Raw genomic sequence first — 63,516 nt, forward strand, 5'->3', positions numbered from 1 at the left:
CTTGCCTCGAATAGTTTCCAAGACGTACTAAACAAGATCTAGACCTATTTAGGAAGAGAAAAGAGTCCTAACTAAGAAGAATTCGAAGGCCTAAACAGTCATGATCTCCTAAAGAAGATTTTGTACTTAATAAGGATTCTATTTCCTAAACGGATTCAGATTTTCCTCCAGGAGGTCTATATAAAGAGGGGAGCTTTTCATTATTGGGATATCTCGAAATTGAGTAGTTTTCTATATAGTTCTCTCTCTCTCAAAGGTCTCAAGCATCCAAGATTTGTGCCAAGATTCAAGGAAGCCATCCACATAGCTGTTACCTAGTTTTTATCTCTAAACTCTTAATCTTGTTCTTCTTTTCATTGTTCATCACTGATTATGAAGAATTATTCAAGTATTATTGAGTTTTATTTACTTACTATGTCTAGCTAAATTCTTATACTAGGGATTTGATGTAACTTAATTCGATTCCAATTTATAATATTAGATTTGCTTTTCATTATTCTTGTTATAATTTATTATTGAGCTTAAAGCTTCCAGGCAGAGTTTCTCCCCTGGATTGAATTATTTCATTAATCACTATCGGGAGAAGGGTTTTTGATATGAAAAAGGTAATAAATCACTTGAGAATAATAACTTGATGCGGAAGCTATATGGTTTGACTCAAGGGGGGTTTTCATAAGTTAATGATTTTAGGTTATGAATTCACAAAACAACCATAAGACTTAATGATTTAATTTATGTTTGATTGCGCTATTGGAAGATAGGTAATTAGATTAGATTAGAATAGCTAACAATACATCGGGAGAGCTTGTTAGTGATTTTAGGGTTGTTTCCCCTACTTGAACAATTAAAATTGATTAACAAACTAATAAAATAAATTGGATAGAATTAAGTGAAATCAAATTCCCTAGTAGTTTAAATCCTTGATTTCCTTTCACTTAAATTTTGTTGCTCGATCTCTTTCTGTTTTTATTTTCAAATTTACTTTCCTTATAACAAATCTCTCTTATTGTCGTTTAAATAATAATAGGTTAACATAATTTTGGTACTTGATATACAATCCCTGTGGATACGATACTCTTTCACTCTATATTACTTGTTGCGATTTCGTACACTTGCGAAAATCACTGTCACTCCATGCTTATAGTACATTTCCTACCTTGTCATTTTTTTTAAAAAAAATTCAAGGACGAATTTTTATAAGGGGGGAAGATTGAAATGACCCGAAAATTCAATTTCATAAGATTTTCATTTAAAAAATAAATTTTTATTCCAACCAATGAAATTCAGGATAAAATATTTTATTATTGCTAAACCAAGCCTGTAAACTAGTTTGAATTTTTTAAAAACCAAGTGAAAACCCCGTAAACCAAGCAAAAACCCAGTCAAATCACTGAATTAGACCAAACTGATTCGAATCGAACTGCGATAGTCTAGAAACCAGCTTTTTCTTCTTTTTTTTTTCCTTTCTCTTCTTGTTCTTCCTTCTTCGGCAACACCTCATTCCCCTCCCTCCTCATTTTTCGGCCACCGCTCAACAAGAGCAAGTGCAGTTGGGTTCCTTCATACCGCCGGTCACATTTTCGACCTTCCTTCACGCCGAACGGGCCTGCTAGGGCGCGAAACCAAGCTGCCTCCTTCAACAATTTCTTCTTCTTCAATTTTCGGTGACCCACGCCGTTTCCAGCGGTTCCAGTGGGAGAGACAAGCATTGATCGACTCCCTGTCGCCTCCCAATGCTGAAACCTCTCTCAGTTCTGGCAACGGGTCCTGGATGATGAGAATACCATAGATGGGGGCAGCGTAGCGACTGTCAAGCTTGATTTTGACCAACCGGCTTGCCAAACGCACAAATGGAGCATGGATTTGAACTCCTTGTGAACTTTTGAGTCTGGAAATGTGGAAATTGCTCAAATCCAACGAAGATCGATTTTTCGATGGTCCGGCGAGTCTTCTGCGAGACTCCAAGAGGCAGAATAATTTTCCCTTCACGCGGTTCGTGGAATTGTCGTTCGATTTTCGGTTGGTATGCTTTAAAACTTAGCTCCTAATTTTTTATATAAATTTCAAATTTAGAATTATTAGTTGATTAAGTTGATTTCGAATAAATAGTTAATTGAATACGATTCCTATTAGGAAACCTCGATAGAAACACACTTAATTCTGAAAAATTAAGAATACTAGTCATTTAGAATATTTTAGTATTTATGTTAGATTAGTTGATTATCGAAGTGGATATAACTAAATAACAAGAAATTAGATCATTTAAATAGCTATGTATATAAATAAAATACTTTTAGTCTTTTATAAATAAATTAATTTGGATTAGTTTACGGTAGTTATGGTAGCCGATTGTGATCAGTTAATTGGTTTAGAATTTTTGAATTATTAAGTGCATATATGTGTGTTCTAGATATTTATCCTTCGAATAGGAGTCAAGGATTTAATAGTTATTAATTAATAAGGTAAGTTATTAGCTAGGAAAAACTTAATGATTGACAGAGGAATATGAATTATTTGGCATGCGGAGTATATATGATTATGTGGCTATAATTGTGAGTACGAACTAAAATAGTGCTTCATCCCGATGGAATATGGCTTAAATAGCTTTTTATCTTTGAGTTTGATTTAGAAGATAAATAGTTACATTATTTGTTGGTTCTTAGGAGTTGGTATACTTGATGAGTTTAATAGGTAAACTATTCATTACTTGTTACATATGAAAAGGTAGATAAATTATACCAGTATGCAACATCGTTAATGAAATTTGAATTGGAGTGAAATTTTAGTGAATGAGGAAATGTAAATAGTGGATGTTGAGTTACGAAGATGCCAGATGGGGTATGATTGATGAATAATGGTTATGGCAAATGGGATTAGTTGTTGTGAATTGCCCAATGGATGGGCTTTGGGAATTTATTGTTGAATTGTAGTTTTACGCAGGTGGTTTAATCCAATTTGTAAGGGAGGTTCTGCCAAAATTTTGACAGAATCTAAACTAGCCTTATTTGTAAATAGGTTGTAGGATTTATTTAGGATAATCCTTTATTATTTATTGATTTATTGATTTATTTATATTTATGTATTTATTTATTTTTCGAGCACTAACTATTATATTATATTATTATTTAACACTCTTATATTTATTTGAATTGATATATGAATGTTTATTTGCACTCTTACATGATAGTGTATAATTATTTAATAAGCTTGCATTTAATTGCATTGCTTGATTACTTGCGTTGTGACATTTATTTGCCTTGTTTACGTGGAATTGGGATGAAGTGGGTTATAATTGGATTTGTGAGGGCGGTCTTTGATACCATTGGCCATGTATGGGGAGATCGGCGCCCCCATGTGCATCTGATGATATGGATTATGTGGAAAACCACAAGGTGGCCTCCTGTTGGTATGGAAAGAAAAGAGAGCATAAAAAAAATGAGAGGGCTGGTCAAGTGAGGATTAGACCGGTCGGCTATGTATGGACATCGGCTTCTTGGTGCACATGTCATGAGAGGATGGGCCATGTGTGAGGACGGCTCATCGTGGATTTCGACGACGCCACTTGCCAATTTTCACTTGTTTGACTACCTGAAGGTCTGATTACTTGTGAATGCTGATGTTGTGCCATATGCTTGATCGACTGTATGTTCATTTTAGTACTTTTTTTCAGGAAGTAGGTCCCTGTTAAAGCTCTGTCTCATTCTCCGCAGAGTTAGATAACTTTTAGAGTTAGCTGTTATTTGAATTATATAGCTATATGTACTAAAACTTATTTATATTTATCTGTTAGGAAACTCTGCAGTTGTAGGACCTATATGCCTCTAATCATGTAATAATAAGGATATATATTACCTTATGAATGTTTTAATTATGTATTTTAATGCAAGTATGGACCAGTAGCCCATTTTATAAGTAAGGAGTATTATAAATAGGCCTGAACTATGAAATTTTTAAGTTGTTATATTTGGGCCAAAATATAAAATAATTATAAGATTCATATTGATATGGTTGAATTTTTGTGGTTCAGACTTACTACGGGCCTCGGAGGCCTTAAAGTTACCTTGACCCTAGTGCCGATCTGACTCATGGAAACAGGTCGTGACACCTATTATGATTCCTGTAGTAACATTTTAACTAAAATAAAGGATGTTTTAAAATAAAAACATTACTACATAATTTTGCAGGGAGCATCGCATTCACATTTATCTATATCACTTGCACTATCTTCTGAATAATTGGATTTTATTTGATATAAATCTTCAGGGTTATTATTTATTTTTAAATCTGTGTTTGTATCAGTAAGAAGCAAACTCATCATTTGCTATTGTAACTTATCCTATATATCTAAGTTATATATTTTTTCTTTCATCTTGCATTGCGACTTATAGTATCCTACCTTTCCACAGTTGTAACATACTATTTGCCTTTTATATTTTCTTTTAATTGTGTTTTTCTTAGCATTCCGAGGAGATTTGTTATCCTTAAAAGTTTTATCTCGAAAAGTCTTAGCTCTTTAAGGATTTTTCTTATGTTTCCTTTTATTTCTAATTTCTTCTAGAGGAGGATGAATGGATGTAACAACATCTTAGATGTAGTTATCCATTTTGTAGTTACCTTTTGATTAACTAAAACTTCTTGAAAAGGGTATTCTATATTATTTTCAATATAATAAATAGAAAACCAATGAAAAAAAGGAATATTAACTTTATATTGATTAATATAACTATAATAAAATTCTCTAATTTGATCTATTATTTCTTTCGAATAATTTTCAAAGAACCAATGATACTTGTCTAAATTATAATCACTAGTCATTTTTTTCTTAAGAAATTCTTTATTAATTGAAAATTCATTTTCACTATTAACATTTAACTGAGATGTGTTTCATAGCAGATCTGTGGAAGACAAAGATTTGGGAAGAGAGGAGGGTAAATAGTTAACTGGTTGTTCTACTTCTTGATATATGGGTCTAGGTATAGATCTATTAAAATCTACACTTTATAATTGAATATTTGGCGTTCAGGTGGATGTAGATGACCTAGTGTTCTCAAAACTAAATACTTGTCTAGTGGGATTTTCTAAAGGAAGAAATTGAATATGAATACTTTCATCGGTATCTTCTACAATATTAGAGGAAATAGAAGTATTTTTAACAGATACTGGATGATTAATTTTCTTAGAGATTCCATGAATTTTCTTGGATTAATTCATGTCACTATAGCCTTTTAGGAGTGTGTACTTTTGTATGTTGGTTATTAACTTCAAAAATAATTGTTTCATTTCTAGTCAAAGTGTGTCTAGATCTAGGATCTAGGGTAGTTGTCATAACTTTATAGTAAATTCTATAAATGGTTACTATAGACCTAGTATTGTTTGAAAAATTCATATTTCGATCATAAAGAGACAAAGAAAGTTTGGATAGCAATTAAAATAGATATGATCATTAGCTAAATTAGATTCAATCATAGCTAAAAAAGAATCTGAATAATTCAAATGTCTTGCATCTCGCAAACATATGCAAAAACAGAAATATCTAAACGAACTCGAAATAAAAGTTTAATTGCAACTTGAACCATACCTATATACAAAAATTTATATTTTTCTTTATGCTTCAAAATAGCTTGTGGAGAAAATAATTGAAAATTTTCATACATATGACTTAATGGAATAGATTGTTCGGTTTGTTTAATTGAATAATCATAAAGAAAATCAAAAGAACCAATTTTGTAAATAGTGCTGATATCATGTTTTGGGATAGACAATTATGTAGCTGATTTTCCACATGAGCGATATTCATCTCTTAATTATTCATATCACTAAGACTAGAACTAGGGTCATTAATATCAAATATTTATTATTAGAAAGAGATTTAGTAATCTACTCATTTTCCAAATTAATAATTGTAATTAGAGACTATTGATTACTGGGACCACCTTTGCTGGATCACCAAACACACGGCTGACCAACGTTTATAGTTATTTAGTAATCTAAAAATAATTTACCTTTCCATATGAATTATCTATATGTAAAAATTATAATTATTTAAATATTTAAATAATATTTAATTATAGCTATTTAATATTTAAAAATTCCATAATTATAGTTAGTATTCTAATATTGTTATAACTATAATATTGGTATAACTAGCAATCTAATAACCTTTAAAAACAGAAAAAAATAGCAATCTAATAATATTTATTAACTGTATATAAAACTACAATTATACAAGAATAATTGAAGTAATTATTCAATAATTATAATAACTGATGTTATTATTAAACATAAATGGTACCTACTATTACTATTATATTTAGTATTTTAATGATATATTAGAATAGCTAATGCTAGAATTATAACTAGAATTCTAATAGTGTCTAATATAATTATTATTTTAATAGTATGGTAATTATATTTAATATAGATATTGTTTTTTTATCAAACAAAAATAAAATTCTGGAATTTGTTACTTATTTTGTATTTTCAAAAGAATTATGAATAATATTCTAATATAATTATAATAATAGTTTCATGTATATATATATATATATATATATATATATATGTGTGTGTGTGTGTGTGTGTGTGTGTATATAATCCTGAAACAAAAATTTTTTTGTAAATGTTGACTTGGCATTGGTTTTAGAATTCCTCTTTTTATTTTTTTACAAATTTTTTAGACTTTTAATTCATTTTTAACAAAAAATTATAATTATTGGTCAATTAAAAATAATATAATTTACATTATTATCACTGATAATTTATTTAAAAAAATTAAATTCTAAATCTCTTTAACAATCTCTCTAACTGATCCAATTCATATCTTCTAAAAATCTCATCTAAAAATCTAAAAATATTTTCTATTTTTTTAGAAATTTGTAACATGTAGCTAACTATATATATAATTTTATTGCTCTCTATCTTTTAAACCTCAAACCAATCAGTTTGACTCAACAACTATTTTTTATTTTTTAGTTTCTTTCTATTTTGATATATTTATATTTCTTTATATTGATATTAAATTTTGCTATTTTTGTTTTCCTGATTATGAACTACAGAACAATTTTTTCTTCGTCAAAGGTAACATTAGCTCTTTTATATATTTTTTCTTTTTTTTAAATTTTATTTAGACTATAAAGATTTAATTTTTCTTTTACTATATAATTCTTTTCCTTCTCTTTCATTTCTTTGTTTATAATTCTCTCTTTTTATTTTTATTGGTTCATTTTTATTTGATTTTTCATTAATATCATTGTTAAATGAAGAAGGTTGGAAAAAACACGAAAGCTTAGATCTGATCAGATATTATTTTTGTGTTGCGCTTTTATATATTTTTTCCATTTTTTTATTATTCATTTTTTTAATTTTATTTGGACTACAAAGATATTCATCCTCTTAAATTAATTTTTCATTATTTTTCATTATTTTTTTATTTCTTCTTCTCTTAATCTATCATAATTACTCTAACACTCTCTGTTTATTAATTGGTTTCTACAAGATTTTTATTAGGCTCGAGTTATTGAGATACAAAATGGTAATTACTCTCCATCTGTAGCTTTTACTATGACAACCTCAATAAGAATCTCATATTTTTCTACTATTCCAATTGTAATTTGAGGAAAAATAGAGAAAAAAAAATTAAATTTAAGTTTAGATTTAGTTTAACTAAGTTTTTACCATCCTTGATTTAGTAATAGTTAATTTTGTTTATGTGTTATTTGTATTTGTTAGCAACTTTATATTTGAATTCTATATTCTTTGTTTATGCCTTTAATATTTTTAATTTAACATAGTATTATCCATATTAAATTATTTAATTTTTTTATTTATCTATTATTTTGTTGTATATTATGCACGTTGAATTATTCGAATTCTAGAACTTTATATTTTATATAGAATTATCTAGGATTAAAAAAATAGTGTTTGAATTATAAACTCTAACTAAAACTTTGCTAGACTAATTGAAATTTATAATTATTTTAAATAAATTAATGGCAATATAATTTCTATATAACACGAAAATTTAATAAAGCAACTCACGGGAAAAATGAATCTTATAATATATACTCAATATGATTCATATATTAGAAATACATATTGTTTATAAATTATAAACTGGCAAAGTAACCCACCAAAGCACACGCCTTCATCTAGTATAAATATTTGTAATTTTTTTATTTTATTTATTAAATAGAAAAGAATAAATCAAATTCTAGTCCTAAACCATATCAACCTGTCTTAATCTTCTACCAAACTTAATCGCCACCTTTTCTCTTCCTCTTCATCTGTTTCAATTATTTTCTCCATATCTACACCCTAGACGGGATTTTGACAAAAATAATACTCTTTAAAAAAATATTTCCCAATCTAATGCCAAATTAAAACTATTTACTAATATAATGTTTGTACTTCCATGGAGAGAAAGTGTTGCATTGAATAGAAAAGTAACTTGGTGGTTTCAATGCAATAGAAAAGTAACTTGTACTGACAAGCAGTCAGCAAAAAGTAATTGTATAAATAAACAATAATTTTTATTTTGTTTTGAGACCACCAATTCAACTGGTAGTTTCAATACAAAATGAAAATTTTAATTTTTTAATTTGTCTGTTCACTAAAACACACAATTCGTTTGGTAGTTTTAGTGCAACTATCGAATGTGATCACTAGTCAGCAAAAAATACATATGAGAATATTGTTTTGTTAAGAGTTCACTTAACTAAAGGTTTCGATTAAAAAAATTTATTTTCTTGAAGTATTTTTTTCACCAAAACACATCATTTGGTGATTTTGGTTCATAAATATTTCAAGTTAAATAATAACAACAAAAATTTTTTTACACAGTTATAAATTACCAAGAGTAATAAAGTGCTTCAAGTTGAACTTCTATTATGTTAAAAATGTCTTAATAACTTATAAATAAAAAATTAATCATATTAATGTCTACTCACATGTCCTCATATACCACATCTTGGAGGCCTCATATTATAATATGAGTTTCAGCGTATTGTATCTTCTCTAATACATTGATATTCTTCTCCATATAGTAGAAAGATAAACAAAATATTTATACTACAAATATTCACTGCATCTAAAAAAATACAAAAAATATATACTAGAAATATATTAAAATCATATACTAGAAACTTACATTAAAAATATACTATAAATATTCCCAGCATCTAGAAAATAACATTTAAAATATTATATTAGAAATATTAACAACATCCAGAAATATGTTGTAACTGTGTCAGAAAACTTATGTTGTTATTACTTAACTTGAAATATTTATGAACCAAATCCATCAGATGATATGTGGGTTTTGGTGAAAAAATATTTTGAGTAAACAAATATTTGTTATTGAAACCATTAGTTCACCTAGTACACTCTTAATAAACATTATTCTCATGTATACTTTTTGCTGACTAGTGGTCATATCTTAATAGTTGCACTAAAACCACCAAATGAATTATGTATTTTAGTGAAAATGCAAATTGACAACTTAAAATTTTTCCTTTTGTATCGAAACCACCAGTTGAATTGGTGGTTTCAATCTAAAATGAAAATTATTATTTATTCATATAATTATTTTTTGCTAACTGCTTGTCAAACGAGTTACTTTTTCTATTGCACTGAAACCACCAACCTAATTGGTAGTTTCAATGCAATACTCTCTCTCCATGTCAAGACAAACATTAGATTGATAAATAGTTTTGATTTGGCATTAGATTAGAAAATAGTTTTTTGGAGAGCATTATTAATTGAATCATAGCAACCATCTCACCTCTTTTTCTCTTATTTTTCTTTCTCTTTTCTTTTTCTGTATCACATCTCTTTATTTTTTTTTTTTTTCTTCTTCTATCTCTTCTACCATTTCATCTCCTCTTTCTCTTCTCTTTGTGGCTAGCAAGACATGATTTTTCAGATTGAATCAAATAGTCATTTTGGTTGTATTAGTAAGCTTTATGGTGTATGCGTTGATAATTTTGTCCAATGATCGAAGCTCATTTTTCTTCTTCCTCAATACACTTTTTCTTTCTCTCTCTTTTTTTTTTAATTTAAGTTATTTTTGACATATTTTTAGAAATCTGTTTTATGAATTCTTTCCTAAAATGATAGTTGTTATTCATTTTATTCTGAATATTAACTTTTGTTTGATGAATCTGATTGCTAGAGTATTATTTTTTTGGTGTTTTTATTTTAATTTTTACTCTTATCTATACTCTTAATTTATGTTGATCTGTTAGCAAATTTTTTTATTAATTTCATGTTAAATGGGTTCGAGTATTTCTAGGTATTTAGGATTCGAGTTCAGGACGGGTTCGGGTGATAAATGTAAAATTTTAATCAAGTTTGGATCGAATTCATGTAGTGAATCTATAAATGAATTTGGGTTCGAGTAGCATATTTTGGATGGGTACCTGACCCGTTGCCATCCTTAGTAGGAACAATTGTGCAAGGAGCTCATTGTTCACACCTAATGGGTTGAGTACCTTAACATACATCTTTAAATGGGTCTTAGAGCAAGTGGTCCCATTTAACTTATCCATGTCGGACATTTTGAATTTCGGGAGAAGTCTAGCTTCAGAAAAGAGGATAAGCGAGTCCGCGTCAATCAGTTCATCATGGCACTTAAGCTTCTTGATAATGGATTCATAGTTTCAAACTTATCAAGGAGCTTTTTGTAATCTTCAGAGGTTTCTCCCCTTTTAAGGAAGAAGGCAGACCAGTGGTGTTGGCAGAAAGGGCCTCAATCTAATCGAGCCATTCTTTGGTCAAGTCAATGGGTGGTTCCTTACGAGGCTTAAGTTGGTTAGAGTTTTGGGTGGTGACCAAGGTCCTAACTTCATCTACGATACCGATTCACATTTCTTTGAGGGCTTTTAAGAAATATTTGGGAGAGTTGGAAGCCTCACTAGGAGACTCTTGAGTTTAAAGCCAAGTCTTAACGATGTTCCAAGAATCGACTTTGCGAAACTGGTCGCTTAAGGACTGGTCCCTCATTGCATACAGGAGGCTTTATCCCTCACAAATTACACGCAAAACACTTGGTATATTTATTTATTAATTCACCTCAATTGAGTTCTAAAATCAACAAATTTATTCATTTTGAAATTAAAATATAATGATTATGATACAAATTATAGGCAGCTCAATTACATCAAATACTACTTTCGCATGAGCTTCTAGAGGCAACACACTACTAGAAAGAAGGACCGATAAACCGATAATTTGTTGACCAGAAGTTCAAGAGCACATATGTAAGTTACATAAGTACTATTTGATATTATTCTACTTATAATTTGAGCAGTTAATGTGGATGTACTAATTCTAGGTATATGTTTTTATCTTTAAGAGGCTATTTCATTTAGAGGGTAAGTTGAATCTATTGGCTCAAGCACTTTTGATGATTAACAAAAATAATAAATTGAAGTGATTTATTATATTTTATATTCTAAAGTCTTTTGTAGAAATTTAATCAAGAGATTGTGAATACTCAAATTTTGAGGCTTCTCATGTTGTTGGTGGCATGTGAAACTCTTTAAATGGAGGAAAACACGCTGCTACAGTGCCATGCCAATTAGTTTGACTTTGCTACAGTAAATTTGACTTTTCTACAGTAACTTTGACTTTGCTGCAGCAACTGTGCAAACAGTCCGGCCGGACCGGAGGCCATTTTGGACATTTACTGGAAATATGGTACTTGAAACGTCCAGAATTTCACGAGGATCGCAGAACCGGTCCCGGAATGATTTTTGGAGGTCGGAAACTCCCAAAAAAGCTCCCGGAGCGAGACATGGTGGCCACCACCAGCTACGGCGGCGCCGGCCGCCGGACCCGGCGGCTCCTGCCGCCCAGCCTCTTGGGCAGCAGCTGCCGCCGAGCCAGGCGGCACCTGCCGCCCTGGACCCGAAAATGGCCTATAAATAGGCCATTTTCAGTCCAATTTTGGCACACCTGTCTGTATTGACGAACGAATCCTTCTCCCTCTCACGCTCCTTGCGTTTTCTTTACCGCTTTTTGCATTTAATTTAATTTTTATTGCATTTTTATTGTGATATTTGACCATTAAAATTAAACAAATTAAAATTAATTAATATTTCCTAAGCGAGGAGCTTAATCCGGAGTTAAGAAGCGGTCGTCGATTAAATCAGGTATGTAAACAAAACTCTGCCTATTTAATTTTAGCACTTCATGCACATTTCTCTTCTACTCTTAATAATTCTACAATTGCATAAATGCATCCACGTCATTATTTTTGGTAAATAAACTGCCTTAATTAATTTGATTAAGCTTAAATGCCCGGTTAATCAATAATCGTGGTATTAAAGTTTAAATCCGACAATATTGGCTAAAAGAGCCTAGTTAATCAATAACTACGGTTCAATTGCCTTATTTCGAACAAATCCGGCTTAAGTCCAATTAATCAATAATTGTGGCTAAAAGCCTTAATCAATCACGTTTCGACATTAAATTGTGATTAAGCTCGAACGCCCGATTAATTGATAATCGTGGCATTAGAGCCTAAATCGCACATTTTGGCAAACTAATTGCCTAAAACAACACCTTTTGGCCAAAGGCCTAAAATCAACCATTTTTAGCAACAAATCGCTTAAAATCAATCTTTTGGCAAAATGCCTTAAAATCAACATTTTCGGCTTAAAACCGTAAAATCAACCATTTTGGCGACAATCGCCTAACTCGCACATTTTGGCAACAATTGCCTAAATCAAATCATTTTGGCTAAAAGCCATTAAAATCAACATTTTTGGCAACATGCCTAAAAACCAATCAATCTTTGGCGAAATGCCTAAACAAAATGCACAAAGCATACACACACTCATGCACAAAGCATACACACTCATGCACAAAGCATATAAAAGCATGCACAAAGCATACAAAATCATGCACAAAGCATACACAAAATCATGCACAAAGCATACACACAAAATGCACAAAGCATACACAAAATCATGCACTAAGCATACACACACCCATGCATTAAGCATATCATTCAAAGCCCTCTAAAAGAGGCCTATCGAACTACGTTGACTTTGATCTTCCATTCAAACGGAAGTACGTAGGCACGTTCGGGATTTCACCCCGGGTGGCAAGTCGAAATCATCGAAATCACTCAAACATTTCATTAATCCATCATTCACCTTGCAAAGCATTCATTCATCGGTTAGTTCATCAGCATGACATAGTCTCGGAATCCATCTCGGTTTCGCAGACTGTGCCTTAAACATTGGGATAATTAATCTAGTAACTAGGTTAATTAAAATTGGAGTCACTCAGGGTTTTTTCCTAGTTTACCCTTAAATAATTAAACAAGGTGGCGACTCACACACATTACGTGTATTTCTTCTCATTCATCATATGCATCACATGCCTATGACATTTGGGGAAGGGGTTCACAGTTTGGCGACTCTGCTGGGGATTTATGTACTTAATTTGCATAAAGTGGACTACAATTGTTGTGAAAACTAACCGGCCTTTCTTTAAGGCATCATTTTATTATGCTTTGTTTTGCAGGGTACCCTAATACGAATCAAGTGTTCTTTCCTTAAGAATACTTGATAAATCCGAACTTAATTGAAAAATGTGATTAAGACATTAAAACTTGTTGATTTATTTGCACGATTGGGAATCCTTTTCTCCATTGCATAAAAAATGAATTTCAAATGAATTTCTTCTCCTTCTGTTCAAACTTCTGAGTCTGGACAGCAAGTAGCGCTGATCGACAGGTCTCTTTGATTATGTCGACGGACAGCCAAAGCGTCCTCCCTGTTACCGCAAACCGTCCCTAATCCTTTTGGGGGTGGCACATGGGTATGCGTACCGTTGGACCCACGCGAAACTCCTTGTTTCACATGTGGTTAGGTATATCCATACTCAAGGTTCAAGGGTCCCTTAATAAGCCGATTCTCTATTTGTGTCATAGCCTATAGAACCTATCCTTTAGGACTATATGCACCCAATGGTACGAATCATCTCATTAAAATAAATTATGACGTGTTGTTGTGCGCATTCATGACATACCATAAGCATTAAAAAAAAAAAAAGAGAAGAGAGTGGAGGGACACAAAAATATCCTTTTGTTTGTCAGTCATGCACAGTTGGACAAAGAGTCATTCTCCCTAATATCAGCTACCCTGATACTACTATACCCTTAATCCAGTTACTCTCATACTTACAGGTACCCCCTGTTCAAGTGCCAACATTAGTGCCAACCACACCTACTGTGCTATCACCGACCTCACCAATCTCAACTGCACCAATGGCATCACTTTCTGACATCAAAAACCTTATAGAACAACTCGAGGCCAGAATGGAGGCCAGAATGAATGAGGCATTGGCTGCCCAAAGGATTGCCCTGATAGCTGAATTGGGTAATGGTAATGGAAGTGGGGCTTCCGGTGAGGGAAGTGGACCTGCTGTTTCCAATCAAGGACCTGCCGCAGAACCGACAAATCCTACCCTTAACCTGGATGACATGTCTACTTCTGAGCCAGAAGCTCAGAAAATGAGAAAAAACTGGACACCACCGAACAGAAAAACAATGAACCTTTTCCCTCGTTCCTTACGAGGAAAAGGACCAAGGTCGCTCAAATGATCAACCGGCCTTCTGAACAAGAACAGGTAGACATAATCATAAAGAACCTGCAGCCTGTCTACCAACAACAGTTACAAACCCAATACTTACCAACCTTCCAGTCACTCATTACCACTGCTACAATTCAAATGGGGCAACTGAAAGAAGACTCGGGTTCCTCAAAATACGAGAAGCCTAGCCAAGCTGGCAAAGTCCATGAAATGGCAAGCATCACCCCCACGAATCCTTTACGTGTGGGCAATATGAGAAATGGCAATCGGTCAAGAAGGACATATACTGATCTCGGGATGCCAATCCTTTTGGTTTTCCGAGAGGCTGTCAAGGCCAACTACATCAAGCCCTTGGAAGCAAGGCCGCCACCCTACCCTTTACCAAGAAACTATCGAACCAATGAATACTGTGAATATCATCAAGGTCATCGGCACGAGACTGAAGCATGCTGGACGCTTAAGAACCGCATCCAAGACCTGGTAGACGATGGTTCAATCATCCCAAGAAGTGAGTCAAACATTAGCACTAATCCCTTACCAAATCACGGGGTAAATGCTATTATTTCTGACCAGGAATTGATCGATCCTTTCGAGCTATTCCTAGAAATGAATGACACCTGTGTCCTGGACTTGAATGACTTATCCGAAGAGGTAACAACCGAGCTCGAAGTGGAAGACTTCATGCAACCTAGTCTCCTTGACGAAATTGCAGTTATCATAGGAAATGATGGGGACCAAGATCTGCTGAGCCTGATCAAGCCGAACAAAGGCCCTCTCACCAATTGGTACGTCAAGGAGGAGCGCGCTGCTGATAAACCCCCTCCCGAGTCAAACCTAGAGTCAAAATCTATAATCAAGTCTTGTATTGAGTCTGAGTCTGACCCCGAGTCTGAAACCGAGTCAGAGTCCAGTTCCATTCCTGAGTCATCTGTGTCGGATTTTGAAAATCCAGATTTCAAATTTGATGTAACCTTTGAAGACGATTCTGTCATGATCAATAAAGGCTTGCAAATTATTGACTACCCCGCGTGTCTATCTTTCCAAGCATTTCCAAGCAAAAATAATCATATAAATGAAATAAAAAATGAAAAAGAAAAAATAATAATTGGCAAAGAAGAAAATGAACATACATACATTGCATTTGACTGTGTGAACAAGGGACAGGTCAGTGAATGCTTGAGGAAGTTTGCCGATTGTTTCATGTGGAAGGCAAGTGACATCACGGGAATTGACCCAGCAATAGTGGTGCACAAGATTCCAGTATATCCCGAGGCTAAGCCAGTGAAGCAGAGGCTAAGAAGGCTGAAGACTGAATGGTCCTTGAAAATCAAGGAGGAGGTAGCCAAGCAACTGGAGAACAGATTCATAGAACCCATTGCCTACCCGACATGGTTAGCAAATATTGTGCCAGTGCCGAAGAAAGATGGCAAAGTCAGAATGTGTGTGGACTATCGGGATTTGAATAGAGCATGTCCGAAGGACGACTTCCCCCTGCCGCATATCGACTTGTTGGTAGACCGAATGGCGGGACACGAGATGGTCTCCTTGACCGATCTTGCTGTCGGGTACAACCAAATAATGATGCATGTGCCAGACAAAGAGAAAACGGCATTCATCACGGAGTGGGGAACCTACTGCTACAGGGTCATGCCTTTTGGGCTCAAAAATGCCGGGGCAACCTATTAAAGAATGGCGACGACCATCTTCCATGACATGATTCACGAAGAAGTAGAAGTGTACGTGGACGATATGGTTGTTAAATCAAAAACAGCTGAAGAACATACAACAGCGCTTGAGAAGTTCTTCCTTAGACTTCGAAAGTACAATTTAAAACTCAACCCGGCAAAATGTCTGTTTGGAGCTACATCCGGAGTATTTCTGGGGCATATGGTCAGTCGGAAGGGCATAGAAATTGATCCTTCAAAAGCCAAAGCCGTTATGGAAATACCAGCACCGAGGACGGGAAAGGAAGTTCGGGGTTTCCTAGGAAGGCTACAGTACATCAGCCGGTTCATCAATCAATTGGCTAACACTTGTGGTCCGATCTTCAAATTGCTCAGGAAAGGAGTAGCCGTAAAATGGAATGAGGATTGTCAGAAAGCTTTCGACCAAGTCAAGTAATATCTGTTATCCCCACCAGTCTTACAGCCACCAAGGCTAGGAAAGCCTTTGCTGTTGTACCTATCAGTGACAGAAGAAGCGATGGGTGCAATGCTAGCTCAACAAGCAGAAGATACAAGGGTAGAAAATGCCGTGTATTACCTTAGCAAGAGGATGCTAGGATCTGAGCTAAAATACAATAAGATAGAGAAGTTGTGTTTTGCTCTGGTAAGGGCCTGTACAAAACTACAGCACTACCTCTCGTCTTACACCACCTACGTCTTTTCTGAGTCGAACCCCTTGAAATTCCTTATGGAGAGGCCGGTTCTTGACTGTAAAATGGCTAAGTGGGTGTCGGTGCTCGCAGCTTATGATTTAAAATTTGTACAACGAAAGGCGGTGAAAGGCGGAGCCTCGGCTGATCAACTAGCAGAATTACCGGTCGAAGAACAAATGCCGGAGGTAGAATTTCCTGATGAAGACTTGGTGAACTTGGAAAGTGAAGTCTGGGAAATGTACTTTGATGGAGCTTCGAACTACCATGGAAATGGGGTTGGAGTTGTATTCAAAACTCCTTGTGGAGAATACATTCCTATCACCATCAAATTAGATTTCGACTGCACCAACAATGAAGCCGAGTATGAAGCTTGCATAAAGGGGTTAGAAGCAGCCCTAGGAAAAGAGATAAAAGTCCTCAAGGTTTTCGAAGATTCTAACTTAATAGTCTCCCAAGCTTTAAGGAAATGGAAAATTAAAGAAGAGCGTTTGGTTCCTTACCTACGACGCTTGGACGAATTGGCTCAGCAATTTGAGGATTTATCCTTCCACTACTTGCCGCGAGCCAAAAAATCAGTTCGCAGATGCTCTGGCTACTTTAGCCTCCATGGTCAATGTAGAAGGAGACCGAGTCGTTCGACCTCTGACAGTGCGGCTACAGAAACAGCCAGCACATATCATGAATTTGGTCGATGACAAGCCCTGGTATTGGGATATACAGAATTATCTTCAAAATGAAGCCTACCCGGAGGGATCTACCAAAACTGATCAACGGACATTGAGACAGTTAGCATCCGGATATTTCCTCACTGAGGGAGTTCTGTATAAGAGAAGTTGGAACGGCCTGCACCTAAGATGCGTTGATGAGGGAGAAGCTCAAACCATCATGGATTCCCTACATAATGGGGAGTCTGGTCCACACATGCACGGGATAGCCTTGGCTCGGAAAATCATGAACCTGGGTTATTACTGGTCAACCATGAGTGCAGATTGCGTGAGGCACGCGCAGAAGTGTCACGAATGTCAAATTTTTGCTAAGCTGCAAAGACAACCTCCGGTCAATTTGAATCCTATTGCTTCACCATGGCCTTTCGCAACTTGGGGCATAGACGTGATCGGAAAAATCCACCCGAAGGCCTCTAACGGCCATCAATTCATCCTGGTTGCTGTAGATTATTTCACTAAGTGGATCGAGGCAGCCTCTTATTCAGTTTTAAATGCCAAGAAGGCAGCACAGTTTGTCCGTACTAACATCCTTTGTCGGTATGGAACACCGTTCGAGATCATCACGGATAATGGGTCTCACTTTCAAAGTGAATTTTCTGACCTGCTGAAGCAAAAGAAAATTCAACATCATAAGTCCTCACCCTATCGTCCACAAGCAAACGGGGCTGTATAAGCTGCGAATAAGGCTATAAAAGTCATTTTGCAGGAGACTGTTAAAAAGCACAAAGCTTGGCATGAACAGTTACCGAATGCCTTATGGGGATATAGGACTTCAATTAGAACACCTACTGGGGCAACCCCGTATTCCTTAGTATATGGCATGGAAGCAGTATTGCCTATTGAGCTGGAAGTTCAGTCGGCGAGGGTTATCCGAGAAAGCCAGATCAGTGAAGCAAATTGGGCTGAGAATTATCATTTGCAGCTCTTGGGTATGGATGAAAAGCGGTTGCAAGCAATCCACCAAACTCAAGTCTACCAGAGAAGAATGGCACGACATTTTAACAAGAAGGTCAAAGACTGAAAACTCGAAGAAGGTTGTTTGGTTCTGAAGGAAATTAGACAGCCAATTCAAGATCCACGTGGGAAGTTTCGTCCTCATTGGGCTGGCCCCTATGTGTTGAAGAAAGTATTGTCCGGCGGAGCCGTCATCTTGACTGATTTGGATGGTTTAGAATTTGCAAATCCATGTAATTTAGATCAGTTAAAGAGATATTTTGTATAAGCATTGCATAATGTAAAACGAACTACATTAGACCTGATTCTCTTCGGAAAAAAAAAAAAAAAAAATTATATATCGGAGATATGTAGGCAGCCCTGTTTGGGCACGGTCTAAACATTAATAAAAATCATCATTTCATCGTTCTTTCTTCTTTGCTAATAATAAAAAAATAATAAATAATAATAATAATAATAATAATAAAATAAAAAATAAAAAAATAAAAAAAAATAAAAAAAAAAAAAAAAACCCGCTAAGTCGAAAACCCGAAAGGGCGGCTTAGGCAAAAATCGGGGCCCGCTAAGTTGAAAACCCGAAAAGGGCGGCTTAGGCAAAAATCAGAGCTTGAATAAATGAAGTTGGAAAATGCTTGGAAAGCTTAAAAGTCAAATGACATGCCCAATTGAAAGCAATAAAGTCAAACAGTCCAAAGTCAAGCAGAAAACTAAAGAGACCAAGAAAAATAAATAATAAAGTCCAAATCCAAAGGAACATACATCCAAAAATCCAATGCCAAAACACCAAAATCCACACCCAAAGTCCCAAGTAAAAAACAAAAGAGTTCAAACAAAGCCAAAACACCAAAAGTCCAAAAGCCTATTAGAGTCTAGGTACCCCGTCGCCTCCGTGGGGCAACGTCCTCCGAGTCATCCCCAGTTGCTGAACTCCCTCCAGCCTCGCCTGTCCGAGGAGCCAACATGATCTCCTCATCAGTCCTAATCCCATCACCAGCGTCAGCCTGAGTCCAACCCTCGAGTGCACTCAGCAATGCGTTCCTCCTTGGCTTTTCCACTGGCCAGACAACGGTCATGAACCAGGTCCGATATTCAGGAGAAGTATGAATACCAGCAGGATTAGGTAAGGGCCTAACCATGTGATGGTCTCTAACCCATGCCCTAAGAACGGCTCGGGTAACTCCCGGAGTGATGGCTGAATCAGCTAGGGAATCATCCATGGTCGGAACAGTCTGATCTATCCCCATCTGTCTCAGAACGCGCGAAGCGCAGTACCAGGTACAATGTGTAAGGCCTAAAAGGTAAACCTGAATATGACGAAAGCTAACCTGGATAAAGCAGGTGATGTCATACCAGGGAACAAACCACAATACCTCGTTTGGACCCAATTCAATCAGCCATGAGGTCCATGCGTCAGCAGACGGATGTGTGATCAAGATCCTCCGCATACGATACTGAGAAGGGTTGTAAGGCAAATGGGTAGGAGCAGCAACCACTTGAAGGTGGTCCTTCAACCAAACCTGGGTAATGGATCCTTTCTATTACAAAGGCATGAACCAAAAAAAAAAAAAAAAAAAAAGAGAGGAAAATACCTGGAGTATAATCGGGGAAACTGTCCAGTCCTCGAAGCCTAGAGCAGCTCTGTCAAGGCTCCTGATGGTTTCTGCCAGCACAATGCCGCCAATGCAGCTCATGTCCTCCATCTATCGAATCATAGGGCAAAATCGCAGATCCCCGAAGCCTGGGTCCTTGTTAAACAAGAAACCAGATAATAAGCAAAATACAAAAGCCCGCATCCTCAGCCTCATCCGGTCTGGGTCATCTGAAAGAACCTCTGAAAATTCATCAATCAGGGGCAGCAGAATTGCCTTCTGGTCGTCAACAATCATCGCCCTAGCTTGTGGCCGGCTGAATTGAAATAAACTTTCAAATGACCGAACATATCCGACTTTGACCTCATGCCTGACTAGAGGGGCATTGGGATCACACCCGATAATAGCACAGAACTCCTCAAAAAGAGGGCACATCTCCTCCACCATAGCTCCGAACCGGAAAACATGGGCCTCTGGATCCCAAAGCCGGATGCAGGCCCATAAAAAATTCCAGTCGATTACTACCCCCCTGAGAGTAACGATAGGAGAAAGACCATACCTCCCCAAATTGATCTTTTCAACTTTGGAGAGACTCCTAGTCCAGCTGTGCATGCTGTGATTGAAAGAAGGATTCATTCTTTAAAAGCAACAAGAACAAAAGGAGAAGAGAGAAAAGAGAAAAAGAGTGAGTGCAAAACCAAAACGAAGAGCCGTTTTTTATAGAGAAAATGCACCGAATAAGGGCGGCAGCAGCCGCCGAAATGATGGCGGCAGCAGCCGCCGAATTGCCACCGAATAACGGCGGCGGCAGCCGCCGAATAACGGCGGCAACGGCCCCCACAAAATTCACAATCAGGCCCCAGAGGCCCGCAAAATCACAATCAGGCCCCAGAGGCCCGAAAAATCACAATTCAGGCCCCAGAGGCCAGAAAAATCACATTCAGGCCCCAGAGGCCCGAAAATCACATTCAGGCCCCAGAGGCCCGAAAAATCACATTCAGGCCCCAGAGGCCCGAAAAATCACAATTCAGACCCCAGAGGCCCGAAAATACACATTTAGGCCCCAGAGGCCCGAAAATACACATTTAGGCCCCAGAGGCCCGAAAAATCAAAATTCAGGCCCCAGAGGCCCGAAAAATCACATTCAGGCCAAAGTGGCCCGAAAAATCACAATCAGGCCAAAGTGGCCCGAAAAATCACAATTCAGGCCCCAGAGGCCCGAAAATACACATTTAGGTCCCAGAGGCCCGAAAAATCACAATTCAGGCCCCAGACGCCCGAAAAATCACATTCAGACCAAAGTGGCCCGAAAAATCACATTCAGGCCAAAGTGGCCCGAAAAATCACAATCAGGCCCCAGAGGCCCGAAAAATCACAATTCAGGCCACAGAGACCCGAAAATTCACAATCAGGCCACAGAGGCCCGAAAAATCACATTCAGGCCCCAGAGGCCCGAAAAATCACATTTAGGCCCCAGAGGCCCGAAAAATCATATTCAGGCCAAAGTGGCCCGAAGAATCACATTCAGGCCAAAGTGGCCCGAAAAATCACATTCAGGCCAAAGTGGCCCGAAAAATCACAATTAGGCCAAAGTGGCCCGAAAAATCACAATCAGGCCCCAGAGGCCCGAAAAATCACAATTCAGGCCCCAGAGGCCCGAAAATTCACATTCAGGCCACAGAGGCCCGAAATTCAAAACTCGGCCTAGGGTCCGAAAATTCACAACTCAGACCAAGGCCCCACAATCCCAATTTGGCCCAAGGTCCGAGTTTTCGCCTTCAAAATTTGCTCCATCAGACAACCACTGGCTCTCATAAATCATTTTTATGATAGCCAGTGGGGGGCAACTGTGAATACTCAAATTTTAAGGCTTCTCATGTTGTTGGTGGCATGTGAAACTCTTTAAATGGAGGAAAACACGCTGCTACAGTGCCATGCCAATTAGTTTGACTTTGCTACAGTAAATTTGACTTTTCTACAGTAACTTTGACTTTGCTGCAGCAACTGTGCAAACAGTCCGGCCGGACCGGAGGCCATTTTGGACATTTACTGGAAATATGGTACTTGAAACGTCCGGAATTTCACGAGGATCGCAGAACCGGTCCCGGAATGATTTTTGGAGGTCGGAAACTCCCAAAAAAGCTCCCGGAGCGAGACATGGTGGCCACCACCAGCTACGGCGGCGCCGGCCGCCGGACCCGGCGGCTCCTGCCGCCCAGCATGGGCGGCACCTGCCGCCCTCCCAGGCGGCACCTGCCGCCCAGCCTCTTGGGCGGCAGCTGCCGCCAAGCCAGGCGGCACCTGCCGCCCTGGACCCGAATCCTTCTCCCTCTCACGCTCCTTGCGTTTTCTTTACCGCTTTTTGCATTTAATTTAATTTTTATTGCATTTTTATTGTGATATTTGACCATTAAAATTAAACAAATTAAAATTAATTAATATTTCCTAAGCGAGGAGCTTAATCCGGAGTTAAGAAGCGGTCGTCGATTAAATCAGGTATTGAAACAAAACTCTGCCTATTTAATTTTAGCACTTCATGCACATTTCTCTTCTACTCTTAATAATTCTACAATTGCATAAATGCATCCACGTCATTATTTTTGGTAAATAAACTGCCTTAATTAATTTGATTAAGCTTAAATGCCCGGTTAATCAATAATCGTGGTATTAAAGTTTAAATCCAACAATATTGGCTAAAAGAGCCTAGTTAATCAATAACTACGGTTCAATTGCCTTATTTCGAACAAATCCGGCTTAAGTCCAATTAATCAATAATTGTGGCTAAAAGCCTTAATCAATCACGTTTCGACATTAAATTGTGATTAAGCTCGAACGCCCGATTAATTGATAATCGTGGCATTAGAGCCTAAATCGCACATTTTGGCAAACTAATTGCCTAAAACAACACCTTTTGGCCAAAGGCCTAAAATCAACCATTTTTAGCAACAAATCGCTTAAAATCAATCTTTTGGCAAAATGCCTTAAAATCAACATTTTCGGCTTAAAACCGTAAAATCAACCATTTTGGCGACAATCGCCTAACTCGCACATTTTGGCAACAATTGCCTAAATCAAATCATTTTGGCTAAAAGCCATTAAAATCAACATTTTTGGCAACATGCCTAAAAACCAATCAATCTTTGGCGAAATGCCTAAACAAAATGCACAAAGCATACACACACTCATGCACAAAGCATACACACTCATGCACAAAGCATATAAAAGCATGCACAAAGCATACAAAATCATGCACAAAGCATACACAAAATCATGCACAAAGCATACACACAAAATGCACAAAGCATACACAAAATCATGCACTAAGCATACACACACCCATGCATTAAGCATATCATTCAAAGCCCTCTAAAAGAGGCCTATCGAACTACGTTGACTTTGATCTTCCATTCAAACGGAAGTACGTAGGCACGTTCGGGATTTCACCCCGGGTGGCAAGTCGAAATCATCGAAATCACTCAAACATTTCATTAATCCTTCATTCACCTTGCAAAGCATTCATTCATCGGTTAGTTCATCAGCATGACATAGTCTCGGGATCCATCTCGGTTTCGCAGACTGTGCCTTAAACATTGGGATAATTAATCTAGTAACTAGGTTAATTAAAATTGGAGTCACTCAGGGTTTTTTCCTAGTTTACCCTTAAATAATTAAACAAGGTGGCGACTCACACACATTACGTGTATTTCTTCTCATTCATCATATGCATCACATGCCTATGACATTTGGGGAAGGGGTTCACAGAGATCTCATCAAAAAGAAGATTAAAGACTATCCTAATAAAGATCAATGAATTAAGGCCACTTGAATATTTGAAGCTCATGTGATAAGTAAGTTAGCCATTTAGTTACGATTAGTTCATTTTTGTTAAAATAGAAAGATCAATTATACCTATTCTAGCTAAAATTAAAATCATCTTTCTAGTCTTTTAACATTCTATATTTAAAGGAGATCATTCATTAAAATAATATTACTTGAAAAACTAAGAGGGAAAAATAGGTATTTCAAAATATACTTTTCAAATTAAAAATATACATTTTTATGCTAAGAAGATTTTATGGACAAATATAAGATTTTAAATCTTCTTTGGGCTTTTCAATTTGAAAAGACCTATCCCCTAATATAGTACTATAACCCAAAAGTGTTCCCTCTTTTCCCAAATTTCTCCGCCGTCTTTCTTCTTCTTCCTTTCTTCTTCCTTCTCTCTTTGTAATGTTAAATTTGCATCTCCAACGGGAAGAAAAGCAAATCTGGGTATAAAACATGTGCTGACAGAAAGCTTAAGGTATGAGAGGAATTTTGAGTTTCTAGTTTTATTTTTGAAACTCTCATCATAAGCTTTCATCTCTTTCTTCTTCTTTATGCTTCAAATGTATTATCTCTAAGAGAAGTAAATGAACCATATTTTAAGAGGGATTTTTAAAACTGATTTGAAAAATATTTTAAAATATCTTTTTCTTGTTGAAGTGCTGGCATTCTGTTTCATCAAATATTTTTCTGTTTTATCAGTTTTCAATAACACTGCTGGAGTTCCTAATTTCCAGCATTAGAATCTCAGTTTATTATTTTGTGTTATTTGGATTCCATTATTTGAGGAGAATCTGTTATTTCAACTTGTATAAATTCTCAATTACATTGAAGTAAAAGAGATCTTCTTCCTCTCATATTTTTTAATCTTTTAAATTTGTTTCTGCTGAAACTCTCATTATTTTAGCAGATACATTGTTTCAACAGTGGTATCAGAGCCACATGGTCTTTCGGGACCTACCTTTTAAACATTTAAACCTTTTAAACCAATTTTTTTAAACTCTCTCAATCCCTCTTCTCTCAACCTTTTAAAACCAAAACCAGTCACACAAAAGTATGGCCTCCAGTAACCTTTCTATCAACCCTCCTGAAATTTTCACAGGTGAAAACTACCAAATTTGGTCAGTAAAGATGCAATGCTATTTGGAAGCCTTTGATCTTTGGGAAATCGTTACTGAAGACAAACCAATTCCTCCTTTACCCAGAGATCCAACTCTAACCCAAATTAAGCACAATTCAGATGAAAAAGCCAAGCGATCGAAGGCGAAAACACTTATCCAAAATTCTGTTGGTGAAGCTGTTTTTTACAGAATTATGGCTTGTAAAACTGCAAAAGAAGCTTGGGATAGACTGAAACAAGAATATCAAGGCAGTGATAGAACAAAACAAATGCAAGTGTTGAATTTAAAGAGGAGTTTCGAGGCCTTAACCATGCAAGAAGATGAAACTCTTGCCAAGTATACTGATAGAATTTCTTTAATTGTCAACAATATTAGGCTACTTGGTGAAGATTTCCCCGACAGTCGAATTGTCGAAAAGGTACTTGTGACCCTTCCTGAGAGGTTTGAGTCAAAAATCTCTTCTCTAGAAGAGTCCAAGGATCTTAATAACATTTCATTGGCTGAATTGATGAGTGCTCTTCAAGCACAGGAGCAGCGAAGACTTTTAAGGCAAGACAACACCATAGAAGGGGCATTTTCTATGCATAAACAGCATGCTGAAAAAAGCAAGAAGAGTTCTAACTAAAAGAACAAAGGCAATAAAGAAGGGTCCAAACAGGAAAAATATCAACCTTGTTCTCATTGTAAAAAAACTACTCATCTTGAAAAATTCTGTTGGTGGAGACCAGACGCAGTATGTGGCAAATGCAAACAACTTGGACATGTTGCCAAGGTCTGCAAATCAAAGAAAGATGTTCAAACCCAACAAGCACAAGTGGCGGATGATGTAGATGTGCTGGAGGAGCAAGCTTTTATGGCTTTCTGTCTCTCCAACGATGAACCGGAGGTACATGAAGAGCGAGCTGTTGTTGCTTCTTGTTTTTCTATTGATGGTGCAGGTGATTTGTGGCTTATTGATAGTGGGTGCACTCATCATACGTGCAAAGATGATTCTGTATTAAGCACTCTTGATGAAACTTATAAATCTAAAGTGAAGGTGGGTAACGGCCAATATATTAAAGTTGAAGGCAGTGGTTCAGATACTATCCAAACTCAATCAGGTATAAAAACAATTTCTGATGTCTTATATATACCTAAAATCAGCCAAAATCTCTTGAGTATTGGACAGATGCTGGAAAAAGATTATGCTTTTGAATTTAGAAAGCGGAAGTGCACAGTTTTTAATCCTGTAGGAGAAAAAATGTTCTCTGTAACAATGAAAAAAAGGAGTTTCTTTATCAATTGGGAGGAAACTGATAAGCATGCATTTACTAGCACCACCTTCAATAAATCAGACTTGTGGCACAAAAAGTTTGGGCATTTCAATCAAAGAAGTTTGTTGGAGATGAAACAAAAAGATTTAATTCTGAAGCAACCAGAATTATGTGTGATAATATCTCTGCTGTTTCGACGGCAAAGAATCCTATTTTTCATAGGCGAACCAAGCACATCAAGATTAAGTTTCATTTTATTAGAGAAGTTCAACAATCTAATGAAGTATTACTTGTTACCTGCTTATCTGAAGAACAATTATCTGACATTTTCACAAAATCCTTACCAAAAGAAAGATTTGAAGCTCTGAGGAAAAATATTGGTGTTTGTCATCAAAATGCCATGGAGGAGTGTTGAAGTGCTGGCATTCTGTTTCATCAAATATTTTTCTGTTTTATCAGTTTTCAATAACACTGCTGGAGTTCCTAATTTTCAGCCTTAGAATCTCAGTTTATTATTTTGTGTTATTTGGATTCCATTATTTGAGGAGAATCTGTTATTTCAACTTGTATAAATTCTCAATTACATTGAAGTAAAAGAGATCTTCTTCCTCTCATATTTTTTAATCTTTTAAATTTGTTTCTGTTGAAACTCTCATTATTTTAGCAGATACATTGTTTCAACATTTCTAAGCTCAAATGGGCATAATTCTCTTTCTATTAAGGGTTTTGTAAATCTAGAATAGAGTAGACAAAATTTAAATTGAAAATCTTATGAGAATAAAGCTTGTGTGAAGCTTTTGTTGAATGGGTATTCAAGCACCTCTCTTTGAGTAAGAGCGAGTCTTGTAAGTTTGATTGTTCTTTGCAAAAACAATCTAAGTTTCCTAGTTCTTTGTAAAAACTAGCGAGGTTAAGTTTATCTAGTTTGACAAAACCTAGAAATGCAAGATGATTTCTTGAGGAGTGGATGTAGGTGTGAGAAATGCCGAACCACTATAAAAATTGATTGTGTTGTTTTCTCCTCTATTATTCTCTTGGTAGTTCAATTTGAATACATTCACATACTCACTTGATAATCTGATATATTTGATGATTTAATTCTGCTCTAGGTGTTGTAATGTGGTTATTTGATTTCTGAGACTGTTTTGAATATAAACTGACTCACAGGATTAGTGTTTCTCAGTTTCAGTGAGCCAAAATCAATGACAGGTTCAATTTCGTGTTTCTATTCTCTATGATAAATCGGTTAAGTGTTTAATTGATTTGTTTATGTTTATTATCTGAATATAGCTAGTATATTATGTTGCTTCTACTGTGATTTGAAAAATCCTTGAAAAGGATTATTTTTTAAAGTACCAATTCACCCCCCTGGATATTTGCTTATTAGGACCTATAGAATCTCAGCCTGAAGAAGGATCTAGTCAGCCTTGTCCGGTCAACATTACGCAAATATATTTGGAAGAAGTGGGTGGTGTGAAGAAGCAACGAATTTGAAGTCTCAGCTCGCAGGCATCAATTTTATATAGGCAGTGTAGCGCTTCTAACTCATCTGCGACATCTCACATTCAAGAACAATGAAATGAGGATATGACTTCTTGTATTCAAGAAATGGAGCAGCTTATGAAGGATATGCAGGAGCAAATGCAACAACAAGTCCAAGAGCAAGTAGAATACTAGATACAACTATTCTAAAATCAGCTCCACAAACTTAAAGATCTACTTCGTAGCCAGTTAGCATCTTTAGTTGGCAGCTTACCTACTGAACCTGCACAATCCTAGATCAGAACAGGATATGATGATGATACTACTCTATGTTGACTTAAGTGAATCACACATAAATTACATATTTTTTTTATTTAGATTAAACTTTTAATTTATGAAATGTTTATATTTAATATATTTATTAAAAGTTTGACTTCTATACTTTATTTTGCCTTTTTAATACCAAGTTAATAGAGAATTATATAAATAAATTACAAATTTAGTAATGGATTTAGCAACAAATTAGTCGTGGATAATAATATATTTATTTTTAAATTTAGCAATAGATTTTGCAATGGATTTTAAAATAGCAATGGTTTTAGCAACATATTAGACACGGATTTTAACAAAATTTTGATATATTTAGCAACGGTTTTAGCAAGGGATTATAAACAACAATGGCTTTAACAACATGTTAGCTAGGCATTTCAATAAAATTTCAATAAAATTAGCAAAATGGATTTAGCAAGATATTGAAGTAAGCACAACTTTAGCTATAGATCAACCACACATTTAGTAACAGAATTAGTAAGCGATTTTCATTAATAACGCATTAACAACTGAGTTAGCAACCGATTTTCATTTAGAATTATATTTGGCTAAAAATTTAGGCACGAATTTAGCATGCGATTTCATATTAAAAACGGAAGTAGACAGATTAGCAATGAAATTAGCAACAAAATTAGACAAAAATTAGCAACAAATTAGATACGCTTTGACAGCGAAATTGATACCCAAATTGACATATTTTTAGCAACCAGTATGATTCAGAATAGCAAGGGAATTATACCTGGCTAATTTAGGAACAGTTTGCTTATTGTGGCTATTTATTTAGAAAGACAATATTTAGAGATGGATGTGATCCATGGCTAATCCGTTGGTTAAATAAGATTAGCAACAAATTTCTCAAATTAGCAACCAATGTTCTGTTGCTAAATGCATTTTTTAATGCTTGGTAATAATAATAATAATAATAATAATAATAATAATAATAATAATAATAATTTTTAAGATTTTTTCCTTTTAAACATAAAATATTAATTTAATATGTAGTTTACATGACTTTTGGACCAATAATTTCTAGATTATTTAACTATATAAGAAGTGTTTAAATGATCTAATTTTATAAATTGGAATGTTTAACATATTAAACAAAGTGTTTAAATGGCTTAATTTTAAAAATTAAACTGTGGGTCAATGTAAAAGTTAATGCTCATAAAATTTTTTATAAAATTTTTTGTAAAAAAGTATTGGAGAGAGTTTATTCATTGAGTTATTTTTCACAAAAAGCACGTAGGTGAATCACGTAGGGCCAAAATATATTTATTTAAAATTGATGAGGTTTGAGAATATAGGAAGGGTGGTGTGGCCTTATGCGAATTCATTATCGTGGCAAATGAGAAGGATGCAAGTGGGTCCCAATTCACGAGATACCTACCTGGAAAGCATGTACAAGGCTGGGCCCACGAGGAGGTGCATCTTTAGAATTGGGCGGTTCCCAAAGCCGTTTCCAAAATCAAACAAGGAAAAAGTAAAGCAATGTAATGGCAGCAGCTAATTTTCAAATCGCGTGGGACCATAAGGTATTGCAAATGATCATACTTGGTGATTGTAGGTCCCACTTCCGGCACCGGCCTAAATACTTGTCCACTGCCACGTCATCATCTTAAAAGTGAATTTGACGACAATAGCCAATAGTAAAGAGGTCTTCTTTATTATTGTGTGTACTAAAAGAGAATCTTTTGCATTTATTTTCCTTTTGTTCATTAGAAACTCACACTTTATTTGGAGAGGAGAGGAAGAAAAATAGTCGATTAAGGAAATAATAGAAAAAAACAAAGAAATATTGAAATGTTTTTTTGATTTTGTTGTTTTCCGATGAAAAGAGAAAAAAAAAAAAAGGGAAAGAAGATAAATTATATTTTGCATCAAATGACGTAATTTTTTTAATTCATACATTATTATCTACTTTATTGTGGAAAGAATTTAATTTTGTATTCCTATAAAAGAATTGTTTTTGATATTCTATTATTACCCCTTTCATTAATATTTTTTCTCACGTATTCTTTCCTCAAAAAAATCTCCCTTTCCAAATATAAATGTAATAAATTAAATAATAATATTATAAGATATACAATATAAAAATTATATATTTTTTTAAATAATATTATATAGGTTTTCTTGATAACTTTAATTAAATGAATTAAAATTCCTATGATTGGAAAAATTTAAATTTGAGATATCTTATTTATTCACTCCATTAATCTACCGGTTTTATTTTATCAAGCATGATTTGTTTATATAATATATGTTTAAATTGAATATAATATATATTACCATTTTATATATTTTTATATAGTTAATATTATAATTTCAGTTAGTTAATATTTTTTATATAGTTAATATTATATTTGTAGCATATAGATATTATTTAAATAATTTATATACAATAAATTATTTAATATTAATTTTTTTTAACTGGACTTTAATAGCTAATAAAATAAATGTCTGACAGGCAAGGTGGGATTGAATCCCAAACTTTGAAACGGTCATAACTAATAGAGGTTCTAGCAAGATTATGAGCATCCTTGCCTTCTAATCCATCTAATCCAAAATTATGTAATATTAATAAATAAGTAGAAATACACTGCAAATATTAATAGTTGAGTTTATTTTGGTAAAAATAACATCAACCAAATTGAAAAATGGAAATTAAAAAATTTTAAGATTAGGATTTAATTTCTAAATATTCAAAACAAATAAATTGAATTATATAGGTTGATATTCGCTTTTTTGGTTTAAACTGAATAATGCTCGGTGGTACGGATCTTGATGCTCCCGAATGAAAGTTAAGGTATTTTAAGGAGAATTACTAATTTTTGTTATTTCTTTTTCCACCAAAATATACATATATGATATCCAACCAAGTATGGTCTAGTGGATTTGAAGGTATCAAGTTGAAGTCTCTCGATCAAAAAAGTTTTCATCAATTTGATGAGTCAATGAAAAAACTATTTTATAAATTAAAATTAAATTCTCGATGCACTTATTCATATCTATTGTTAACAATAAAATTTTGAAATCTTAAGGATGAATGTAGTAGGGTGAACATTTGGCCAATGCACTTATTCATATCTATCGTTAACAATAAAATTTTGAAATCTTAAGAATGAATGTATTAGGGTGAAGATTTGGTCAATTTGAATAACATTTTTAATTGAAGTAAATTAATTGAATGTTTTTTTTACTTAACTAAATTTGACCGAACTTAACTGAATCGTTTTGGCCAGATTAGTTTTGATAATTAACACACCGAAATTAAAGAGAATGAAAATTTAATTAACTGACTGAATTTAACAGAAATTTGTGATTAACCGACTTTAAATAAAATAAAAATTAACCGAACTTACTAATCACTACTTAATCAAAATAAAAATCAAAATATTTTTAATTTTTAATTGTTAATTTTATTATCTATGCAGAATCGGTTTATTTGATTAATTCGGTTTGATTAACTTTTAACCGATCAATGGAACTTTAAAATTTTTACACCGAACTTTTAGCTGAACACTTCTTCATCATATCAAATTGTTGGAATTAATCGAATTGGCCGAATTGAACCAAGCGAATGCTCACCTATGAATGTCCCATTTCGACTTAGTATTATTAATTAAATTAAATCATAAATAAAACTTTTATGCTGAATAATACTTCACATTTTGGAGGAAAAAAAGAAAAAAAAAAATACAAGTACAACTAGGCATGTATTCTAATGTCTGAGTACAGTCAGTGACACATGCAAGATTCTTCATAGTGTCACCCCCCCTTCCCATTCTTTTATTAAGCTTATGCATTTCACATCTCTATAAATAGCTCTCTCATTGATCATCTCTTCACTTCACTCCCAAGCATTAATTAGTTCTTTCTCCTTAACCTCATATATTTTCATTCATTCTATATCTCCTTATTTGCTTTCCATATGGCCAGTGTTGAGGTAACACTGTCGAGCTATTTGCTTCTTTAATTTCTTCTTCTTCATTAATTCTCCTATATATGATTATCATATTGATCTAGTGATATCTTTTCTTGTGGGTTATTAATGTTTTTCTTCTTCTCTTCATTAACTACTAATAAATCAACCCACATTTGTTAATGATCAAATTAGATTCTATTATTATTATTATTATGATCGTTTCTCAGCTTTATAGTTTTATTATATTGTTCTTGTTTATATAGTTTCTTAAAAAAACTTTAATTTCGCTCCGATCGTGGGATAGAACTCCGGCATCTTAGCCCTGTAGATGACCCTAGTACCACTGAGCTAGCCAAAGCTCATTTAAATATTTGATGATTCAAGATAAAATGAATCAGATACATTCTTCGACCTTTTTTTATCCATTTTTATTGTTATATTTGCCAAGAAATTAAGAAAAAAGTAAATCAAATATGGTTGTTGCAGGTTCAATCAGCTAAAACAGCATTGCCAGAGAATGAGACGCAAGAAGTGACCAAGACTGAGGAGACAACCACTGAACCTGCTGCACCATCCGCACCAGAACCAGTAGCAGAACTACCGAAGGAAGTAGTCGCAGAGGAACCAGCGGCCAAAGAACCAGAGGTTGAAACCAAGAAAGAAGAAGAAGAGAAGAAAGAGGAACCAGAGGCAAAAGCTGAGGATCAGCCTGAGGCTGCACCAGCAGCAGAAGAGACTCCAGATGTGAAGCCAGCAGAGCCTGTCACTGAGGAGGAGGCCAAAGATGAGAGTACTGAGAAAGTGACAGAGGCGCCACCAGCAGCAGACGAAGAGAAACCAGCTACGGAAGAGAAGCCAGTTGAAAAAGAGGAGGAAGCAAGCAACACAGAGGTTCCAGTGGAGAAGACTGAAGAATGAATAATGGATTGATTAAGTGTGCAGTCTTTTGTTTTTGTCTTAAGATTCTGCATATCAAAGTTGGCAAGTTCATATTTCTGTTTTAGTTTATTTGAATTTATTATGGTTATTGTAATCTGTATGTGGATGGGTTTTTGGGATACAGAAGGTAGATAGAGTCGATGTGATATTCGAGCAAACGCCTGGGATCCACAAATGTCAGCTCAGCTGATAGGAGATGGAACCTGATGACAAAGGTGGGTTCCATTTAGGGTTGATTGAGTATTGATATTTATGGTTTGATTATGTGATCTCTATTTTTGATAATAATGCATATTACTATTATTATTATTGTGATTGTCATTGTAGTGAGGATGACTATTTCTGTGCGTGGAACTATATGTCAGCTATGAGTTTACCAAGAGTTTTGGTCTCCAAGCTATAAAATGCTGGACAAGACCATATAAATATATATAATCTTAATTTCCAGTTCCCAAATTTTGGTAGGCCTAAGGGTTAGATAAATGCTTGCATACACATGGTCTGTTTAGTGAGCAGATGTATAGCAATCTAATCAATTGCATTTTCAGTGTAATATTTACAATTCACAAAATGTTAGAAACGAATTTTACGAGGTACAAAAAAGAAATTTCAGTAAATTGATTGGATTAAAAATGACATTAAATTAATTCATCTCATGGATAATGGAAATTTCAGTTTATTTTCCTCTCAGTTAAATCTCACATAACCACAGAAACATTTTTAGTTGGAGACCCTCTACATACGTACAGTGAAGCAAAGCAATTGTTTTGAAACACTTTATTATTAAAAATCAAAACTGATGATTTGTACCGATTACTTTAAATTGCACCAGTTAAATCCCATGATAACTTGTTTCCTACCAGTTAACTTTCTTTATCGTTTCCTCCTTAAATTGTTGCGCCGAATCAAAGCAAATAATTGCAACACTCCTTCCTGCTTGATAACTTCGTCGATGGAATCTACTAATAATACTAGTCAATAACATAACATATACTATTAAAAACCCAGACTCATGATAAAAGGGGGAAAAAAAAAAGCAAGTATTATTCAATCCAGAACATCTTATCAGGTCTCTGCCCTACTGGTATGCTAATCAAGGCTACAATTTGGGATCCGTAGGGGCCTACAACAATGCACAAAGGTTTTGCTTCATGTGCTCTCACATGACACCTTATCTCCTACCAGATTATGATAATAAGGAAAAGACATAATGCTAAAAGTATTTTGGACTCTGTAAGCACAGGGGGTTTTGCTTTATGAAATCTGAAATACAGATACCATGACGAGAGCCGTTATTACTACTAGGCACTAAAATTGCCCTTCCCGCGTATAGAAACACATTCGACTTGGACAAATAAAACAATAGAACAAAAATGATTTTGTTTGGATAATGGAATTCAGGAAAAATAGAATGAACGTCCATAGAAACAAAGATGGAAATAAAGCTGTCAGCAGTTCGTTCAACCGTGAAGCACAACCTCTGAGAGAGACATGTAGAATAATCAGAATAGTCACTCTATGATGGTAACTATTGCACCACTATAGCATTTCACACATTTTCTTTTGAAGAAAAGCAAGAGAGAACATCTGAAATTTCATACTGAATTTGTAAAGGAAAACAATTAAATTATATATATATATGTAGAAAGGGAAGGCAGAGAGATTCTAATATTTCTATTGATCGGACGTCATTGCATAATTCTGTGTACTTACAGATCATGAAAAGCAGCTGCTGTTGCTAGAAGGAACTGAACGGAAGCAGAGAGATTTTACTACTCCTTGCCTTCACCATTATTTACGCTATATACCTATATGAACAGTTGGCAAAAAGAGCAATGACATCGCAACCTTTTGAAGGGTACATAAATTAACTAAATCAACTCCTTACATAGTCTAATGAAAACCGATGACATGATCCTATCTGTACAAAGCTGAATACAAATCTTTCTATGTGCAGTTTAAAACCCTTTCATGCCAAAAGAAGATGTAACCGCAATATTTCACCAAGTACCAAAGCTGCATCCAACATGTTCTTGAGTAATTACGTTGAGACGTTCTTGCATGACAGCCATGGAGGAATAAGGTGGGAAACACAATCGATAAAAGCATGTGTGAGACGAAGGAAGACGATCATATGGTTCTGTGGACTTGTAAATATAAAGTCGAGAGGCCAAACCGCGGAAACCTTCAACCGGGAGATACTTCACTGATGTCCAAAAGAAGAGAAGAACCTTTCTCTGCTCTGGTGACATTTCTGCAACAATCTGCAAAATATTTCCCAATTGAATGCATAAATTTTTACACAACAATAGCAGCTTATTTTTATTAAAATGGAAGTGGCAAAAGTCCCTGGCATTTAGACTGCAGTCTAGTTGTTGAAATTCAATGTCAGGATATAACGAACAAGAATATCTAGCTAGCCCTTCCATGCCATTCAGCCATGGGCACATCAGGTGGTAAATGGAATCCTTAAGTGTTGAATGCAAGAGGTTCAGTTGGTGCAAAAGCTTGCGCGCATAAATAATACTACAAATATGAAAGTACGTTACACACCTTCTATTACCTTATTGTACAGAGTATGGGACAAAAAGGCACAAAAGATAGAGAATACAACTCGTGCAGGCATAAGCGAACTTCACTTATCACATTTCATGACTAGATTTTATCCATCAAATACAGTTTCATGGCATCATGAACAAGCATGCTGTTAATCTAATATTAGGATTTCTTACACGGAGCAAGAAAGTTCTACCTGCAACCATCTTAACCAATTATGTGATTAGGTTTATATTCCTCCTGGTGCGGCCCGTGTTCCAAACATGGGTTCGTAACGTATTGACCTTACCCTCCCTTGAAGAGGATCTGTTCAAACTATTATGCATCTTTCACTCATTCTAGTAATAAGAATTTAAAATTTATCTTTATATTTTTGTAGGACCATTTAGCAATTTTCTATTTTATTTCTTCAAAGAAAGTTGTATACTTCTTCCTTGCAGGCAATTTGAATTGTTGAATGAATTCCAACATTTGGGTGTACAAACCTAGGGTGATTGAACCACAAAAAAGTCTTGTAGTCATATGAAGACAAGATAATAGGGAAAATTAAAGATACCAATTTTTAGAACATCTAAGTTAAAAACCTAACCACCATGAAAAACAACAAAACGTGAACATATACTTCACAATTAGTGGGTGTAGAGATGAGTTTTTAGACACGCTCTAATAGAAACTTTACTATTGATCCTCTTTCTCCCCACCAAACACATTCAAGCTTCCATTTGCTTCCCACTTCAAGAGGTATACCAGATCCCAATTCTAAACAACTGACCCAAAAAGCCCTTGTTGCCACTTCAGAACAACTTTAACACCATATAAACAATTGAGCCCAAATCCTTTAATTCTGAGCAAAAATGAAAAACCAATCCAGCTACAGGTGGCGATAACATTTTTTCTTGGGCATCAATGGAAGTCTAAACAAACTCTCTTCATGCTTCTGTAGGTGAGCTTATTATTGAATTTTTAGATGACTGCTGATCAGCTTGAGGAAGCAAGTATCTTCCTACATGCTATTGACAAAAGTATCTACTCAGCACTATAATAATTCAAAGAGCTTTTGGTGAAAGGGGAGTGATGAATCTTATAGACAATGGTAGCAGCTGTTAGGCACAGACACGCAAGAGGCTTGACGTTTCCGCATCTCGGAAACATTTTGGAAATGGAAACACTCAGAAACGGCTCGGAAATGTATTGGGTCCGTTTCCATAAATACTGAAAATTAGACACTCTCCCCAGAAACATTTCTTGCATTAAAGAAAAAAATCAGATTTCAAATCCAAATTAAATTTGGATGATTTGCAAATCCTATTTGGAAAAGGACAAATAATCCTACTTTTAATATCAAAATTCAAACTTCAAATTTAACATAATTTCATTGTCTTTATCCATTTTGGCATTAGAATATTTTGTTTTTTTTTTCTTTATTGAGTATGGAACTTATAAACATTTTTTTTTCTTCTGCATATGATTTATTTTTAGTTGTAGTTAGAAAACTTTATCTGTGGTTGATTGTCCTTTAAAAATTATAAAGGTACTCTTTCTAAATTATTTTTATAATTTATTCCTATATTTTTAAATTTTATAAATAAACCCTTATATTTTTTATATTTACGCACTTCCCCCACGTTTCTGTTTCCTATATTTTTTGAAAATGTCGTTTCCCCGTGTCCGTTTCCGCGTTTCCCCATTTCCATGTCCATGCATCATAAGGTAGCAGAGATAGCTTTATGGACAGCAAAGTTGCTTGAGAGCTAAATGGTAGAGTTGTTAACATAGCTCCATTAGAGGTGACTACTGGCAAAATGGCTGAGAGACGGCTAGTAATTTTACATGTGTGGACTTTAAATAGCTGATTCAAGGCCATGACTTCATTTTTTTTCCATCAGTTTGCTTCACCTAGGGGCCATGACATGGGTATAGGGGTTAACTTGCTGAAACCATACAATCCTTAACCTTTTTGATTTCCTAAACCTTAAGTTGTTATTCAAGATTAAGGGAAATAAATTAAATTGAAGAGCACTATTGGGAGAGATCCATTGAAGTTTGTGACTTGCCAAATTCTGCAACAGATATAAGAACAAGTAGAATAGTTTCACTGCTCAATCATGCACCTGGAGAACAATTTTGCTACAAACTTCACAAATATGTCCCTATTTTTTCAAGGGTCTTATTCCCCCTTTGCTTGTGTCTCATGTTGAAGCTATTTCACACAAGACAAGCATCAAACAGTGCCAATCTAACATTGAACCATTAGCCATTTTGCATAACAGGAGACTCACTGGACACTCTACTGTTGCAGCTCAGGTTCTGGTAACATGGTGCAACATTGATAAAGCTACTTGGGATAACCTCTCATGCTTGAAGGCTCAGTTCTCTCAGTTCTTGCTCGAGTACAAGGAAGTTGTCCAAAGGAGGGCTTATTATTAGGACCTAGTGGGCCACTCTTTTAATGGAGGTGATAACTAGAGTGAAATAAGTCAAGAAACATTGAAATTGAGAGATGTTAAGACTGTGATTGTGATGTTACCTCAGTTGTTGCTAAGTTTAGTCTAAACAAGCATGAGTTTTACCCAGTTGTGAATGTCTTTTATTTGAAAGGAAAATTCCAAAAATGTTCTGCAACTACATTCTTAGTTTAAATTCTCTTGACTAATTGTTCTCTTTCCTCTCTTTCATTCGATTTTCCACCTTCAAACCACAATTCTTATCAACTGAACATTTTAATTGGATCTCTGTTACTACTGGGACTAAAATGAATATGACAGTGGTACCAGCTTCCATTTCAAATTTAGTATTGAACCTTGAAATCCAGTGGACTAGAACAAGAAAAGGGAAATATCCAATTACAGACACCCGACTATAAACTAAAACCTACACTACTAACACCTTAAGCAGGTAAACTTCAAACCGTTCATGACATAATTAACCTACATACCAGAGTCAAATGCAAATCAAACAAAGGTGATATGCCAACCAACATTCAAATGCTTGGGCAGGAAAAATTAACAAATCAAAGATGAATCAAGAATCTCATGCACAACAAACAGAAAACATAGCAACAAAGAGAACCAAATGAGAACTCTGGAATCTAGCAGGCTTATTTAAATGTCTCAACTTTGTACTATAATTTCCAGGACACAAATTTGAAATAAGTTATGACAACAAGAAGCTCCAAAAAATGGAAGCTTTAGGACTTAGGACAAAGTTACATACCCATTCCATTGGTAAGAGATTTGCTACTAATTACAAAATTAGGGAACATCAAAGAATCTTAACCATCCTATCTTACACAGCATCAATGATTCAGATCCTATTCCTAGAGATTTTAGGAGTACTTAGTTTCTCTTCCCGATAATTAGTTTCATTCTTCCTAAGGAACAAATATAAATACAAATATGAACTGTTGTAGTTTTGACTCTGATTGATGTAGAACAAACAGCAAATTAGAAAAATTTCAATTATAGGCCAAAATATATTAAAATGTTCAAACGCTTTTCTTTCAAAGCAAATGCTTTTGTTTTGATACAAAGGAAAAATACCACACATACATTCATGGAGTATACTATTTAATAGATTAAAGTTTATTGCAAAGGTGCTTGAGCCTCTAAACCAATTTTGCTAAACCAAAAGAGAGAATAAATTCAGAGATGGCAAACATTGAAATACAACCTAAGGTTAGGTGTTAAACCATTATTAGGTTTGACTTGTAATAATACACAACATTCAAAGTGTTAAGTGTAATTATCCCAAAAAAATCATGGAATGAATATAATAGAATAAGGATGTAGAACAGAGGTAAAGAATGATAAGAGTCGACCCTTCTACCAATTAAATCATTATTTTACTTGTGATAATTACATCTAACAGCTCCATTGTTCGGTCTTATTACAAGTTGAACCTAATGGTTTAACAACTAACGTTAGTGAAATAAATTTTAAGATCTCTAGGAAATTATTAGAATCCAAACCAAGTCAAACAAGTACTCTGCTTGAAAAAAGAAAGGAAAGAAAAAAGAACCCAGCTGGAATTTTCATCATATTATTAGAGACCAAAGAAAAAGATGTGAAAAATGGTGCTGTCCAATAAGTTGTCTCTCCGAGCTTCTAATTTTAAAAATAAAAGTAAAGAAATCGGTGAAAATGATAGAGGGAAAAAAAGGGCTTCTAGAGAAAAGAGGGGTAAGGAAGCGAGGATTGGCAGGATGAAGACTGCGGAACCTGTAATGATCATGATCGAAGTACCTACCAATTAGAATCTCATGCTTGGCAATTGAAGGGGCAGTTATCCAGTAACATATCAAACAATAAAAACAGTATCTCTATTGCACTGAAAGTAAATTCTCAAAAAATTGCAATTCTAGTGGTTGTCTTTATCTTAGATTTCCTTTTCCTGAGATTTCCTTTATCACACCATACCTTAGAATCTCTCCTGAAAATGATGAAGCAACTGCTAAAACTCTAAGGGGGGTGTATTGAATTAAGACTCTATTAGATTTTAAAAGATTTTAAAATTCCAATAGCATTCAATCTAGATTTTTTTAGAGTCTATTGAAATCTTGTGGTATTCAATTCAGACTCTTATAAAACCCATAAAAGTTTGATCGTATGACTTTTTAAAAGTCCATACAAATTTGATGGTATTCAAAAAACTACTGATTTGAAATGATTTTATAAAATTATTGATTTCATTGGATTTTAATGCGCTAGGTATGAATAAAAGAGTCATTCACAAATTCATCCTCCAACTCAAAGATTTCCAAAATATTTTAAAATCTAACAGTCTTAATCCAATACATCCCTTAATAAGGATGAAACTAGAGCAGGGTAACGTATCCATTTAAAATTTTACAACTCATATCCGTTCTAAACCCATTTAAATACTCATTTAAGTACTCGTATTCGAACCTATTTAAATTTTACTATTCATATCTGTCCAAAATTCATTTAAAGTGCCTCTTAAACAGGTAGAGTACCCACGAATCTTAGCTATTCAAATTCGAACTTATTTAAAATACATATTTTACTAATAATGAATAGGGTACCGCGGGTACCCACTAACAAACCTATTTAACATAGCGGTTAACAGGTAGTGGGTATCCAAATATCTACACACGTGCCCTACCTGTATCTATTATGGGTAGTAATTTCACTACCCATATCTATTACGGGCAGTAATTTTACTATCCATATTCATTCCAAACCCATTTATAACTACCCTTATCCTTTTTAAACGGATCGGTGCAGAGCGGGTACCCTAAAATACATGTACTACTTCCACCCCTATCCCTTAAGATATAAAACAATGTATTAATTATTGGATTAGTTTCTAATTAATTCATATGCTGAGAATTTGATATTTTTGACAAATTAATATTGATGCTGCTGCAAATTTTCAAAATTAATTTGATTATTTTTGAAATTTTTATGGGTTAAATAATGATTTAATCAAATAAAAAAAATTGAAAACTCTTTGAAATAGTCAAAGAACTGAAGAATATAATCTACCATTGTTGTGGCCAGACCACTAGGCTCCGTGAGCCGCAAGCGACAGGCCGTGCATCGATTTTAAATTAATATAAAATTGCCTCCTTGCGCGAGCTCTATCAGTTGGCGTAGGTCAAGGGACGAGAAACCTATGGCCTTCTGACCACATTATGGCTATTCTGGAGGCACAAGATGGCCGCCAACGACACTAGCCATTGCAGGTCTTTCATCGTAGGTGGTAGAAAGGTTTTAATAAAGGAAAAAAACGATTTCGGAGAAGATGACGCATTTACTTTTTGGTCCCTCATTGTTTCAATTTTTCAATTTAGCTCCAAAACCTTTTAATTTATTCAATAAGGTCTTGAAATTAATTTTGATTAAATATATAAAAATCATTGTAATTTCATTGAAGTCAATTGAAATCTATATAAAAAAGTCTCACAAATTTCATAAAATTCTATGTAGAATTCTAGTGGAATCTATGGAAATCTTAGAAAATCCTTCAATTCCATCAAACTCAACAATTCTTTTAAAATATTATACAATCCTAATCCAATACACCCCCCAATTTATCATCCTATCAAACAGTCCAAGTTTTCATCTTCATACATTTTGATTAATTAGACCTCCTTTGCAAACCCGAATCTCCCATACACTTGATATCATTCTTACCTTTCAAACAAACCTAAACTCTAATCACAACCATCCTACATCAACTTCTTATATCTACCATGATGCAGCGACAATAATGTATATCACATAAAAGTATGTAGTGGTAGGCCTTCTTGTTCTTTCACACTGTCACAAAAAAAAAAAAAAAAAAAAAAAAAAAAAAAAAAAAGGAAACCATTTGTTTTCCATTGTTGCTCTAAGTCCAGTACCCCATACATTCATAGCCCATAGACCAAACTTCAATTGCATGCCTGTCCCAAGTTGAACCAGTCCATGGATAAAACCTTCTAAGTTTGATATTCTTAGAAAACATGAAAGACAAATATTTTTCTTTATCAAAATGTGCTTATTCGTGATCTCATATATTCACAGTGCAGAACTTTGTGAATTTGAAATTTAGCATTAAAAGGAGAGAGAAGGGAGGTAAGTCGCAAGAGGAAGAGTGAGGTGGGGCTAATTGGAATGGATAATAGGAGATTCAAACTTGAATCTTTCTCCAATGCTAATTGGGGAATCATAACCGATGAGCTTCAAGCACTAGTGCCTACTCTTAGGTAGTCCCACCCTTGTCATTATGTTAAGGGAACCACTAAATTTAATCCAAACATTACTCAAAATTCCTAATTAACCTTCAAACTGAACCAATGTTTTGAAAACCAGACCGAACTTCTTGGTTGGACCGATTAACTCGTGACCAGTGACTTTTCCTATCTGGTTCAACTCTAAAAGCCAGAAATAAAAAAAAACTGGACAAAACTGAGATACATGAACCAGTATTTTGGTTCATATGCTCCTCCGCCAATTCCTCAGGTAGCTTCCACTCAATCAAGCAAATGCCATGATCAGATCATGATGGCGATGATGATGTGTATGTCTATGAGCACAGTTGTCATGGCGGTGGTTGTGGTGATGCTTATGGGAATGTACAGATCAAGCAAGGCACCAGCAATGTACAGAATCCATGCCAAAAGCTTAAATCCATACAAAAGACTAGAACCATTAGCAAAGGCCAGCAAAATCTATTTTTGACTCTTAGAAAATGCCATTTTCGACCATGAAATGACTGGCACCTGCAGCTAGCTTCAATAGGGATGAAACAATCTCTCTCTCTCCCTACAAAAGATTTTTCATTGTTTTTTAATTTCTTGTTCCTTTTTTTTTTTTTTCTTTTGCTTTTTCAGGTTTTGACATCTTTTGTTGATGGAATTCTAAAACGACTATGGAAAACGAATATATACAAGAAGAAACATAACTCTAGATTGTATTTATAAGTGTGTTTTGGAAATAAGGGTTTATAACAATGGACTTGGAGTTTGTATTTATAAATTGGATTTCTTGTGGAACAGTATTGGATGCTTGATATAATACCAGGAAGAAAAAAAAATTTTAATTTTTTTAAACTGATTCTTTTCTTAAAATTATTATGCATGATTTTTTTATGCATGGTTTTCTACCTAGCTTTTTGAGTATTATTTTTTTGAGATCGAGTTTATTTTTTTGAGAGTTTTTTACAAATAAATAAATATAAAAAAATACAAAATGAAAAAAAACCCAGTTGAACCGATTTGACCCAGTCTAATTGCGACTTAGTCATCAAGCCGGTACAATATCCTAACTAATTTTAAAAACATTGTCCTAGACAATTGTCCATCAATCAATCCACAACGCTAACACTTCTACGCGTAACATATTGCTTCTCTCTTCATTCAATCAATAATGTTAATGTTGATTTTCCTTTCTGAAAACCCTTCAATAAACCATAAAGGAATAAATTACATTTAGACCTAGAAATCTCCATTCCATTTAGGGACAATAATCTTATAACAACAACTTCCCATCTCAGCTTATGAAATCAAAGAAATTCTTCTGAAATTCATATTCATAACTGTCTTGCAAAAAAAGTTTCATATTAGGAGATTCCTATAGTTTTATATTAAGTGTCAGGGGTGCTGCACTATAGCCAATGAACTCCCACAAGTCTATGAATGCATACACAACCTATTTTTAGCACCCCCCATGTAAATGTCTATTTCCAATATTGTATTATCATCCCTCCCACAAAAAAAGCATATATCACATAACAAAATGCAATGTATAAAGGAAAAGTAAAATTTAAAAACAAAATGAGGAAACAATGCTTCACGCACCTTCCAAAACCAGGATATTTGAAGATCGCTTTCTTTGTAGCCATTATACTCGGTATGTGCCTTCCAATCTTCAACACAGACAGCACTTTCACTTCCATACAGCATCCAATCAAGATCTTCAAGCTCTAAACTTTGGAAAAAGAATGTTTGAAGCCCTGAATTGCAAAGAATATCAGCAAAACCTCGTGCAAAACGGGTTACCTCATCAGAAGTTGATATGACAAAGCGGTGTCGAATAAGAAGATTAACATATTCCTCTCTGTTCTTGCTTGTTACAGAAATGCTTTTTCCATCAGGACACAGCTCCACAACTCTCCTAGATCCTAACTCTTCAACTTCTCTAACAAATGTTAATCCTAAAGCATCTGAATCAATAAAATCTGCATCCATTTCAAGAATCTTCTTGCAGCTACTGTATAAGCATGGATCTGCATCACTTATGTCTTCCAAAGAAATATGCCTTCCAGCCAATTGCAAGAAAAAGACACGATCAAAGACAATGCCCACTTGCACTTTATGCATCAAAGCTAAGGCAATCACTCGACCGGAGAAAGTAAAATAATCAAGGTGCATGGGGTCCACCTTAGATGCTGCAGCACAAAGTAAAACGTGTAAGACGACACACATTGTTTCCAGATCATTATGCCATTTGATCAGTATGCAAAATGAATAAAAAGATTTAGAATTCAACAGTTCCAGTTTTGCAACCACAATGAATCTTCTAGAAAAGAGAGCAGAAGGCTTCTTATAAAGGCTACCAATTTTATTTGAATTATTGGACTTAATTTCTTTTACATGCTTCAACTGATTAACAAAATCAAGAACATTTGGCTAGTTCCTCACCACAATGGGTAGCTAGAATTTTTGAAGTGAAAATGGCTTTAGGGGAAAAAGAGGAGGAAAACACAAGAAAGACAGAAAAGTATGGTCTTTTTTTAAACCTAGTGTAGCATGCAAGTATACTTTCTGCTTTTTATTTTAACTAATTTAACATTTTATTATAGAAAAAAATAAATCTCTAATTTCCACATCAACATGTGAGAGAAATTAAATAAGTGCACAAAATTAGAAATTTTAAGTCAATTTAAGCATTTAATAACAAACAATTCAAGTTCAAGCTCTTAATACTCAGGTCAAAGTGCAAGCACTATTGTTGTTATCATTCCAAGCTACAAATTAAAGATATAACAAACTGGATCAACTACTAACTTATTTAAGCAAAAGCAATAAGCTCTGAAATACTAGAAGTTGGATCAACATTTCCCATTATGATCACTAACCAAGCCTTTCATTTCTCTTATGCATAGGCATAAGAGTACCAGGGCATTCAAAATCCATTACAAAATGGCCCATAACCCAACATGATGCCATTATATGAAACCATGTGGCTTGCACAGACATTGGATTGCTAGTGATAAACTGATATAACACTTCTAGGCACTTGCATTACTATGGAGGAATGTGATTTCCAAGTTTGAAGAAAGGGACCTCACAGTCCAAACTTTAGAGAAGTGAATAATTATATGGGTGAGTTACTATTTAGTACCTATAGTTTGAAGAAATGTACAAGTCAAGACCTCTGATTTCAAAAATCAATTAAATGTCCCTTTTATTTTGTTGTCATTCAACTAAGTAGTCTTTTGTTGATTCTTTTGTTAGTCAACAAAAGAAAAGTCAAAGAAAACAATCCCAAATATCCACTTGAGGGAAAGAAATCAAATTTTATCTAGTAATTTAATCTAAACAAATAAAAGGATAGTTATTTTCAATGAGTTCTTTTTAAGAATTAGGATTGGTGATGTTTAACACAAAAGAAAAAGCTTAGGGTTTGATTTGGTGGTGATATGAAAAACAAAATTCGAACTTTTGTTAAGGGTAAAGTTGATATTTTCATCACAATTTTAGGAGAAAAATTAACAAAGGACTATTTAGTTGAATCACAACAAAATAGAGGAACTATTTAATTGATCTTTGAAAATAGAGATCTTGATTTGGGAATTCAATTAACTATAGGGACTAAATTGTAAATAATTCAACCTAAATGCTAAAGCCTCTAAGCTTATCGTTTCTCTAATATGCTTCCCTCAAAAACACCTAAATAAGGGTCTATTCACTAGGACACTGAGAAAAGGAGCAGTGCATGGAAAGATAACTCTCATTCTTATTATAGGGCATACAAGATGTAACCTTATTATTGTGGTTGGTTGGTTGACACAGGGATTTCCAAGGTTAACAATTCTTTTGTTTGTTTAATTTTAGGAATTATAAGATTTTTAAGTAGGATCTATCTTAACTTTATATGTAGTATGTGATGTAGAAAATATGATGAAAATATACAGTAAGTTAAAGGTATTACATACTTTAAATATAATATTTCATTTGTTGAGAAGAAAGTTTGATATATGGATAACGATTAGGACAAAGTAAACCAACAAAGATTAGGACAATGGTATATGGTAGAATTCACAAAATTAGGTCTCAAAGAACAGCAGCAGATCAAATTTAATCTGGAACTCTTTAAACAAGTCAAGTTAGAATTAACTGCTGGCTTAAAAATAGTAGGGTGTATGACTCGCTCTATCAAGAAAGATTCAAAATTTTGCAAGGCAAGATTCGCACCACATGATTTCTACCCAAACATAATTGTTGAGAACTTTATTCATTAAATAACTAATAAGTAAGCATTACAAATTATTTGACCCAAAGAAACTCTAACATCACAAGTATTAGAATTCCTAATGCATGAGAAAATAGGACTACCACGTCTGTGACACAAACAACCACCTTTTCTACCAGTAGAATAGTTTGGACCTCATCAAGACTCAAATTATAAATAGATCATCACAGAAAATCATAAATACAGCTTTAAATGAAATGAGCCGAGGTTGAGCTCAATTTTTCAAAAACTCAGATCAAGCTCAAGCTCACTTGAACTCAAGTATGCTTTTAATGAATGGAACTCGAGATCAAACAGAACTCAACTCAGCTCATTTTGTCCTAATTATAAGTGAACCCGCTGATCAAAAAGTAAATAAAATAATTAATTAATTACTGCACCAATGAAAATAGTAACCTGCTGCTATATTTAATTCAACTCGGTTCAGATATGAATTTCCCCCGAGCATCCCCTCCAATTTACAGAGCTTGATGTTTATATATTTTCACTTTCTTGAGCTTTTAGAAACACTGAGTTTATCTCATCAAGTGTTTTCCTTATATTTCAAACAATTTGGTATTTTCAGTTATAGAGAGGCTATAAAAAGATAAATTTCTACCTTTGTAGCATTGAAAAAATTTCTAAAGGTAAAGTTTTGTATTTGCAATAATATGGGTTACAGTTATAATCAGATGTTCAAAAGCCTACTTATTAACCTTTTGTGGTTAATCAAGACAGGAGGACAACATTTAGTCACAAGTTCTATTTATGTTTCCTTATTATAATCAGAGGAAATTCCTTATCATCCGACTTTTCACTTCAATTAGTGAAAAAACATTCCATTGAGATTGAGCAAAGATGCGAACCTTCTATCCCTACTAATAGACAAACAAGAATGTTGTCTCATCTATGAAGTTGAGAAACAAGCCTAATTGTCCATATGATGCGGTTCAACAAAAATAACAATAATAATTCAAATGACAGCATTACACATGCACTAAAATCATAGTCACATTGTGAGACAAATAATAGAAACTGAATCAAAGCAGCAGTCGCAATTTCTGCATATCAAGGAAATCAATCTTCACTATTTCCTACTGAGCATAAAAAATTTAAAACTAAAGTAGTCACGTATTTAATGGACTTTTACTGTTCAGTGGTGCTACCTATAGCTAAATCCACAGGTAGCATACAATAAAACAAAAGAGTTCAAGAATCACCACAAAGTTTTTCCCTTTTCCTAATTAGAGGAAGATTCTTTATCCAACAATTTTTACTTTATTTCTCTTGTTTCCAATAAATCCTTCTCTTACACACACACACACACACACACACCCCAAAAAAAAAAAAAAAAAAACAGTAATGATAATTGAACAACCTGCAACTATATTTCATCATCAATTAATTTCACTTTAATTATTGCAAGAACATGCCATTGAGATTGAGGAAAGATGTTAACTTCCTCTCGCTACTCATAGGAAAATATGAATGTTGTGCTCATCCATGAAGTTCAGAAACAAGTCTAACCATCCATATCATGTGGTTCAACAAAAATAACAATAACAATTCAAATGACAGCATTACATATGTACTCAAAATGAGACAAATAATAAAATTCAATCTAACCACTAGTCGCAATTTCCACATATCAAGGTAATCAATCCTCACTATTTCCTACTAATCACAAAAAAAAAATAACAACTAAAGTATTAATATATGTAATGGACTTCAACTGTTCAGCAACAAAAAATTCAAGAATCACAACAAAGTCCTCCAACATAACAAACCATATTTAATCAAAAGTTAAATTTCTGTAACCAGCCAAAACGACTATCTCAGCCATAATTTCAACTTCAAAATGATGAGGCGCATGCAAGAAAAAACAAATCACTGGATTCCCTCTTCTATATTCTTCAAACTAAGATGCACCACTTCCCAAATCCTCAGAGCCCTAAATAAAATCCACAATGGAGCACTCTAGGTAGAAAATATGACTTATATCACTTACTAAACCTAATTACACCTTGGTTAGAAATGCACTATGAATTCCACTGACTGATTTTGTTTTACATTATGAATTTATGCAAATCAAAGTTCTCTATAGTCTATACTATGGTAGTTGCCTATACAGCAAGATAGATATGAGGCAGCAAACACTGTTTGAATAAGACAATATACATGCAGTGAGAAAAGCAGCGAGCCATCAAAGCATATCAAAAAGTTGGAGAAAGCTTACCAGGGTTAGGAAAAAATCTTCTGCGATCATTCGGACATGCAACAAAAAGGGCATTTTGTTGATTGAATAGAGCTTGGACAACCAAGAAAAACCACTCCCGCAATACACCAGGACCAGTAGCTTCCTCATTTTTAAATTCCATAAATAGACCACCATGCAGTGCCTCGGGGTCAGCACGTGCTATGTACTCGAATGACTCCGCCAACAGCTGTGACCGGTCAATGAGCATCTCGTGCAGTTCTTCATAATCTTCTTTCACCTCAGGGAACATCATCATGGCTAAATGCCTTCTGGAATCAAAATCAGTCACATCCTTGTGCTGAAGAAGCCACTTATGATCATCATTTCGCTTTGCATATTTGACAATTAGCACACATAGGGAAGCCTTCCTGTGCCTCAAAACTGCCCAAAATTGTTCTTCAGCGTTTTTATAAAGTTTGGCAATGTTATTTAATTCCTTCAAAATGGCAAGATATTGACACCATCCTGTGCGAGTAGACTCACCCTCTCCACTTAATTTCAAAGGCAAGCAACCCTCCATCTTGGCAAGGCAGTTTTCCATTTTTATCAGTAAATCACTAAATATAACATGAAGTTGCTCAATCTCCTCAGCATATAATGGATGACTAAAACCCCTTTTGTTCAGAGGCATCGAAATGGGACCCTGAAAACCAACTTGCTCTGTAATAGTAGTATGCAAAGGGAGCAAAAAGGCTGAAAAGTCACGAACATCACTTGGCAATGGCCCCACACTGCTAGTAGACTCCATACTTGAAACCAAATCCCTAGACAACCTATTAGCTAACTCACTAACAAATGGGAAAATGTCCTGTATCACAATTAATCCCCTTACATCCTCCCCACCACCATACTTTGAAAACCCACGAGACACCCCCATATTCTCTAGCAATGACCCAAGGGTACTCCGGCAAGACAGATATAAAGGGTCATAATGAGCAACCTTCCTAAGCAACTTACAAAACTCCAACACTACAGGTGCACACTGTGTATGCAAAGGCTTTGGTAATGAAATTCTACACGAATTCAAAAAATGCCTGATTGAATTCTCGGCACACTCCTTGTTACCTTTAATGGTAGAAACATAAAGCATTACCAAAGCAGCAGGGGCAGATGAAGACATAAAAATCTGCAGATGCCCAATTGCAGTCTCATATTCATCTTTGGCAGTTAGGGTAAAGAATTCATCCATCAAGGTTTTGATGTGTTTTGAGGCATAAGGATGGCAAGGCAACCCTGCTTTGCATAGCCGAGAAATAAAAGAAACCATATCGTCAATTAGCTGACAAGTCTGCGGGTGCTTGGTACTTCGCATCCGCCCCACCAAATGAAGCCCAGCGTCATTCTGAATTGAGCACTCCGCCAGTGACTGCTCCCACTGGAGTTGCTTACCTCTATATATTAACCTCTGCTCGATAATCGGAATTCCCGTGATTGCCTGAATCCGCTCGTGGAGCGATTTCACAGTGTCGTCGGAATTGGCATGTACAACAATGTGATTGCCATCAGAAATCATCCTTATGAAAAACTGTAGCCTAGTAACTGACCGACTGGGCCCCAAAGGAGAGGAAGAACAGGAGCAATGGGCGGATTTCGCATCAGATACGCGGGTATCGAGATGGCTTGGAGCGGGAGACGATGATTCATTCTGGCCGGTGGAAGAGGAATCCACGGCGAGTGACTCGTCTTTACGCATCCTAACGGAGACTAAGTCCGAGAAATCCAAGTCATCATCTTCGTCCAAGCTTGAGGCGTAATCGTCCAATTTGCGTTTGGACGAGACGCGGTGATCGTGCCCGTTGGCGGCGGTTGTGGAAGAGCGTTGGGAGGGGCAATCAACGGTGGGGGGTTGAAGTAGAGACATTTGACGGTGGGAGCCCCCGCCGCTACAGAGGGGGAGAGAGCATGGGATCGAAGCCAAACCAAAAAAAACCCTAACTTGCTTTGTTGGGTTTAGTAGAAGTAAACGCAAAAATAAACATATAAGAAGCCGAAAATAGAGAGGAAATTGATCGGAAATTTTCTCTCTTGCTTCTGTGTTTCCTTTCTTTCAGAGCCGTCATCGCCAAAGACTGTCATCTTACGCTATTTATTTTTATATTTACCCCAAAACGAACTGGATGTGGTTAGGTGTGGCCACGCTCATGTTATTGTTGTGAGATGATAGGATCACGTAGACAGTGTGAACGGTTGGGATCTATAGAGGTGATACCGTGGGGTAATGTGAATGGACAAATCATTTTGTTACGGAATATTAGCTGCAAAAACGCTGTCGACAATAAATATTCTATGATCAACTTATTTCCCCAATCTTCGTATGCATGAATTTAAAATTTAATTTAATTTCCTAAACTTAATTTAAAATTTAATTTAATTTCCTAAACTTTAATTTTCAACAGTAAAAAAATATTTTAAAAAATAAAATATAAAATTTGTACAAATTAAAAATGTTTATTTCCATTTTTAATGCAAAATTTTATAAATTTTATTTTAAAATATTAAATTCTTCCCGCTCAAACCAATTTCATTAGTTAAATTTTATAAAATTTAATATTGACTAATCAAAATTATCTTATTTATAAATAAATTTTATTTATAACTACAAAATTTATTTATATTAAATATATTTTAATAGTTACTAATAGGAATAAATTATTAATTTGTACTGAACAAACTTAAGAAACAAACAAAGTAAGAACTGAATAACTAGTCAAAACCGAGCAGCAATTATATTCATTTAAATAAAAGTAACATTTAGTCAAAAGAGTCATTAAAATCATTAATTGTCAAGATCCTCACTCGGCATTAATAGCTAAGATTCTCGTGATAAACTTATATTATCAGTTATAATTTGAGATATATTATAAATACTTGTGTAAGAATCTAAAAAGGACATCTGATCATTTTCCATAGTAGTTATATTAGTATTTCTTTACAGTTTTCTGAGTTTATTTCTATCAAATTGGTGTAATGTGGAACACACCTTCGTTTCACATTTAGTGTCTTACAATTTTCTCTCATCAAGACAAAATGGCATCAATGTAGGCATGACCATCGATTCGGTTCGAATCGGAACCAAAATAGAACCGAATCGTACTGTAGAGAATTGGAACTGGACCGGAATCGGTAGTTCAAAATTTTAAACTGGAACCGGCGGTTTCGGTCCGGTTCAAACTAAAAATTTTCTATTTTTATTTTCAAAATAATAATCACTTAGCCTATTTTATGCATCTCTAAAAGTCTCAATAATATTATACTACATGATATACTTTACTTAAAATTTTTTTTTTAAAAATACACTTTACTTTAAAAGTTAAAAATCTAAAAAGTAAAATGGTAAAAAAAAAGGAGAAATATTTAGTCTAAACTTATATTATTTTTAACTTTTTTTTACCCTTTTAAATTGTTTGCTAAGTTTAAAATTATATTCTTTTGAAGCATTTTTCAAAATTGTCTTATAATTTATTTAATTAATAACATTTAAACAAAATAAAGTGGTAATTTATTTGATTATTTTGTAAAATTAATTAATTTTATTCCTATATGAATATAAGCATTCTAAAATTTATTTAAAATAAAATTTACCAATATTTTTTAAACTCATATTAATATATACGAAAGAAAGATGTAATATTAAAACCGATTTTTTTTAAAAAAAAAAATAATATATCGCCGGAACCGTCGGTTCATCGGAACTGTGCCGGAACTGAAACCGATGGTTCAAGGACCGGTTCAGATTCAATATTTTAAAAAATTTTAACCGTCGGTTCCGTGAATCGGAACCGGCTTTTCAATGAACCGGCTATGTCTAATCTAATGAATTTCAAAAGTTGCTTGATGAAACCCAAAACCCAAGAATGGATCTTCTCCAAACCTAAATTCAAATATTGTGACTCATCCCTTTGGTTCAGCACATGGTGATACCCATCTGCTTCCAGTCCCCCCTTTAGCGACGGGCAGTTGCAAAGGCTTTGGTAGAGGTATACAACAACTTTGCATCCATCTTAAAAAGGTTCATGCACTCTCAACCTCCTCCACAGCCTTCCCAACAATATGACCATTCCCTTCAAAATGCGAAGCAAGTTGTTCCAGGGGAAGAGAAAGCGCATATAAATCTTCTAGAGGAAACTGAATCCTCTTGGAAAATAGACACTACTCATAGTAGGAGTGCAAAGAAGAACTCTAAAAAAACGAACGATGAGATCTTCCAAACAAGGATTAGAAAAATCTTGAAAGAATACAAAGTAGCTGGAGATAGTGGTGACTATGGGCTTAGAAATGATTCCTCATTTATCACCTGGAGTGTTGGCTATGTCTTTCCCATCCAAATTTAAGATGCCCAACTTCCAAATATATGATGGAACAATGGAGACTAGGAGTCATCCTACCATCTTTAAAACAATCATGCACATCTAGACAACTACGGATGCTTTATTGTATGCTTTATTGTGCCGAGCATTCTCAGCAACTTTGAATGGTCCAGTATAGGAGTGGTACTAGATGTTTAAGATAGGGTCAATCTCATCCTTTGCTCAGCTAGCTTCGGCTTTCAAAGCATGATTTATCATTTATCTGAGCAAACAGATTTCCTCTGATCTGATCGATTTAAAGAGGAATAACGTCGAATCATTCAAAGATCATTTTAGCAAATTCCAAAAAATTAGCCATGCAAATTGAAGATTTGAAAGTAGAAGAGGCAATTAGTGCATTGGCAAAGAATTGTAAGTATGAAAGTTATTTGATTCAATTAATATTTATCCACCACTCTCTTTTGCAAAACTCATGTCTCGAGCAAATAATTATGCTCAACTGGATGAATCCTGGGAGTAACAACAATTGCAAACTAAATTTCCACAAGAAAGGAAAAAAGAAGAATCTAGCAGAAGAAGATCACATTCACGGTTCAACAGACCGCATCTTGCTCGAGCCAATTATGCCTCAAAACTCCATATTCCCGAGCGAGGAATGTTGAGGAGCGATAGCTCACACCTCTAACACGAAGCCAGACTTATATCCTTAATTAGATCCAAAGGTATGATGAAGCAATTTATATCACCTACCTAAGGAAAATGAGAGAGGAATCTTCTGAATACAGAGATAAAAGTAAGTATTGTGATTTCCACAGAGATATGGGACACGATACTAAGCATTGTTGGCAGTTGAACAAAGAAATTAAGAAACTAATACAATGTGGTGTGCTTAAGAATTTTGTGCAGGGACGAACAGAAAATCTTACTAGAGAAAAGGAATAGCATAAATCATCAGTAAATACAGAAACTGTGGGGGTGATCAATATGATCTTTGGTGGTCCTAGAGGTGGAGATATTAACACAGCAAGAAAGCGGCATGTGAGCGAAATCTAAAAGATTCCAACTAAGCAACCCCCGATCATCTTCATAGAAGTAAATGGTGCTCAAGTACAACATCTGCATAAAGATGCTTTGGTCCTACAGGGAATCATCGAAAATTACAGAGTCAAACACATATTGGTGGATGATGGAAATACTGTGAATTTACTAACCTTTGATGTTTTTAAAACATTAAAATTGGATATTAATAAACTAAAATATGTTCGTACACCTCTAGTAGGACTTGTAGGAAAACAAGTTCAAGTTGAAGGATCCATTGAAGTTTCAGTGGAATTGGTCGATGAGGAACATACGAAGAATTTTTGAGTAGAATTTGTGGTGGTGGAATTCTATTCTCATACAATGCTATTATTGGACGGTCTTTGTTATATGATTTAAATGCTTGTACATCAAGTAAATTTCTAACCTTAAAGTTTCCTATTAATGATAAAGTTATTGTAGTAAGGGGAGATCAAAGGACTGTTAGAGAAACATATATGGTTGCTCTGAAAAGCTCGCACCATTCATTGCCTACCTTGATTACAGAGCAACAGGAGGAGAAAGAGCAACATGCAGAAGAAGATGCAGAACCCTTTGACATTCCGCATGATCGAACAGAGCTGAATCCAGAACCTGAAACAGCTCTAGTTGAAATAGAAATAGAAGAAGGAAAGAAAGTAAAAGTAAGGACGAGCACTGCTGTGGTAATTTTATAAAATCTCTTGTTAGTTTTAAAAAATCATAAGAATGATTTTGCATGGCAAGCTAGTGATATAACAGGAATTAATCCAACCATGATGAGTCATAAGCTCAGTATTGATCCTAATATCAAACCCATAAAACAAAAGAAGAGAAATCATGCACTCGAGCGGCAAAAAATAATAGTTGTATAGGCAGATAAGTTAATTAAAGCAGGATTTGTTTGAGAAGTATTTTATCCAACTTGGCTTGTTAATGTTGTTTTTGTTCTTAAGCCAAATGGCAAGTGGCGATTATGTGTAGATTTTACATATTTGAATAAAGCATGCCCTAAAGATTCATATCCTCTCCCGAACATTGATCAACTAATGGATTCTATAGTTGGATATGAGATGTATAGCTTTATGGATGTAGCTGTAGATACCATCAAATTGAGATGAACAAAGATGATGAAGAGATAAATAGTCTTTATAACAGATAGAGGCACTAATTGTTATAGAGTCATGTCATTCAGTTTGAAAAATGCCGGAGTAACCTATCAAAGATTAATGAACAAAATGTTCAAAGACTTGATTGGAGATTCAGTCAAGATCTATATGGACGACATGATAATCAAGAGCAAAAAAGCTGAGCAACATGCATTTGATTTAGGATGAGCACTTGACATATTACACAGGTATGATGAAATAAATCCTAATAAATGTGTTTTTAGTGTCACTGCAGGTAAATTTCTGGGGTTCATGATATCTCAAAGAGGAATTTTTGGGAGAGTTGTATCTTGCTCGGCCAAAAGGTGTCTTCCATTTTATAAAACCTTAAAAAAATATAAAAGATTTCGAATGGAAGATTGAATGTCAAAAAGTGTTTGAAGAGTTAAAGGCATTTCTTATTTCACCACCACTTCTCAGTAAACCAAAGACAAGTGAGCCCTTGTATTTGTACCTCTTAGTAGTAGAAGAGATAGTAGCTTCAGTTCTAATTAGAGAAGAAGGTACCGAGCAATTTCCAATTTATTATGTCAAAGAACCAGTTCTCATAAAATATAAAGCTCTAGCAATTCAACTATTATAATAATTAGAAGGCTGGAAAATACAACAAATTCCTTCAGCAAAAAATGCTAAAGCAGACAATTTAGCAAATTTGGCAACATCAAAAATTGAATGGCAACATCAAGAGTCCATTTTTATGGGGAAGCAACTATATGGATCGATGAAGCCAATTGTGGAGTACTTGGATCAATGAATTCTTCTTAAAGATAAAAAAGAAGCAGTTAAAATCTCAAGAAAAGCAGCTAATTATGCTTATGAACATTCAACATTGTATAGGAGATCAAAAGCTCATCCATGGGCAAAATGCCTAAATGAAGAAGAAGCTAAATATACTATCAAGGAGGCACATGAAGGATTATGTGGAGCACATAAGGGAGTAGATGCACTTATTAGAAAAATTACTTTGCTTGATTATTATTGGCCAACCATAAAGAAAGATGTAAAGCACAAAGTCAGAACATGTCAACAACGTCAGAAATATAGGAGAGTACCTCGACAACCTACGGCACAACTATAACCTTTAGGAGGAACATGGCCATTGGCATAGTGGGGAATTGACATCTTTGGTACATTTCCTTGAACAATTGGGCAGAAAAAATTTGGGGGTGTTAGCAGTTGATCACTTTACAAAATGGGTAGAAGCAGAGTCGTTGTCTATAATAACACCGAGCAAAGCAATATCTTTCTTTCAAAATAATATAATCTTTTGGTATGGAAAATCGAACAGCATAGTCATAGACAATGGGAAGCTCTTTGTAATTTTTGTTCTAATTAGAAGATCAAATTGCACTTCACACCAGTAGCTCACCGACAAACAAATGGGTTAACCGAGGTTACTAATCGAATTCTTTTACAGGGATTAAAGAAAATGTTGAAAGAAAAAAAAAAAAAGCAAATTGGGCGAGCAAGTTAAACAGTGTGTTGTGGGCTTACCGAGCAACTCCAAGAAAGTCTATAGGGGAACTCATTTTTCTTTAGTCTATTGAACAAAAGCTGTCGTCCCAATAGAAATTGGAATACCCAGTGTGAGAACTATGCACTACAATACAACGAAAAATGATAAACAAATGAGAATTATATTGGATCTAGTGTAAGAATAAAGAGATCAAGCAAATATCCGAGCTAAAGCATACAAAATGCAAATTATAAAATTCTACCTCAAAAGAGTGAAAGCTAGAAGCTTCCAAATGGGAGACAGTTCTTAAAAAGACGGAGATCATAAAAGGATCTACTGGGGTGACCGAACTGGGAAGGTCCATATGAAATAATACAAAAAATAGGTCGAGCACTTATAAAATAAAAACAGTCAATGGCAAAGAACTGCCCTGAACATGGAACGCAGAAAATTTGCGAAAATACTATGTATGAACAAGAGGAATTAGAGGAAAGTAGGTTTTTTCACTTAAATGTTAGGATCTGAGAAAATTGGGTGTAAAAAGGGTGGCTCAAGGGAGCTAAGGGAATATGATGATCTTAACAAATCGGTCTTTTTTTCCTAACTTTTCCCGAAGAGATAAGAAAAATTATTATATGATTTTCTTATTCTCCATTTCAAAAAGAAAAAATACAAAGAAAATAACACAGAGCATAATAGAAAACTGCTCTACAAATAATGCGCATATTAACATATCGTGAGCCTAAGAAAGCTCATGAGAGAAATGAATTAAAGAACTCAATATTCAAGGCCAAACAAAAACACAAGAATCACAAGTATTTCCATTTTAAAGTATGTACATACAACACAAAAAAGGAAGAAAAATAAACCTCAACATGAGGGATCATTACAATTGGCTGGATCATTTACTTGATCCTGATTGCCTTGTTCATCAATTTGTTCAAAAGGAAGACCTTAAAGATCTTCTGGAGGAGCAACAACAGGAATGTTAGAGATAAAATCAAAATCATCATTAGGGTGGCGAGCTTGAAGAGCATAAGCGACTCAGTCTTGGAAACCATCAAGTGTGTCCACCAAATTGTTCATGGTATCATCCGTTTCTTTCTATGCAAGGGCTAGGTCATTTTTCAGTTGATCACGTTAATTCTTTAGCTCGTCCCTTTATTACTCAGTAGAAATTTTGGCTTGCTCTAGCTCAGCATTTTCTTTTTCTAATTGAATATTTCAGGAGCTGGTAATCAGAGCCTTGTCTATCACCTTCTTATATTCATCATTAAGGAGGTTCAATTGCTCTTTTAAAGTGTACATCTTATGGGTCCCGAATGTGTATGGCACAACCCAATAGGGGGGTGAATTGGGTTTTCTAAAAACTGAAATAAATTTTAGAAATTCTAAACAAGAATTAGAATTCTAAGTGCAGCGAAAAAACACACAGAACTTTGTGAGAGTAGAATATGGATTAGAATCTCCTCACAATGTTCTAATTTCAGATATAGAAAGTCTGTGCAAAGTGCAGCTATTGAATAGAACAGCTTCACACTGACTTGTACAATATCAGAGCTTCTTTATGAAGGAAAGTTATCGAACTTAGAACTTCCTCATAAAGTTTGCAAAACCATATAACACTATGTGAAAGATAGTTATTAGAACTTCTTCACAGAGTCTTAATCAAATGTTAAAGTAACTTTATGATGGAGAGTTATCAGGATTAGAATATCCTCATAAAGTTTAGAAAACAAAATAGAAACCCAAACAGTGAATTATACTGGAAATAGAACAACAGTTAGAACATTGTATATTCACTATATTAGAATACCAGAGTTCTAACGTTTAGAATAGATGAAACTTATTGCCGTTTTAGAACATCTGAATTATTAATAATTTCAGCGTTTCTAAGAAATTAAACAAGAGTGTAAAAGAGACAGTAACAACCAAACTTCAGAAGTAAAGAGATCAACACCGAGAGTTATAGTGGTTCGGCACTAACTCGCCTACATCCACTCCCCAAGACGCATCTTGAGATCCTCCACTAAGTTATCTCTTTTAAAGGGTAAGAGACAAACCAACAGTATAAGGCAATAGATCAAAAACCTAGATCTACCCTTTTTGTCCCACTAGATTTTCCAAAGGTTCTAGTTAACCTCAACCCTTTCTGTTTTTAGTAGAGTACAGAAAACTCGATTCAAGATATTACTATCCCACACATGGAGAAGGTCGCTTGATAACCTCTATCTCAATAGCTTCTAACCTAAGCTATTACACTCAAAAGTTTAACAAAATAAAGAGCCTGTCTACTATAGAATACAGATTCTAAATAGACAGAAAGAAACGCCTATATAAGCACAGGAAAAACAATTTTATTAGATTAGAAGATCAATTAGAACACAGAATTGTTTTTCAAAAAGAAATTCTAAAAATTCTTTTCACTTTAAATATTGAAAACGTTAAGTGTAGAGATGAAAAGAAAATGGGGGTAGAGTAAGTTTTGAGAGAAAAGGATTCGTTCAATGAGAGAGAGTGCTCTTAAAACAAATACTCTTACTTCACCAAATGATTAAGGCGTGAACGTTCCTTTATATAGGAAACGAAGGAGCTGTCGCTTTTTGGAAAGAGATCAGAATATCTTCTTTCCTTGTTTAGAAGATTCGAAAATCTTTGTTACCAAAAATTATTTTATCCTTTTTGGTAAGAGAATAAAACCCGATTTTCACTTTCCTTTAGAAAAGATTTTCGACAGCATTTATTTTTGGAGAAAAAAATTATTTGCGGAAAGATGCACTTACCAAAACCGAAAGAGATTTTCCTTCATTTTTAAGGTAAGAGAATAACTTTAAAACACTCTAGATCTTGCAAAAATATATTTTCGAAAAGATGAATGATTTTATTACCAAAAACATTAGAGAAGAAATCTCTTTAGTTTTAGGAAAATAAATCTTTTCGATTTGAAGGAATATTTTTGAAAATAGATTATTTTGAAGAAAACTAATTTTCTGAAAAATATTTTTGAGAGACAAAAGGATTTTTGTGCTCATATTTGGAATTTCTCTCTATCCTACAAAGTATTCCTAAATACCTAGCTACTAGGTCTTCGAACTCTTCACACTCAAAGTAGGATTTGCCTTGTATGATTTTCTTTCCAAAGAAATTCTACATAAAGATAAAATTAGCACAAATAACATAATTTTAAATTTATTCGTTTTGTATTAATCATCAAACTTCGAGATTAAAAATTGACCCTTGAGCCAACAATCTCCCCCTTTTTGATGATGACAAAACCAATAAATTTAGCAAGCATAAAACATGTGCTCCCCCTGAATTTTATGCATATAAGTTCTAATCATGCCAAAAGATTTTTAGAGAAGAGCGGATTAGAACATGTATTTTGCTCCCCCTGAATAGATGCAGTAAAACTGTTTTACAAAAATTAGAACTAGGGAGGCCTTTTTAGAAACTGATTTTAGAACTAGCAAAAATAGGCAAGATATTCTAAGTTCTAACAATCAGAGCATATATATATTAGAACTAGCAGAAATTGACAAAATGTTCTAAGTTCTAATAAACAGAACATATGGTCAGAGAAAAAGAGTAAAAGCTGATGTTTTAGAAAATAAAACAAAAGATCTTATATTCAATCTGCAAAACAGTCGTTAGAATAAGAATCTAAGTTCTAAAAAAAAACATAGCTTATCATGTAGCTCACTAACATAGACCATATAGAAAAATGATAATCTGTAAACATACAAATTAGAAAATATTAGCACACAGATAACCACTATATATCAGTACTTTGGTTGCCAAGTACGTACCAATAGTTTTCAAAATATCACCAAAATACCTGTTCTTCCCCTTTTTGTCACATATAAAAAGAGTTAGATAAGATCACAGCACAAATAAAGAAAATAAACAGTTCAAAAATAAATAATCCTACGAAGATAAAGCAAAAACACAAAATAAATTGTTCACAACATATAGAAAACAGATTAGAGAGGCTTAGGACCAGTTCTAAGTCTCTTAGAACTTCTCAAAGGCTGAGCTGGAGCAGTCTCAGAAGGATCCTCTGGCCTTTTAGAAGAAGGGTGTAGTGGAGGCTTCTTTCCATGAGTCATGTGCTTTCCTGTAGTGTGCTTCACATTCTTTGGTTTTTCTGAGGAGGGGATGTAGGTTGTCCCTTTCACTCTGAGAGTGGCTAGCTTTCTTGTGTTCACATCCTTCATTTTCTCCAAAGTTTTGATGAGTGATTGATTTTGTTCAATAATAGTTTGACACTGCTGTATTCCCTCATCAATTTCCTTGTTGTGCTCCTCTATGAGTTCCTTTTCTATTCTGCCCAGCATGATTTCCCTACTTCTTTGTGCAGATTGCAACTCAGACTCTTGTTCTGTTTTGTCTTCAGTTGTCTTTTCTTCATCGCTAATCTCTAGCTTCTCAATCTCAGCGTCACTACCTTCTTCCACTTTCTTCCCTTTTTTCTGATTTCTCTAGCTCTTCTTTCTCTCCTGTTTCTCTTTCTGATTCTTCTTTTTCTACAGTGCTCTCTCTTTCTGTTTCTTCTTTTTCTACAGTGCTTTCTTTTTCTTTTTCTTCTTTTCTTTCCTCTTCTAATACCTCTTCTTGTGTTCCTTCTTCCTCTTCTTCAGTGTTTTCTGCTGACTTCTCTTTCTCTTCTGATTTCCTCTCTTCTTTTACTATTTCTTCCAACTTCCCTTTTCCTTTTTCCTTTTTCTTTTCAGCTTCACTTTTTACTTTCTTTTGTTTTTCAATTTCTTCTTTTTCCTTTTCTTCTTTCATTTTCTCCTTCTTTTCTTCCTTTACTTTCTCTTCTTCTTCATCTTTCATCTTTAAGGACCCGCTGTCCAACTTAGAAACAGAACTACCAACATGCTCACCCAAATTAACATTCAAAAACTCAAAAACTGGTGTAAGAATCATCCCGTAAGGTAGCTTATTGGGATTATTCTGCAGCTTATCAAAAATAATGTGACATAGGTTAAGGGGTTTTCTCTCAACAATGTGCCACATTATACACAATTCTACCTGATTCACATATGTCAAAGAGGCACTCTTGGAATAGATATAATGAACGATAATCTTGTACAGCCATTTCATGCTCTCTGTTAGGTTAGAGCATTCTATCGAGCCCTGTTTATCTGCAGACAACTTCCTCACAATTTTTCTCACAAACTCATCCTTTTTGTAGTTGCTAACCTTAGTCATATCTTTGATTTTGGTCACCCTACACCCAGCATTTGGAATACCAAAAATTTTCCCAAAGTCATCATACGATAACTCTCTGAACTCACCCTGAAGTTTCACAGAGATCGCCTCTGTTCCACTAGCTTTCAATGAGCCATAAAATTCCTTCACTAAACTCTCATAACATAGTGCATTTAAGGACAGAAAGTTCATCCAGCCTTGGAACTCAAAGAGCTCCTTAAAATTAAACTCATTGCCACCGAAAAACTTCCAGTCTAACACATAAGAACGTATGAGAGGGTAAGTTGAGAGAACCGACTTACCTTTGTCATGAGCTTTCGTTGCTTGTTTCTGTGAAGTACCCGTTTCGATTTTTCTTTTCTTAGGTTTCTCCTCTGCCTTTTTCTCCTTCATCTCTTTCTGTTCATACTTCTTTGAAAGTTTCTTTAGAAGTTAAAGCTCTTGCTCGGTAAGAGAGTCAGATGAGGAGTTTGAACTGGATTCGGCCATTGTTGCAGAAACTCAAAAGCAACTTAGGGTTTCAGTTTTCAAAGAGAAGATAAAGAGAGTATTAAGTGGTTAACACAAAATAGACACACTTAAGTGGCGGAAGAGAGAAATAAAGAACAGTTTTTAAATGGAATTTAAAACGACAAATAAGACATAAGAACCAAAATAAATAAAGGAAATAAAACAAAAAAAAAAAATAAAACCCTAAAACCGCCAAAGCACTAAAGACAAAAATAATAAAACATAATAAAAACAAAGAATAACTGTTTTAGTCTAAAGCAAGATTCTGATAATGACTTTAGAAAGTCATACCGAAGCAATGTGCGTTTTTAGACAAAAATCAGTTTCGCACAGAATAAAAAAAAAAAAAGAACAAAGCAAATCTTCTATTCTTGAAATTAGAAAGCAGTTTAGAACATACTTACAGAGTTCTAAAGTTACGAGTTTAGAACTAACATACCAAGTTCTCTTCTAATTGAGTAGAATTGACTTTCATTCAAAGGTTTTGTAAAGATATCTGCTAATTATTTTTCTGTGGGAATGAACTCAATCACGATATCACCTTTTTGTACATGATCACGTATGAAGTGATGTCTGAGTTCTATATGCTTGGTTCTAAAATGCTGAACTGGATTCTTGGATAGATTGATGGCGCTTATGTTGTCACATTTGATAGGCATTGTTTCTAATTTCAGTCCATAGTCTGCCAACTGTTGTTTTATCCATAGAACTTGTACAACACAACTTCCAGCAGCAACATACTCTGCTTCTGCAGTAGAAAGAGCAACTGATGTCTGTTTCTTGCTAAACCATGATACAAGGGCGCTACCCAGAAATTGACAAGTCCCAGACGTGCTTTTTCTATCTATTCTGCTTCCTGCAAAATCAGAATCACTGTACCCAACAAGATCAAATGTATCATCTTTAGAATACCAC

At 34.7% G+C, this 63,516-nt stretch overlaps 3 protein-coding genes across 4 annotated transcripts; 2 read left to right on the forward strand and 1 right to left on the reverse strand.

The window, feature by feature from the left end:
- The first annotated feature begins 25,127 nt into the window (after window positions 1-25,127).
- LOC149498389 (uncharacterized) lies at window positions 25,128-26,945 on the forward strand. The gene is made up of 3 exons (XM_089717309.1): window positions 25,128-25,806; window positions 25,921-26,292; window positions 26,905-26,945. Exons 1-3 carry the CDS (start codon window positions 25,128-25,130, stop codon window positions 26,943-26,945), a joined length of 1,092 nt encoding a protein of 363 aa, XP_089573435.1.
- Window positions 26,946-32,042: 5,097 nt separating this feature from the next.
- LOC149498390 (uncharacterized) lies at window positions 32,043-33,433 on the forward strand. The gene is made up of 2 exons (XM_089717372.1): window positions 32,043-32,200; window positions 32,666-33,433. The coding sequence occupies exons 1-2, from the start codon at window positions 32,186-32,188 to the stop codon at window positions 33,095-33,097; spliced, it is 447 nt and encodes a 148-aa protein (XP_089573498.1). The 5' UTR covers window positions 32,043-32,185; the 3' UTR covers window positions 33,098-33,433.
- A 1,290-nt stretch (window positions 33,434-34,723) lies between these two features.
- UPL5 (ubiquitin protein ligase 5) lies at window positions 34,724-50,968 on the reverse strand. 2 transcript variants are annotated; one of them, XR_016319399.1, is made up of 4 exons: window positions 48,869-50,968; window positions 43,977-44,566; window positions 35,007-35,382; window positions 34,724-34,926 (listed from the first exon to the last, which is right to left on the reverse strand). XR_016319399.1 is itself a non-coding variant. In XM_089717371.1 (3 exons), the coding sequence occupies exons 1-3, from the start codon at window positions 50,748-50,750 to the stop codon at window positions 35,119-35,121; spliced, it is 2,736 nt and encodes a 911-aa protein (XP_089573497.1). In that variant the 5' UTR covers window positions 50,751-50,968; the 3' UTR covers window positions 34,724-35,118. The 2 variants fall into 2 exon arrangements, 1 of the variants encoding a protein (XP_089573497.1); XM_089717371.1 differs by having other exon boundaries at window positions 34,724-35,382.
- Between the last annotated feature and the right edge of the window lie 12,548 nt (window positions 50,969-63,516).

This window comes from Jatropha curcas, chromosome 2 (assembly GCF_041381405.1).
Source record: "Jatropha curcas cultivar XTBG-Jc1 chromosome 2, XTBG_Jcur_1.0, whole genome shotgun sequence".
In the NCBI taxonomy this organism is placed as follows: Eukaryota; Viridiplantae; Streptophyta; class Magnoliopsida; order Malpighiales; family Euphorbiaceae; genus Jatropha; species Jatropha curcas.

Excerpts from the sequence above, each read along its gene's own strand:
- UPL5 (XM_089717371.1), bottom strand. The coding sequence starts at position 50,750 with ATGTCTCTACTTCAACCCCCCACCGTTGATTGCCCCTCCCAACGCTCT. Across the intron at positions 44,567-48,868 it reads AAGATTTTTTCCTAACCCTG|CATCTAAGGTGGACCCCATG; the intron begins GTAAGCTTTCTC and ends TTTGTGCTGCAG. Across the intron at positions 35,383-43,976 it reads AAATATCCTGGTTTTGGAAG|ATTGTTGCAGAAATGTCACC; the intron begins GTGCGTGAAGCA and ends AATATTTTGCAG.
- LOC149498389 (XM_089717309.1), top strand. The coding sequence starts at position 25,128 with ATGGCCTCCAGTAACCTTTCTATCAACCCTCCTGAAATTTTCACAGGT. Across the intron at positions 25,807-25,920 it reads TGCTGAAAAAAGCAAGAAGA|ACGCAGTATGTGGCAAATGC; the intron begins GTTCTAACTAAA and ends GGTGGAGACCAG. Across the intron at positions 26,293-26,904 it reads TACTATCCAAACTCAATCAG|TTTTCAATAACACTGCTGGA; the intron begins GTATAAAAACAA and ends CTGTTTTATCAG.